Source organism: Lactuca saligna, chromosome 1, assembly GCF_052625555.1.
Source record: "Lactuca saligna cultivar CGN05327 chromosome 1, ASM5262555v1, whole genome shotgun sequence".
NCBI lineage: Eukaryota > Viridiplantae > Streptophyta > Magnoliopsida > Asterales > Asteraceae > Lactuca > Lactuca saligna.
This window is the reverse complement of record NC_136417.1, coordinates 176,061,535-176,133,623: the sequence shown is the minus strand read 5'-3', so window position 1 is coordinate 176,133,623 and position 72,089 is coordinate 176,061,535. Positions and strand designations below refer to the sequence as shown.

At 38.4% G+C, this 72,089-nt stretch overlaps 1 protein-coding gene across 2 annotated transcripts; it reads left to right on the top strand.

The window, feature by feature from the left end:
- Positions 1-40,366: 40,366 nt before the first annotated feature.
- Positions 40,367-48,562, top strand: LOC145046371 (uncharacterized). Of its 2 annotated transcripts, none has more exons than XM_078994655.1 (2): positions 40,367-40,515; positions 45,980-48,562. In XM_078994655.1, the coding sequence occupies exon 2, from the start codon at positions 46,009-46,011 to the stop codon at positions 48,259-48,261; it is 2,253 nt and encodes a 750-aa protein (XP_078850781.1). In that variant the 5' UTR covers positions 40,367-40,515; positions 45,980-46,008; the 3' UTR covers positions 48,262-48,562. The 2 variants fall into 2 exon arrangements, with proteins under 2 accessions (XP_078850781.1, XP_078850790.1); XM_078994664.1 differs by lacking the exon at positions 40,367-40,515 and adding an exon at positions 45,002-45,026.
- Positions 48,563-72,089: the final 23,527 nt, after the last annotated feature.

Sequence of the window (72,089 nt, the reverse complement as noted above, 5' to 3'; positions counted from 1 at the left end):
CATTTTGATTCAGAGGAGGAGGATATTCCTGATCATATGCTTATGACAGGAAAACAATTTAAAATCATGAATCAGAAATTGAATGCTATTATTAAGTCGCAAGCTGATTCTGGCAGGATGTCTTCTATTTCAGCTATGGAGGTTGACGTAATGATCAAAGGTGCTGAAAAGCGTCTTATGGAGAAGGTTGATCAATCCGACAAGAATAATGAGCTTCGCATTCAAGCACAAGGAAGCAATTTTTCTTCAGCGGTCAAGGATTTGAAAGTTGTTGCAAAAGAACGTCATGTTCTTTTTGTACAAGATGTGAAGAAAGTTCGGGAAGATGTCAACTATAAGCTTCAAGAATTGAAATCTGAACTTGTGAAGGAGCTTCAGGATATTCACACTCAAAATGATGAAGTTCAAAAGCAGATTGCGGAGGTTTCGTCAAAAGTACAAAAGTTTGCTGATGTTCCTATTCTTGAAGCCCATGATAAAGAAACACAGGAGAAGCTTGATATTAATACTTTAGAACAAGCAATCTTCAACAACCCAAATTCTAACTCCTGAGTTCTTGTCTCTAAATATTAATACTTTAGAACAAGCAATTCAAAAAGCTCTTGCTCCACTTGCCAATTTAACTTCTTTACTACCAAAGAGTGCCCCACCTGCTTTCACAGGGGTGCAAGGGGGAGAGAAAAGTTTAAGTAAAGAAGAAGATGTGAAGACAGTTGGGAAAGTTATATCTACTCAACTTATAACTACTCTTCCCATACTTACGAAGCCAATTTCCTCAACCACAGTAACCACAAAAACGATTGCCAAAGGAATCGTTATTCGAGAAAAAGAAGGAGGTTGAAGTTCAAAACCTCAAACAGATACGGTCGGAAAAGGAAAAGGGATTTTATATGAAAAATCAAAGGAGGAGAAGAAAGCTGAGGCTGAAGCAGAGGTGGAAAGAATAAGGCAAGTACAGAGTATTATGAGGCAGAGGGCAAGTGATCCTCCCACGATGAACAAAGGAGATCCTGCGAAGCTTTACTCTTACGAAACAATTGAGTCAAAAGTTGTCGGAAGGGAGATGTACGAATTTGAGAAGAAGCCAAAGAGGAGTTATGATATTACGAATTCAGACAATTGTTAGCTGGATTTTCCAATAAATGAAATGCTGTTCATCACTGCTCAGTACAAGATAAGTGAGAAGTTTGATAATCCTGATGATTATACTCACATGAAAATCAGATTTCATGTTGTGTTGGGGAAGAATCCAGATGAAGTTTGGTCTTTAATGAAGATCAAAAAGGTGCTGACAATCAAGAAAGACATATTGTTTGAAGATATGCTTTAAAATTTTTGTTATTTTGTTATTAGAGCAGACAACAAGCAGTATGACTTCACGGTAGCTGATTTTCCTTTGATGAACTGCAATGATTTAATTCAAGTGGCTCTGATCTTGAAGCATATGGAAGAAAATAATCTCAAAGGCTCTGAGGCTGAAGTGTTCAAGATAGGCTTCGCACATGTGAAAACATTCATTGACAACTACTTCGATTGTTTGGCCCTTACAGATGAAGAACTGGCTAATGTGCTGGGAAGAGAAGTGAATGTTCCTTGGGAAGAAACTTTATCTCAATCAGCATTATCGAAATATGTTGTTGGGGAAATATGCCTGAAACCATTCGGCATGGTGTTTTCTGGAAGAGATACAAAAGGGAAACCTAAGAAGTTCTTGTTCAAAGTCTCAGAGATTGAAAGATATAATTCTTCGCAATATACGCACTTTATTGTTCGTATGAACAATTGCAAGAAGAACAATGAAGGAGACAAGAAAGATCTCAAGAATGTGATCTCCTGGTATGGAGAAGTGCGAAAGACAATCCACTCAGCTGTTCAAAAGCTTATGGGATGAATAGCTTTGACTGTTTACAAAGGGGGAGAATGTTGATGTAAAATTGTAAAAGTCGAATATAGTGTCTTGTATAGTTTCGCATTTTATATTATTTTACTAAGTCATTTTTGTGCGAAGTGTAAATCTCTAGACTTAGTATATTTTTTGTACACTCATGTTCCCTATAAATAGGGACTGAGGTTAGAAGTAGAAAGAGACTTTTCATAACAGATATCTCTTTTCTGCTTATATTTTAATCAGTTTTCATCAATATAAGATCTGATTAATATTTACTCTTCGTGTTCAAAATCTTCAATCACTCAAATCAAACTTTGCTTTCTCAAATCTCGATAACAATTCTCATCACAAAAATCAATAATTCATAGGGTTTCGATAAACACGCGATAACTACGATGAGTCAACATTTAATCTTTGGGCTTGAAAGTTTCAAATCGTGCTTGTTGGGCCTTGCTAGCCCAATAACATGATCTTTGGGCCCGAAGGGAACGCGTTTACATGTTAATGGGCCTTCTATAACCTAGTTTCATGTAAAAGGACTTTCAATAGCTCTATTGTGCTATTGGGCCCTAATGGCCCATTAGTACTGCTAGTGAGGTCGAGAAGTCAAATGCGATTCGCGCCAAGTACCTTACGCATTCCAGATAGCCTTGAATAACTTATCGAAATAAAAGGGGGCTTCATACCTTCCTTTCTCCTCGGTTGTTGGGCTTACGAGAATTCAAGTAATTAGATTCGTGACGTTAAACAAGAGAAGTCAAAGTGGTTGGATTACGTGAGTAGTATGGACGACGCCTCAAGGATCATTCGTAATTTGTAGTTATAAACTAGTCATTTTCATTAATGCATGATTGTAACAACTCACAAACTTTAAGTAATCCAATGTTACCTGGGTAATCAAAAACAATCGTCGTATCGGTATAACAATAAACAAGTCATGTAATTTACGTATTGGGAAAACATCGGGTTTTCCCAGGAAGTTCAACATTTTCACCTATGTGATGTATACAAAGTTCAACAATTATACATGTTTTCAAAATCGACAAGCATATTTACGGATCTTCACACTTTTTATAAACGAATGCTCTTTTCAGAAAATATCGGATTTTCTGGGTTTTCAGACTGAACAAAAATCATTTTTCCATAACATTACTTATGAACACACCAACATTTCATATGTTGACTTTTTCCAAAATAACTTGTATTCTCAGGTACCAGGTAAGCCGAAGAATAAGTATCAAGTTAGGTCATGGTGTTTTGCTTAGATTATTTATCGAACGGTTTATGTTATGGAAATTGTAATGTTTAAAACAATGTACTGAATGTAAACAATATGAGTTGTAATATTTCAATGCATGGTGATGAATGATGTTATGATTCATGTATAATCATTGTGATGGTATTCAATTTAAGTCACAAGAGCCCTCGGACGTTTCCGCCGTCCGGTTCGGGGGTGTGACACAACGAATAGGAGGTTCTCGTTCACTTCAATCTAGTCTAGTGTAACTATGAGGGTTTCGTCTGATACACACTTCTTTAGGTTTGACACATGGAATATCGGGTGTACATTGTTGAGTTCTGAGGGTAGTTGTAGCTTGTAGGCTACCGGACCGATCCGGGCAAGGTTCTCGAATTGTTCGATGAATCTTTGGTTTAGCTTTACCCTATTTCCAAACCGTATAATTCCTTTCCAGGGAGCGACGTTATATAGTACCCGATCCCTTACTTGGAACTCTAGAAGCTTTCGCCTTTTATCAGCATAACTCTTTTGTCGATCTCGCGATGCTTGCAGATGTGCTCTGATTTGGACTATCTTTTTCGTTATTTCTCGAATAATCTCAACTCCAGTGAGTGTGTTGTTGGGCGTTTTCCCTTTTTCTAGCTGGGTGTCTCTCACCTCAGCCCAACAAAGAGGTGATCTGCATTTTCGGCCATACAAGGCTTCGAATCGAGCAACTCCTATGCTCGTACGGTAGCTGTTGTTGTACGAGAATTCGATTAGGGACAAGTTGGTATCCCTAGCTTTTCCAAAGTCTATCACACATGCTCGGAGCATGTCTTCTAGCGTCTGAATTGTTTGCTTGCTTCGGCCATTAGTCTGGGGGTGGTAGGCAGTGCTCATATCCAGTTGAGTTCCCAAAGTTTTCTGGAGCGACTGCCAAAATCGAGAGGTGAATCTACTATCTCGATCAGAGATAATAGATAGGGGGTACTCCATGTAGTCTCACCACCTCTTTCAGGTATATCCGTGTTAGTCTTTCTGTAACGTCCCAAAAATACGACCCAAAAATTTCGTTTTTCAATATAACCAAAATCATAATCAGAGTATCGTATCATAAAACCATACGTGATGTATCCCAAACATAATAAAATACTGTGCGGAAAACTGTATCATACTATGTCAAATCAAAACAAACTAAATCAATTCCCAGGATAAAAGCTAAGCTGCGGTGTGTGCGATGCTATCACCCCGAGCTCTTCCCTTTGCTTGCGGAAGTACCTGAAACCAAAACTGAAACTCTAAGCACGAAGCTTAGTGAGCTCCCCCAAACTACCACATACCATACAATATATAAATAAGCACATACTGGGCCTTGCCCACTGCATCAGACCGAAGTCCGGAACTTACTGCATCGGACCGAAGTCCGGAACTAACTGCATCAGACCGAAGTCCGGAACTGACTGGGACCTTGTCCCCTGCATCGGACCAAAGTCCGAAACTAACTGCATCGGACCGAAGTTCGGAACTGGCCGGGACCTTGTCCCCTGCATCGGACCAAAGTTCGGGACTAACTGCATCGGACCGAAGTCCGGAACTGACTGCATCGGACCAAAGTCCGGAACTAACTGCATCGGACCGAAGTTCGGAACTGACTGGGCATAGCATAGCATAGCAAAACATAATTCAAATAGCATAACACACATGATCATAAACTCATATACTGCATACTACGTCAGGCCGTAGCCCATAACACTTAACACATAAACCCTGTCTGAGCCACGAAGGCATCAAACAACTATCAACTGGATCGGACCAAAGTCCGGAAACCACTGCTACTAAACGGGCCGGCATTGTGGCCTTAGACCCGTTCCTACTGGAAGGAAACTCACCTCGTAAACTGGCTGCTGAGTGTATGACTCTGGAATCTAACTGTTGCTGCTCTGGTATCTCTCTGGCTACAAGTCCATAAACACACTCAATCAATTACTAAACATTGCACTTGGGTAAAATGACTCTTTTACCCTTGGTCACAGTCAACTCTCATTTGACCTGACTCGCCGAGTTGGGCCGCCAACTCGCCGAGTCTCTACTCTCACACCTCAACCCTACTCGCTGCTACTCGTCGAGTATGGCATCGACTCGACGAGTACCCTCTTGATCCAAGAACTCAGACAATCTTCATCCGACTCGCCGAGTCATATGAACAACTCGACGAGTTGTTCTTGAACTTAAGAAGATTGCCTTGGACTCGTCGAGTTGTATGAACAACTCGCCGAGTCCATCCATTACTGAGTCTACCCTCAAACTCGCTGAGTCCACTCCCTAACTCACTGGTCCCACTCGACACCGCTAAAAAGGAAGAAATCGGGGACTCGCGACTCGAATCGCCGAGTCATTCTTCCGACTCGCCGAGTTGCTTGCATGCAGCAACTCAAAACTTGATTCTTGTTGAATCCATTGCATAGAACTTATAGATCTGGACTCCCTTAACACGATTAGCACGTAAAGATTCTATCTTTACGTGCCCATATGCATCCATGAAACTAAAATGGCTCAAAAAGCATAATAAAGGCTAGATCTAGGGTTGACAAGCAACATGGGGCCATAAAGCTAACAGATCTGAGCTCCTGGAGCTCAATCTTGCCTAGATCCAGAGGCCAAACGTCTTAATACGACATATAAGGCACATAAGAGCTTGGGGACTTGACCAAGAAAGACCCAAATGAAGTTTTAACCATAGAATCATGGGGAAAACGGGTTATACCTCAAAGGAACTGCTGGAAGAACACAATAGTTGCTTGGTTGGCTTTCCTTCTTCTGGATCTACTTCTTTCCTCCTCCAAAAACCTTCAAAAACACCCACAAAAGTCTCAAACTCTTAATGAATGGCTTAGGACGAGGTATACAGGGCTCTAAGGGTGAATGGGGGCTGGCTTGGGGCAGTTAAGGTGTTTAAATAGGGTGCAAACCCCTGAAACTTAGGGTTTCATCCAACAGCGGCGACTCGCCGAGTCTCGGATATGGACTCGCCGAGTCGCCAACTTAAAACGTGACCTGGATCGCGTCCCTACTCGCCGAGTCGGACCCATGACTCGCCGAGTCCAAGGCTAAAATGGGAAATGTTCGAATAAGATTTACATACCAGAAACCAGGTGCTACAAATCTCCCCCACTTATTTTAGACTTCGTCCTCGAAGTCTGCTACGGCTGGATCTGCAAATATCTCTGGGTAGTGCGCTCTCATCTCCTCCTCAACCTCCCACGTCTATTCAGACCCCTTCCGGTGCTGCCACTGCACCTTCACTAACTGAATTACCTTGTTCCTCAAGGTCTTGGTCTTCCGTTCCAGAATCGCGACTGGCCTCTCAATATAATTCAGGCTGCTATCAACCTGAATATTCTCTAGGGGAACGACTGCTGACTCATCCACCAAACACTTCCTCAACTGAGACATGTGGAAGGTGTTGTGAATCTGACTAAGTTCCTCAGGAAGGTCTAACCGATAAGCAACCCGACCCACCCGGGCCAAAACCCTGAAAGGACCAATAAATATGGGGCCCAATTTGCCCCTCTTCCGGAACCTGATGACACCCTTCCAAGGTGAGACCTTCAGAAGGACCATATCTCCCACCTGGAACTCCAAGTTCGAATGCCTCCTGTCGGCGTAGCTCTTCTGCCGACTCTGCGCAGTCTGCAGCCTACTACGGACCTGCTGGATCAACTCAGTCGTCTTGAGCACCACTTCTGTGCTCCCGATGACTCGCTGACCTACCTCGCCCCAACAAATCGGGGTCCTGCACTTCCTCCCATACAGCATCTCAAAAGGAGGTCAATCAATGCTCGCATGATAACTGTTGTTATACGAAAATTCCGCTAACGGAAGATACGTATCCCAACTTCCCCCAAAATCTAGGACACATGCCCTAAGCATGTCCTCAAGAGTCTGAATCGTCCTCTCGCTCTGCCCGTCAGTCTGAGGGTGGAAAGCGGTGCTGAAATGGAGACAAGTGCCCATCTCGTCGTGGAACCGCTTCCAGAATTTGGATGTGAAATGGACATCTCGGTCTGACACCACCGATACCGGCACTCCATGACGCGCCACAATCTCTCGCACATAGATATCGGCTAACCTTTCCGCCGATATACTCTCCTGAATCGGAATAAAATGGGCACTCTTCGTCAACCGATCCACTACTACTAATATCGAATCCACTCCACGTGCGGTCCTGGGGAGCTTGGTGACAAAATCCATGGTGATATCCTCCCATTTCCACATGGGAATGTCTAACGGCTGCATCTTGCCGTGAGGTCTCTGGTGCTCCGCCTTGACCTTCCGGCAGGTCAAGCATCTCTCAACATACCAAGCGACGTCCCGCTTCATGCAGGGCCACCAATAATCAGGTCGAAGATCTCGATACATTTTCGTCGCCCCTTGGTGGATAGAAAATCGAGACTTGTGAGCCTCGTCCATCAATACCTGTCGTACTCCACCCCAATACGGTACCCACACCCTCCCATGAAGCATCAGCAAACCCTGACTGTCATAATCAAACGAAGCTACTCGGCCCACTATCCTCTCACACATCTGCCTCTCCTCCTTGAGGCCCTCCATCTGAGCCTCCTTGATCCGCTCCAACGACGGAGTGATCACTGTCATCCTCATACACAGATCTCTAATAGGGGCCGCCGACACTTTGCGGCTTAGGGCGTCGGCCACCACGTTGGCCTTCCCTGGATGATAAAGGATCTCACAATCATAATCCTTCAGCACGTCCAACCACCTCCTCTGCCTCATGTTCAGACTCGGCTGGTCCATAAGATACCGCAAACTCTTGTGATCTGTGTAAATAGTACAACGGACCCCATAAAGGTAATGTCTCCAAATCTTGAGAGCAAACACCACTGCCCCCAGTTCCAAATCGTGGGTAGGATAATTAACCTCGTGAGGCTTCAACTGTCTCGAGGCATAAGCTACCACATGGCCTCGCTGCATCAATACTGCCCCATACCTGTGATCGAAGCATCACAATAGACTACGAAGTCCTCTACTCCCTCTGGCAAGGTAAGGATCGGAGCCTCGCACAATTTCTGTCTGAGAGTCTCGAACGCCACCTGCTCCTTAGGCCCCCAACGAAATACCACCGACTTCTTGGTTAGTCGGGTGAGCGACACTGCTATCTTGGAGAAGTCCTGAATAAATCTCCGTTAATACCCTGCCAACCCTAGGAAGCTCCGAATCTCAGATGGAGACTTCGGGACCTCCCACTGCATCACGGCCTCTATCTTGGCCGGATCTACCAAAATACCCTCCTGATTGACGAGATGGCCAAGAAACTGCACCTCGCGCAACCAGAACTCACACTTGGAGAACTTTGCAAAAAGTCTCTCCCTCCTCAAAGCCTCCAACACCTCCCGCAGGTGCTCCTCGTGCTGCCCCTGCGTCTTGGAATATACCAAGATATCATCTATGAATACTATCACTGACCGATCCAGCATCGGCCTGCACACGCAATTCATGAGATCCATGAATGCGGCTGGGGCATTGGTAAGTCCAAATGGCATCACCACAAACTCATAATGACCATACCGGGTCCTGAAAGCAGTCTTCTGTACATCCTCATCTCTAACTCGCATCTGATGATAACCAGAGCGTAGATCGATCTTGGAGAACCAAGATGCTCCCTGAAGCTGATCAAACAAATCATCTATCCTCGGAAGTGGGTAACGGTTCTTCACCGTTACCTTATTCAACTCCCGATAATCAATGCACATACGATGCGACCTATCCTTCTTCCTCACAAATAGGATCGACGCTCCCCAAGGCGAACTGCTCGGCCGAATGAAGCCCTTGTCTAACAGCTCTTGTAGCTGTGTAGACAACTCCTACATCTCAGGGGGAGCTAGTCGATACGGTGCTTTGGCTATCGGAGTCGCACCAGGAATTAGGTCGATCCTGAACTCAACCTGACTCTCAGGAGGTATCCCCGGCAAATCCTCGGGAAACACATCCGGGTAGTCCCAAACAATAGGAACATCATCAATCGTCGTCTTGCCCTTCTCTCGGGCATCCAAGACGTAAGCTACAAAACCGGTGCAACCCTGCTGAACATAGCGCCTCGCCCTTGTGGCGGAACAAAAGGTCGGTCCTCGCTAGGGCCTCTCGCCCTGAATCACTAACTCTCCCCCACTGGGAGTGCGAACCCTCACTAGCTAGAGCTCACAATCAATCACCACCCCATTGGGGCTCAGCCAATCCATGCCCACAATAACTTTATTCCCTCGCAGGGGAATAGGTACCAGGTCCACTGAAAACTGCTCATCAAATATCTGAAGGGAACACCCTCTATGTACTCTGCCGACCCTCACGGTCCTATCATCTGCTATCTCAACCTCTAATGGACAATCCAGCTCCCCAGGAGCTCTACTAAATCTCTTGCTAAGCGCAAGCGATACGAATGATCGGGTAGCCCCTGAATCGAACAATACCAAAGCAGTGATGCCGTTCACCGAGAACGACCCTAAATAAAACATATCATCAAGTAATATTCAAACGATAATAATAATTAAAAAATGAAGGAAAGATACATACCCGTCACCACATCAGGAGTCGCTCGCGCCTCCTCTGCTGTCATCTGAAATGCCCTACTCTTCGCCAGTGGCGTATCAGATCGGCCCTGCCGGCCATCTGTAATCCTCAAGGTGGCAGGGGCAGGTGCAACCACCTTCCCTGCTACAACTAAACTGGGACACTGGGACTTTTTATGTCCCCTCTGATTGCACTGAAAGCAAATCAGATCTAATGCTGTAACAGCAGTAGCAGGGGCCGTACAATCCCTGCTCAAATGCCCAGTTCGACCGCACTTGTAGCAGCCGGAACTCCCCGCCTTGCACATTCCCTTGTGCAATCTCCCACACTTGCCACACCTACCGTGGCTCTACTGACTCCTAGACCTGTGATCAGATACTTTGGGCTTTTTGCCCGAACTGCCTGAACCCGAAACCACCTCCGGTTTCCTCTTCTTTTCCATCTCGAGATCAATCTCCCTCTCCCGAGCTCTAGCAATCATGTCATCCAGCGTTTTACAGCTGGACCGGCTCACAAACATGCGGATATCACTCCGCAACATCTCATGATAATGGGCCTTCTTCATCTCCTCATCGGCTGCATACTAAGGAACAAGAAGAGCCCTCTCCCTGAACTTGGCGGTGATCTCCGCCACTGTCTCTGTAGTCTGGGTAAGGTCCTGAAACTCCCTAGCTAACTGCTGCACCTCAATGACCGGTGCAAACTCCGCTCTGAACCTGGTAGAGAAATCAGTCCAGGTCATGGCGTCCAATGCTGCATCATCCCTGATGGCATGTCCGACCTCCTCCCACCAATCCCGTGCCCTGTCCTTCAGAAGACAGGACGCCAATCTGACCTTGTCCCCCTAGGGACACCTACTAGTGTGGAAAGCATTGGCCACATCCGCCAACCATCTGGTACTCGCTATGGGGTCCCGCTCCCCATGATAGTCTGGAGCTCCGCATGCCCTAAACTCCCTGAACGTAAGTGTGCGCGACCCCATCATGGCCGCCATCTCGGCACGGAAAACACCCAATCTCTCATCCATCAACTCTAAAATACCCTCCTTGATCGAACCGAAGATCACAGGAGTCTGCTCTAGTATGATGCGAGTAACCTCAGAAGAAAGGAACTCTCTAGTCTGCTCATCCATCTGCCCGACCTCCGGGCCTGATCCCGATCCTGATCCCCCTCCGACGTCTGAGCTGCCGACTGCTGGTCTCGGACGCAACACTACCATTTTGAAACATATCATAACAACATCAGAACACTGAAATATCTCAAGGGATCATGACACTACTACTAGCTTCCTGGTCTTGTCTTGGCCTTCCTTGATTCGAGTACGGATCCTCTGCTTTCAGTAGTACGGGCCCATACTACCTTCCACATCTATCCGTACTTTCCTCAAGAACTGCCTTGACTCCACCAAGTCACTTCTACTACTGCTATTCTCTGCTACTCTCATCCTAGGCTTGCCCTAGGGAAACCTCAGGCTCAACACAACTGGTCCTCAGCTGCTGAAGGTCTCCTCATAATGCCAATTAGCCACCACCTAAACACCATCACATGTGATGAGGATCAGATAATCCTTCAAGTAAAAGACCCGTCCCTATAACGGTTGGACTCAAACAAGAGTTGTGCAATAGGGCCAGTTCCAGCACTCTGGGATTATTCAACCCTGATCACATGTGGTGTGACGTGTTCACCTAATGGCTAACCCCCATCAATCAGAACCCCACAAAGCACGAAGCAAGCAGCATTCGGATAAGGGAAACAGACTCAGGCAAAACTATTCTCATAACAAGAAACTGTACTAGCATAGGATGCTAAGCTCATACTATCAGGCATAACCTAAACAGGTTATCCTACTGCTGCCTACTCAATACTAGCATGCAATACTCATAAAGCTGTAACACATAAAGCAGGCACATAAGGCATTCTCCTAGATCCTTAGTCCTATACTAGCATGCTGTTATACTGAAACTGAAACTGAACAAATAACTTGTATGGGTAATTTGGGAGTACTTACTTGAGCTCGGCTGATCGCATGCACACACCTCTATCTCGTTAAAAATTTCTTTCTTTCTGAGTGCTTTCAAAATTCTTTTTAGAAGACGTTTTTCTTTTAAAAAAAAATAAAAATCTTTTATTTCCCCTTAGTTTGAGTTCAGACACACCCGGAAGTGTATCCGAATCCCTCAAACCAGGGCTCTGATACCAACTTGTAACGTCCCAAAAATACGACCCAAAAATTTCGTTTTTCAATATAACCAAAATCATAATCAGAGTATCGTATCATAAAACCATACGTGATGTATCCCAAACATAATAAAATACTATGCGGAAAACTGTATCATACTATGTCAAATCAAAACAAACTAAATCAATTCCCAGGATAAAAGCTAAGCTGCGGTGTGTGCGATGCTATCACCCCGAGCTCTTCCCTTTGCTTGCGGAAGTACCTGAAACCAAAACTGAAACTCTAAGCACGAAGCTTAGTGAGCTCCCCCAAACTACCACATACCATACAATATATAAATAAGCACATACTGGGCCTTGCCCACTGCATCAGACCGAAGTCCGGAACTTACTGCATCGGACCGAAGTCCGGAACTAACTGCATCAGACCGAAGTCCGGAACTGGCCGGGACCTTGTCCCCTGCATCGGACCAAAGTCCGGGACTATCTGCATCGGACCGAAGTCCGGAACTGACTGCATTGGACCAAAGTCCGGAACTAACTGCATCGGACCGAAGTCCGGAACTGACTGAGCATAGCATAGCATAGCAAAACATAATTCAAATAGCATAACACACATGATCATAAACTCATATACTGCATACTACGTCAGGCCGTAGCCCATAACACTTAACACATAAACCCTGTCTGAGCCACGAAGGCATCAAACAACTATCAACTGCATCGGACCAAAGTCCGGAAACTACTGCTACTAAACGGGCCGGCATTGTGGCCTTAGACCCGTTCCTACTGGAAGGAAACTCACCTCGTAAACTGGCTGCTGAGTGTAAGACTCTGGAATCTAACTGCTGCTGCTCCGGTATCTCTCTGGCTACAAGTCCATAAACACACTCAATCAATTACTAAACATTGCACTTGGGTAAAATGACTCTTTTACCCTTAGTCACAGTCAACTCTCATTTGACCTGACTCGCCGAGTTGGGCCGCCAACTCGCCGAGAGTCTACTCTCACACCTCAACCCTACTCGCTGCTACTCGTCGAGTATGGCATCGACTCGACGAGTACCCTCTTGATCCAAGAACTCAGACAATCTTCATCCGACTCGTTGAGTCATATGAACAACTCGACGAGTTGTTCTTGAACTTAAGAAGATTGCCTTGGACTCGCCGAGTCCATCCATTACTGAGTCTACCCTCAAACTCGCTGAGTCCACTCCCTAACTCACTGGTCCCACTCGACACCGCTAAAAAGGAAGAAATCGGGGACTCGCGACTCGACACGCCGAGTCATTCTTCCGACTCGCCGAGTCGCTTGCATGCAGCAACTCAAAACTTGATTCTGCTTGAATCCATTGCATAGAACTTATAGATCTGGACTCCCTTAACACGATTAGCACATAAACATTCTATCTTTACGTGCCCATATGCATCCATGAAGCTAAAATGGCTCAAAAAGCATAATAAAGGCTAGATCTAGGGTTGACAAGCAACATGGGGCCATAAAGCTAACAGATCTGAGCTCCTGGAGCTCAATCTTGCCTAGATCCAGAGGCCAAACGTCTTAATACAACATATAAGGCACATAAGAGCTTGGGGACTTGACCAAGAAACACCCAAATGAAGTTTTAAGCATAGAATCATGGGGAAAACGGGTTATACCTCAAAGGAACTGCTGGAAGAACACAATAGTTGCTTGGTTGGCTTTCCTTCTTCTGGATCTACTTCTTTCCTCCTCCAAAAACCTTCAAAAACACCCACAAACGTCTCAAACTCTCAATGAATGGCTTAGGACGAGGTATACAGGGCTCTAAGGGTGAATGGGGGCTGGCTTGGGGCAGTTAAGGTGTTTAAATAGAGTGCAAACCCCTGAAACTTAGGGTTTCATCCAACAGCGGCGACTCGCCGAGTCTCGGATATGGACTCGCCGAGTCGCCAACTTAAAACGTGACCTGGATCGCGTCCCTACTCGGCGAGTCGGACCCATGAATCGCCGAGTCCAAGGCTAAAATGGGAAATGTTCGAATAAGATTTACATACCAGAAACCAGGTGCTACACTTTCCATCTTATACGTCTCCTTTATTGGCAGGAAATGGGCGGATTTGGTTAATCGGTTAACAATCGCCCAGATAGCATCCAATCCTTCTGTCGTCTTGGGTAATTTGGTTATAAAATCCATTGTTATCCTTTTCCATTTCTAATTGGGTATTTCGGGTTACTGCAGTAGACCTGAGGGCTTCTGATATTCCACTTTAACTTTGGCACAAGTGAGACACTTGCTCACGTAAGTGGCAATCTTTGCTTTCATGTTCGGCCACCAATAATGTTGTTTGATATCCAGGTTCATCTTATCGGAACCCGGATGGACAAAGTACCTAATTTTATGAGCTTCATTCATTGTCACATTCTGGAACCCACTGAACCTCGGTGTCCAGGTCTGGTCCATAAGGTAATAGGCCCCGTCCTTTTTGACCGTTAGAATCTTTTCCATTCCACGCAATGCCTCATTTGCGATGTTTTCTGGTTTCAAGGCTTCCCGTTAAGCCTCCTTGATTTGTGAAGACAAATAGGAATGGATGGTCATTGCCATTGTCTTTACTCGGCAACCCGAGTACTCCGTTCTGCTTAAGGCATCGGCCACCACATTAGCCTTTCCTGGGTGGTACTTAATCTCGCATTCATAGTCGTTTAGCAGCTCGACCCATTGCCGCTGTCTCATGTTCAGTTCTTTCTGATTACGAATGTGTTGGAGGCTCGTGTGGTCTGTGAAGATGGTGCTCGTCATACCATATAGGTAGTGCCTCCAAATCTTTAGCGCGAAGACCACAGCTCCCAGCTCGAAATCATGGGTGGCATAGTTTGCTTCATGGGTCTATAGTTGTCTGGGTGCGTAAGCTATCACCTTTCTGTGCTGCATAAGCACACAACCTAACCCTTGATTTGATGCGTCGTAATACACTACGAAATCGTCATTCCCCTCTGGCACAGACAACACTGGAGCACTGCAGAGGGCTTACTTTAGGGTTTGGAAAGCAGCTTCTTGTTTATCATTCCAGTTGAAAGGTACACCTTTCTGGGTTAGAGTGGTGAGAGGATTGGCGATTTTGGAGAAATTTTGAATGAACCTATTGTAATAACCAGCAAGGCCAAAAAATTGTCGGATTTCTGTTGGTGTTCTTAGGATTGCCCAACCCTCAACAGATTTGATCTTGCTAGGGTCTATGTGTATCAGTTCTTCACTGACTACGTGTCCCAAGAATTCCACTTTGCGAATCCAGAACTCGCATTTGGAGAATTTTGCGTATAACTTCTCCACTCTCAAATTTCCCAAAATCTGTCGTAAATGTTGGTTGTGATCTTCCTTACTCTTAGAGTAAGCAACTATGTCATCGATGAAAACAATCATGAAGTTGTCGAGAAATGGGCGGCAGACTCAGTTCATCAGGTCCATAAAGGTTGCGGGTGCATTCGTTAGACCAAAGGGCATGACCACGAATTCGAAATGTCCATACCGGGTTTGGAAAGCAGTTTTGGGAATATCTTCTTCCCGGACTCGTAGTTGGTGGTATCCGGACCTCAGCACTATCTTGGAGAAATAGTTGGCTCCTTGAAGTTGGTCGAACAGATCATTGATCCGAGGGAGTGGATATCGATTCTTGATAATAACATTGTTTAACTCCCAATAATCGATGCACATTCTGAAAAATCCGTCTTTTTTGTTTGTTAGACAAACAGGACTGGAGCTCCCCAAGGTGAAAAGCTCATGTGTAACATTGTGATTTTCACCATAATTTTTTTTCTTTTTTAAAACATTAATTTAACATAATACGTTAGCGTAAGACTTAGTTTTAATTCAAAACATTTTCAAAGTCGCAACGTTACTTCAAAAATTCAAATATAATTTCAATTCGTTTAAAATGTAAACAAAAGTACATTAAAGTAAATAATAAAAAACGTGTCCAAGAATAGTATCGTTAATATAAATCTACTACCCATAAGAACCCCTCTCACCAAGGTCAATCTTCTAAACTGTCTGCACCAATCATAAGGCACAAAAGAAAAAAGATACCAGTGTCAGTCTCTGCTGAGTGAGTTCATAAAGTTGCACATAAAACATACAAACCCCAAATGAGTCAATCATTCATTTTATGATGCAGTATAAAAATGATATACAAATATAATACAGAAAACAACCGCATACCATAATTATTCAGTCACATATTCAACCACGTACATACAGATATGTTTAACCACAATTATACCACATAACATATATCATCAACCAAATACCACATAAGCAACCGCATAGCATATAAATAATCACATTTCATATATAAGAAACCTTTAATTGTTCAACCTTTTATTAATAACCAACTTTTGTTATATATTCAACCTTTTAATATGCAACCAACCTTTTGTTACATGTTCAACTTTTTATTATATCTATCCAACCGATTGATAGAAAAGTGTCCTTTAGTGCTACCTAACCCAAGAGAAACACCCCGTTCATTACTTGTGTGCACGGCCAGCCGAATGCTCTAAGTGGCTCATGACTTCCACCCGAAACACCAACCCTGTGAATCCACTTTCGCTACTCCGACTTTGTAGAGTACAAGGACCTCGCAGTGTCGTTCAGGATCGGTACAAACGGTGTCAATTCTACTGATACACCTCCCGATTCCCACATGATGTTTGCGCTGGCCGCGAAATAGGGATCAACATCACTCCACCCCACGAACACCGAAGTGCCCGCAAACCATGTGTCACACGGTCATCTAGAAAGACCGGCAACGAACAACCGATGTGGCTATAGCTCTTCCTATATGTACTCTTTCAACCTAGTAGGCACCCTCAATGATCCGGATAAGGTTTTAGGCAAAGGCTATCAAACTACCCAAACCCACTACGCATAACCCTGCAATGTCATTTATACATTAAGTAAAGCATATAATGCATACCATATAAATGTGTATTAAACATGTAATGTATTCATAACCAACACATCAAAACACAATCATACATCATATTTCAAGCAACTTAAACTAGCATGCTATATACATCAAGTTTATCAAAGTGTAAACAACATAGCAATTAGGTCATAACATGACATTAGCACAAATCATATATCAGCATCACAAATATCGTATTATCATCAAGAACATGTAATGTCATGGTCATCCTAAAGTGAATCAAATCACCATCTACGGATTGCACATTTCAATCATGCAACCTTAATGAGTGAAAACTATAAACTCACCTTTAGCCTTGAAGAAATTTTCCTTCTATTCCAAGTCTTAAGCTTACTCGAAATTATCAAGGCCCCACCTAAACACCACACATAATAAGCAATTAACAAATAAAGTATATGTTTCAAAAATACTACATTATTCTATCTTTTATATTATTATTTTTTTTTTTTATAATTTCTCAGCCAGACCCCCGTTCAGTGTTTTATTCATAAAGCAAAATCCGTAACTCCGATTGAGCTGATGTGGGATTTTATGAAAACTAGACTCGATTTCCTACAACTTTTCTGTTGAGTTCATTTCGTAATTCAGGCCTGAATGACGTCTATAGCCCCGGAAGACAGGTTAATGTTGCTGTGGAGACTCCGAACATTTACCAAAAATCACCATTTACTTTAAGATCAATACATGTGGTGAAATTTTAAACATGTAATTATATTATTAATATAATCAGAAACTACAAGATTAAAAATGGTGATAATTATGAGATCTAGTATAATAAGTCTCATATGGTTTAATAATAAGTTTTGCAAAAGTTAAGTTGCATGGTGCAATATCTCCTTGTTTCGTCCTGCATGGTTTCTCCCAAATTAATAAAATGGAAAACTTCATTTTTTATTGTTTTTATTAAGTACTTTCATTTATTACGTAACCATCACAACAAGTTCAAAAAACTAAATGTCAGGATTAAGTATTTCATCTACGATCCATATTTTATTGTATCTAGTTTTTATTATAAAATTGTGGTTTAGAACACACTAGGTTATCGCAGTTCAAGGTTAAGCAACAGTCATATGTCAAGCATCCCATTTGATCAGATACTCGATCAAAGGTACATAAACAAATGAAATTGACTATGCACATGAGTTTATTGATGCGGTTTGGGTGAGATAAAAGGGTTTATTCTATCCCGCTGCTTTACTGTTGGATCAAGGATGTCCAAGAAAAATAAAACGCAGCAGCGCAACGATTCCTAGGGACAGATTATAATAAAATGCAGCAAGCTTTTTCGTTATGGATACTTACCACCAATGTCAACTCCCGTTCTTGCTGCTAGATGATAGTTCAAGGCTTACGAGATTTGGGTTCGGTTCTTACAGCTTCAATGCATCACCAAAGAAAAACCCGTCGGCCTCCCCTCAATTCTCTCCGACTTCCTCTCTCGCTCCACTGTCTCTCTCCCTTCGTGAAGTAGCAGCCCCAAAAAACGAAGATCGACGACATATTTATTTAGGGTAGAATGCATAGGATGTAACCGAAGGGAAAAAAAGAGAGCGAGGAATCGACGGAAGTTTCAGACTTGAAACATATCACGTAATTGTAATTCCCAAATTACACTTACAGTGCCTTGTCTTCCCTTTATTGATCCATAATAAACCCATTCTTATTTTATTTTAAAGTTTCATATTTTCTAAAATTACATTCTAACCCCTCAACCCTTACAATTTTTACATAAATTATATTTACTCTAAATACTCCCACCGCAAATTAATTAGTTAAATTATTTCTTCTTAATTGTTGTGTAATTCTTTTATATATTAAATAACACCATTTTTAATTAATTCATTTCAGTACAAAACCTTAAAACCAAAAATCATTTGCATAAACACTTATTCGAATAACGGACGCTGATGTCCCTGACGGAAGTAAATTTTGGTCGTTACATGATGAATCATTTGTATAGAAGTTCGTTCAGTTGGCTAAATAACTTGCATTTCAGCAGGTGCTAATCTGTATGCATGTATGAGATCGATTTAGAACTCAACCTGACGCTCGGGGGTATTCCTGGTAAATCCTCGGGAAATACGTCTGGAAAGTCGTGTACTTCTGGAATATCGTTGATGTTTTTCTCCACCTTTGTTTTATCCACAACATGAGCGAGAAAGGTGTGATTCTTCTTATGCAAGCACTTTTGTGATTTGATGCAAGAAATGACTCGAAGGTTTGTTCCATGTTTATCACCATAAACTATTAGGGTTTCATTGTTGGGTAAATGAAGGCGAACTGTAAGGGTTTCATTGTTGGGTAAGTGATTTGATGCAAGAAATGAGTCGAAGGTTCGTGACACATAATTTCGGCATGGTGGGGGCTCAACCAATCCATGCCAACAATCACATCAAAGCTCTTAATACTAACAGGCATCAGATTGATTGGAAAGGAGTGGTTATTTAGTGTTAACATGCACCCTATGTAGATATCGTCGGTTGATTCTGTTTTACCATTGGCCATTTCGACCGCAAAAGTTTCGTTCAATTTTTGGGGATTTTGATTGAGTAGGTGTTTGAATTTTTGACTCACGAAACTACGTTCAGCCCCACTGTCAAATAAAATGCACGCATAAGAGTTGTTGAGGGGAAACGTACCAGTCACTATAGTTGGATCTTTCACCGCCTCCCCTTGCCCCATCGTTAGGACTCTTATTGCGTTTTGATTGTTGTTCTTGGGGAAATTGCGCTTAAAATGGCCAGTTTCTCCGCAGCCGTGACATGCACGGCTGGCTCCGTCATTGTTGTCGTTAAGTTGTTGGCTTTGCTGTGGGGGCATCCTGCTATATCGGGCAGTGTGCCATCTTCTATTGCAATTCATGCATTGGAAGTCCTTGCATGCCCCAGTGTGGTGGTAACTGCACTTGTCACATTTGGGATTAGAACCTGCATATGACCTTGCAGGTGTTGGTGTGGTTGTGGCTGGGGTCGATGGAGCTGGTGCGACTGGAGTGGTAGCAGCGTGGACTGCTACTGTCTGTGGTTTCTTGGACGACCTTGAAGTCTGTCGTCCTTTTCGTTTGTTCACCCATTTCTTTTTGTTACTTCTTTCTTTCTTGACACACCCTCAGTAGTTTTGGTACCTTTCTTGTTGCCATGATCATAAAGCTTCGTAGCTAGCCGTTTTGCACTGTCAAAAGTCTCTGGGTTTGCGGCAATCACATTTCCTTGGATTGGAGATGTTAATCCCCAAATGAACTACTCAATCTTCTTTCCTTCTGAGGTGATAATACCTGGACACAGGAGCGCTAATTCACTGAATCTTGAGATGTAAGCATCGATGTTTGAGTCTTGTACTATGAGGTTCCATGGTTCCTGCTCCAGTTTCTGTACTTCCCCACGGGGACAATATTCTGCCATTAGCATCTTTTTCAGTTCCTCCCACGAGATGGCATTTGCCACTGGGAGTGTCATAGCCTTAATATAACTATTCCACCATGACAGTGCTTCGTCGACAAACGTGCAAGCTGCAAATTTCACTTTACTCCCCTAAGGGCATTTACATATCTCAAAAACTGACTCGGTATTTCCTATCCATCGCTTCAAGGCTATGACTCCCCCAGTCCCGTTGAATGTGTGGGGCTTTGCATTAGAAAAGTCTTTGAGGTACAGACCTTTGCAAGCCCTTGATTCATCCCTTGGTGGGAGCTTCCTGTTCCTTGGCCATTTCCGCCACCATTATTTCCGGTTTCAATGTGGGCCAAGGCTGCTATGACTGCAGCTAACACTGCTGCTTGAAAAGCAGCAGAGTTCATTTATGGCGGAGGCGGCGGTGGTGTTGTTGTGTTGCTATGACTCCCCCAGTCCCGTTGAATGTGTGGGGCTTTGCATTAGAAAAGTCTTTGAGGTACAGACCTTTGCAAGCCCTTGATTCATCCCTTGGTGGGAGCTTCCTGTTCCTTGGCCATTTCCGCCACCATTATTTCCGGTTTCAATGTGGGCCAAGGCTGCTATGACTGCAGCTAACAATGCTGCTTGAAAAGCAGCAGAGTTCATTTATGGCGGAGGCGGCGGTGGTGTTGTTGTGTTGTTATTTTTGCGAACCGGTCTCCTAGGCCTTTTCTGTCATGGAACAGAGGAACGATGAGTATATAATGATTTCGGATATCGGTGATTGTTTCATGGTTGTGGTGATTCGGTTATGCTTATAATTGAAACCATGCAATATTAACCAATAATAGAAAACATAGCAGATAACATCACAAATAAAACACAGATCTGTTTCATTAACGATAATGTCTTAGTACACGCATGGAATTTTGCTTTCGAAAGGCATTTGGTATATAAAGGAAGTGAAATATGCTAACACAATGACTCTACAGGGAGTTTGGTTACTGAATTTTTGTAGAGTTAACCCTAGATTCATAAGAAAAAAGGGAGTTCCATCAATAATGACAACAAATAGAGTGGATCCTACTTGTGGAGGTAAGCATCCGGTGGTGCTACTGAGGATGAGGATGCGCCCTGAAATTCGGCTAATCTGCGCTCGACGATATGTACTCTTTCCTCAAGAGCAACGTGTTGCACCTGATACTCTCTTACCTCTACTCGCGCAGCGGAAAGATCTTTAATCAGACGCTCCATTGGAAAATAGTCTCTCTCAAGGTCCTGGATACGAGCATTCGCTTGTTCCGAGGCAGATCTTATTTGCACCATCTGGTTGGCGGTCACTTGAGCTTGGTCTCCAATATCTCCGATTCTTCGAACCACGATTGGGAGAGCGCGGTCAGTGGATCCTCCTTGACAAAGATTGTAAAATCTTCGATCCATCCCATAAGGAGGTTGTTGTTGTTAATGCATGCTCCATCTCTCGAAGTCAAGGCCTAGGGAGGTATAGGACCAATTGGGCCCTGACGGTGTGGTGGTACCCTATTGACGTAGGGAGGTTCGATGACTTCGGACTCGGCATCCGACACGTCATCCTCTTCTTCTTATTCATCTTCCTCCTCATTGATATCCTCTTCTTTAAGTTCTTCCATAGGCTCTTCTTCTGGTCTTCTTTGATCCACCCTTCATTTCCCTGGGTAGGGAAACATGGGTCTCCTGGAAAATGAAATCATGCCATGTAGTCTGTACGAGAATAGGAGCATGAGAATGGTGCAAGAAGTTCACAAAAAGACAAAATACTCATGTAGTATTTTTAATTGTTTAGGTTTGGTTACTTAAAACTTTTGGATAATTAGCTGGTAAGTTTTAGATTCATTGTCCACCACAGTTAATCCCAAGCACATGTCGGCCGTATTTTGAACAAGTATAGTTGATCAGGCTATATTTGTTCCCAATACGATTACATAAATGTCCAACTCTTTTAAAGACTGTATTTGTTCGATTGTTAGGATGTTGTTTCTAACATGTACACATGTTTGTATTCTTTTAGTAAGAATAGTTTAGTCCCATTGTATTTATAGTTGTATATCTTGTATGGCTAGATATACTAGTTCACTATAAACAATACTCTGATACCAATCTGTCACACCCCCGTACCAGGACGGCGGAAATGTCCGGAGGTGGGTGACTTCATTGTGTAGTACCATAACAGTTGAATATAAATGAACCATAGCAAATCCAAACATCATACATTAAGATAACCAACTTACATTGTTTTACATCATCTATTTGTTCTCAAATTACACAAAAGAGACATTAGTAAGTAAATTCCAAACTACAACAAAATAATCCAGAATCAGCGATCCATAAACTTGCTTACTAATTTCCTGAGAATACAAGTCGTTTGAAAAGCGTCTACATCTAATATGTTGGTGAGTTCATAAGTATTTTTATATAAAAGTTTGTGATAGTTTAGAAACCCGGAAAAATCTAATATTTTATGTTAAAATAGTTGTAGTCTTTTTTCCATATCAAGTATAGTTGCGTGTGTGCTTTAGTTTATTATCTTTTGAAATTGTATGAAATCGTTTTCCCCTGAAAATCTCATATTTTCTGATATACAAAAGTGGTGGTCTTAGAACCTTAAGACCTGTGCGATAAAATTTCATTTGAGTATCCAAACCATAGTTCATTATAAACAAAAGGTGTGATCCGCGTAAATTTCTAAATAATATTGTTATATTCTAAGTGAGTCATTATAACCATACTAATATGACGGCGTGCCTATTTTAATGTTCTTCAAGCATTGGTTTTGTTGAAGACATTTGTCACCCTAGACTGGTTTGTCTAGCTGTAGCGAACAACGAAGGTGCGGGGTGTCAACCCCGTATAGATCTATACACAAATTCCCGCTCTCCCTCCAAGAGACTCTGGTTATTACTCTTACAGGACTTTAGATGTACACGAATTCTTAACAGATATAAGTACGGTGAAGGTGCGTCTGAGTAGAATCCTAACAGATATTTACTTTAATAGTTTAATTTCGTTATTTATTTAATAAATCACATTAGTTGTGCTCGTTGACTAGATATTCCGTTTTCGTTTTGTTTATTGAGAATAATCTGCTTTGAATCATATTTGTCAAAAACGACCCAATATTATCGATGTGTCAAAAGTGGCCCTTCTTTTTATAAATTATCAAATAAGACCCACAAATGTCAAAAAGTATCACGAGTGATCCAAAAATACTAGAATTGTTGACAAATGACTCATTTCTTCTAAAATACTCATTTAGACTCGTATTTAAGAAAATATCCAAAATGGACCTTATTTATTTAAATAATTCCATTTTTGGTTCATTTTAAATCTAAATATTCAATAATAACTCAAATTTATCCAATGTTTCAAATATGACTATATATATATATATATATATATATATATATATATATATATATATATATATATATATATATATATATATATATATATATATATATATATATACTCTTGGCCGAAATGGTCCAAAATAATATAATTTTCCTAATTTTACATCTTCAAAATTTTATGTCTAAAATCATTGTTTAAACAATTTCTTGAGTTAAGCTTTGTGGTTCTTGACATATAATATGTGAACAAATTACTCATAAGAGTGCTAACATTGATTTTTGTAACTTGTTATGTGAGGTGAGTTCCAACTCTTGAGACTTTATGTAACGACCCGTTCCCGGTATGTTAATTTATTAGTAATTGTTTTAAGTTTTGCAAGAGGGACTCGGCGAGTTCATAGCCTGACTCGCTGAGTAGGGTCGCGACTTCGAGCACGTGTTAGCTGGAGACTCGGCGAGTCCGTCCGTCTGGGTGAAACCCTAAATCCCCGGGTTGCCCACTATTTAAGTCACCTTATAGCCCCCATTCTTGCCTCCTTCACCCTCTAAAGCTGTGAGAAAAACCCTAGTTCATCTTTGAGAGTTTGTAAGTGATTTGTGTGATTTTGTGAAGGCTTGAAGAAGGAGAAGAAGAAAGGAGCAAGGAGAAGAGGTGGAGTGCCAAGATCCAAGGGAAAATCTGAGTTATTGGAGGTATTTTCGGATTCCCCTCTTGTTTTATGCTTTAAACCTCCATTAGAACTCTTCTAAGATCTAGTTGATGCTTGTTCCAAGCCTTGTGATTGCATGCATGCCCTAATAAGCCGAGATATCCTTGGATCTATTCATTGAGAAGTCCCATAGTCCAGATCTATTGCCTTTATGAGGATACTTTGCATATTAACCCTAGATCTATCCCTTTTATGCATCTTTTAGCCTTATTTCCCTTATTCATGTGGTTGTACACGTAAAGTTGGAAACTTTACGTGGTAAATCAGCTTATTGGACTCAGATCTATCAATTGTATGTTCTGGATTCAAGCAAAATCGAGTGAAAAACACTTGCATGGCGGCAACTCGGCGAGTCGGGAAGAACGACTCGGCGAGTTGAGTCGTGAGTCCCCGATTCCTTCATTTTTAGCAGTGTTGAGTGGAACCAGTGAGTTAGAGAGTGGACTCAGCGAGTTGAGGGTAGACTCGGTAATGGAGGGACTCGGCGAGTTGTTCATACAACTCGGCGAGTCCAAGGCAATCTTCTTAAGATCAAGGACAACTCGTCGAGTATGTTCATACGGCTCGGCGAGTCGGATGAAGATTGTCTGAGTTCTTGGATCAAGAGGGTACTCATCGAGTCGATGCCATACTCGACGAGTAGCAGCGAGTAGGATTGAAAAGTGAGAGTAGGACTCGGCGAGTTGGGTGGCCCAACTCGGCGAGTCAGTCCAAATGAGAGTGACTTTGACCAAGGGTAAAAGAGTCATTTTACCCAAGTGCAGTGTTTAGTATTTGATTGAGTGTATTTATGGGCTTGTAGCCGGGGAGATACAGGACCAGCAGCAGTTAGCTTCCAGAGCCACACACACTCAGCAGCCAGTTTACGAGGTGAGTTTCCTTCCAGTAGGAACGGGTCTAAGGCCACAATGCCAGCCCATTCAGTTAACAGTAGTTTCCGGACTTAGGTCCGATGCAGTAGCTAGTATGTTTGATGCCTTCGTGGCTCAGACAGGATTTGTGTGCTATGTTTTATGTGTTAAGTGTTATGTGTTCCGGGTTATGGCCCGATGTAGTATACAGTATATGTGTTCATGCTAGATGATGTGTTATGCTATGCCATGTCCAGTCAGTCAGTTCCGGACTTCGGTCCGATGCAGGGGACAAGGTCCCAGTCGGTTCCGGACTTCGGTCCGATGCAGTTAGTTCCGGACTTTGGTCCGATGCAGTTAGTTCCGGACTTCGGTCCGATGCAGTTAGTTCCGGACTTCGGTCCGATGCAGGGGACAAGGTCCTAGTCAGTTCCGGACTTCGGTCCGATGCAGTTTCCGGGCTTCGGCCCAATGCAGTGGGCTAGGCCCAATATGTGTTTATATGTTATTGTATGGTATGTGGTAGTTTGGGGGAGCTCACTAAGCTTCGTGCTTACAGTTTCAATTTTGGTTTCAGATACTTCCGCAAGCAAAGGGAAGAGCTCGGGGTGATAGCATCACACACACCACATCTTAGCTTTATCCTGGGGATGGTTTTAGTTGTTTTGATTTGATATAGTATGATACAGTTTTCCGCACAGTATTTTATTATGATTTGGGATACATCGCGTATGTTTTTATGTCATGATACTCATATTATGGTTTTGATTATATTGAAAAACAGAATTTTTGGGTCGTATTTTTGGGTCGTTTCAAGTTGGTATCAGAGCCCTGGTTTGAGGGATTCGGATACACTTCCGGGTGTATCTGAACTCAAACTAAGGGAAATAAAAGATTTTTATTTTAAAAGAAAAACATCTTCTAAAAAGAATTTTGAAAGCATCTAGAAAGAAAGAAATTTTTTTTTAACGAGATAGAGGTGTGTGCATGCGATCAGCCAACCTCAAGTAAGTACTCCCAAATTACCCATACAAGTTATTTGTTCAGTTTCAGTTTCAGTAGAACAGCATGCTAGTATAGGACTAAGGATCTAGGAGAATGCCTTATGTGCCTGCTTTATGTGTTACAGCTTTATGAGTATTGCATGCTAGAATTGAGTAGACAGTAGTAGGATAGCCTGATTAGGTTATGCCTGATAGTGGGAGCTTAGCATCCTATGCTAGTGGAGTTCCTTGTTACGAGAATAGTTTTGCTTGAGTCTGTTTCCCTTGTCCGAATGCTGCTTGCTTCGTGCTTTGTGGGGTTCTGAGTGATGGGAGTTAGCCATTAGGTGAACACGTCACACCACATGTGGTCAGGGTTGAATAATCCCAGAGTGCTGGAACTGGCCCTACTGCGCAGCTCTTGTTTGAGTCCAACTGTTATAGGGACGGGTCTTTTACTTGAAGGATTATCTGATCCTCATCACATGTGATGGTGTTTAGGTAGTGGCTAATTGGCATTATGAGGAGACCTTCAGCAGCTGAGGACCAGTTGTGTTAAGTCTGAGGTTTCCCTAGGGCAAGCCTAGGATGAGAGTAGCAGAGAATAGTAGTAGTATAAGTGACTTGGTGGAGTCAAGGCAGTTCTTGAGGAAAGTACGGATAGATGTGGAAGGTAGTATGGGCCCGTACTACTGAAAGCAGAGGATCCGTACTCGAATCAAGGAAGGCCAAGACAAGACCAGGAAGCTAGTAGTAGTATCACGATCCCTTGAGATATTTCAGTGTTCTAATGTTGTTATGATATGTTTCAGAATGGTAGTTTTGCGCCCGAGACCAGCAGTCGGCAGCTCAGATGCCGGAGGGGGATCAGGATCGGGATCAGGCCCGGAGGTCGGGCAGATGGATGAGCAGACCAGAGAGTTCCTTTCTTCTGAGGTTACCCGCATCATACTGGAGCAAACTCCTGTGATCTTCGGTTCGATCAAGGAGGGTATTTTAGAGCTGATGGATGAGAGATTGGGTATTTTCCGTGCTGAGATGGTGGCCTTGATGGGGTCGCGCACACTTACGTTCAGGGAGTTCAGGGCATGCGGAGCTCCAGACTATCATGGGGCGCGGGACCCCATAGCGAGTACCAGATGGTTGGCGGATGTGGCCAACACTTTCCGCACTAGCAGGTGTCCCGAGGGGGACAAGGTCAGATTGGCGTCCTGTCTTCTGAAGGACAGGGCACGGGACTGGTGGGAGAAGGTTGGACATGCCATCGGGGATGATGCAGCATTGGACGCCATGACCTGGACTGATTTCTCTACTAGGTTCAGGGCAGAGTTTGCACCGGTCATTGAGGTGCAGCAGTGAGCTAGGGAGTTTCAGGACCTTACCCAGACTACAGAGACAGTGGCGGAGATCACCGCTAAGTTCAGGGAGAGGGCTCTTCTTGTTCCTCAGTATGCAGCCGATGAGGAGATGAAGAAGGCCCGTTATCATGAGATGTTGCGGAGTGATATCCGCATGTTTGTGAGCCGGTCTAGTTGTAAAACGCTGGACGACATGATTGCTAGAGCTAGGGAGAGGGAGATTGATCTCAAGATGGAGAAGAAGAGGAAACCGGAGGCGGTTTCGGGTTCAGGCAGTGTGGGCAAAAAGCCCAAGGTTTCAGATCACAGGTCCAGGAGTCAGCAGAGCCACGGTCGGTGTGGCAAGTGTGGGAGATTGCACGAGGGGGCGTGCAAGGCAGGGAGTTCCGGCTGCTACAAGTGCGGTCGGATTGGGCATTTGAGTAGGGATTGTACGGCCCCTGCTACTACGGTTACAACATCAGATCTGATTTGCTTTCAGTGCAATCAGAGGGGACATAAAAAGTCCCAGTGTCCCAGTTTAGCTGCAGCAGGGAAGGTGGTTGCACCTGCCCCTGCCACCTTGAGGATTACAGATGGCCGGCAGGGCCGATCTGATGTGCCATTAGCGAAGAGCAGGGTGTTTCAGATGACAGCAGAGGAGGCGCGAGCGACTCCTGATGTGGTGACGGGTATGTATCTTTCCTCCGTCTTTTGATTGTTATTATCGTTTGAATATTACTTGATGATATGTTTTATTTAGGGTCGTTCTCGGTGAACGACATCTCTGCTTTGGTGTTGTTCGATTCGGGGGCTACGCGATCATTCGTATCGCTTGCGCTTAGCAAGAGATTTAGCAGAGCTCCAGGGGAGCTGGATTGTCCATTATAGGTTGAGATAGCAGATGATAGGACCGTGAGAGTCGGCAGAGTACATAGAGGGTGTTCCCTTCAGATATTTGATGAGCAGTTTTCAGTGGACTTGGTTCCTATTCCCCTGCGAGGGAATAAAGTTATTGTGGGCATGGATTGGCTAAGCCCCAATGGGGCGGTGATTGACTGTGAGCTTCAGCTAGTGAGGGTTCGCACTCCCAGTGGGGGAGAGATAGTGATTCAGGGCGAGAGGCCCCAGCAAGGACCGACCTTTTGTTCCGCCGCAAGGGCGAGGCGCTATGTTCAGCAGGGTTGCACCGGTTTTGTAGCTTACGTCTTGGATGCCCGGGAGAAGGGCAAGATGACGATTGATGATGTTCCTATTATTCGGGACTACCCGGATGTGTTTCCCGAGGATTTTCCGGGGATACCTCCTGAGAGGCAGGTTGAGTTCAGGATCGACCTAGTTCCTGGTGCGGCTCCGATAGCCAAAGCACCGTATCGACTAGCTCCCCCCGAGATGCAGGAGTTGTCTACACAACTGCAAGAGCTGTTAGACAAGGGTTTCATTCGGCCGAGCAGTTCGCCTTGGGGAGCGCCGATCCTGTTTGTGAGGAAGAAGGATGGGTCGCATCGTATGTGCATTGATTATCGGGAGTTGAACAAGGTAACGGTGAAGAACCGTTACCCACTTCCGAGGATAGATGACTTGTTTGATCAGCTTCAGGGAGCGTCTTGGTTCTCCAAGATCGATCTGCGCTCCGGTTATCATCAGATGAGGGTTAGAGATGAGGATGTACAGAAGACTGCTTTCAGGACCCGGTATGGTCATTATGAGTTCGTGGTAATGCCATTTGGGCTTACCAATGCTCCAGCCGCGTTCATGGACCTCATGAACCGCGTGTGCAGACCGATGCTGGATCGGTCGGTGATAGTATTCATAGATGATATCTTGGTATATTCCAAGACACAGGGCAGCACGAGGAGCACCTGCGGGAGGTGTTGGATACCTTGAGGAGGGAGAGACTTTTCGCAAAGTTCTCCAAGTGTGAGTTCTGGTTGCACGAGGTGCAGTTTCTTGGTCATCTCGTCAACCAGAAGGGTATTTTGGTAGATCCGGCCAAGATAGAGGCCGTGATGCAGTGGGAGGTCCCGAAGTCTCCATCTGAGATTCGGAGCTTCCTAGGGTTGGCAGGGTATTATCGGAGATTTATTCAGGACTTCTCCAAGATAGCAGTGCCGCTCACCCGACTAACCAAGAAGTCGGTGGTATTTCATTGGGGGCCTGAGCAGCAGGCGGCGTTCGAGACTCTCAGACAGAAATTGTGCGAGGCTCCGATCCTTACCTTGCCAGAGGGAGTAGAGGACTTCGTAGTCTATTGTGATGCTTCGATCACAGGCATGGGAGCAGTATTGATGCAGCGAGGCCATGTGGTAGCTTATGCCTCGAGACAGTTGAAGCCTCACGAGGCTAATTATCCTACCCACGATTTGGAGCTGGGGGCAGTTGTGTTTGCCCTCAAGATTTGGAGACATTACCTTTATGGGGTCCGTTGTACTATATACACGGATCACAAGAGTTTGCGATATCTTATGGATCAGCCGAGTCTGAACATGAGGCAGAGGAGGTGGTTGGACGTGCTGAAGGATTATGATTGTGAGATCCTTTATCATCCAGGGAAGGCCAACGTGGTGGCCGACGCCCTAAGCTGCAAAGTATCGGCGGCCCCTATCAGAGATCTGTGTATGAGGATGACAGTGATCACTCCGTTGTTGGAGCGGATCAAGGAGGCTCAGATGGAGGGCCTCAAGGAGGAGAGGCAGAAGTGTGAGAGGATAGTGGGCCGAGTAGCTTCATTTGATTATGACAGTCGGGGTTTGCTGACGCTTCATGGGAGGGTGTGGGTACCGTACTGGGGTGGAGTGCGGCAGGTATTGATGGACGAGGCTCATAAGTCTCGGTTTTCTATCCACCCAGGGGGGACGAAAATGTATCGAGATCTTCGACCTAATTACTGGTGGCCCTGCATGAAGCAGGACGTCGCTTGGTATGTTGAGAGATGCTTGACCTGCCGGAAGGTCAAGGCAGAGCACCAGAGGCCTCACGGCAAGATGCAACCATTAGACATTCCCGTGTGGAAATGGGAGGATATCACCATGGATTTTGTCACCAAGCTCCCCAGGACCGCACGTGGAGTGGATTCGATATGGGTAGTAGTGGATCGGTTGACGAAGAGTGCCCATTTGATTCCGATCCAGGAGAGTATATCGGCAGAAAAATTAGCTGATATCTATGTGCGAGAGATTGTGGCACGTCATGGAGTGCCGGTATCGGTGGTGTCAGACCGAGATGTCCGTTTCACATCCAGATTCTGGAAGCGGTTCCACGACAAGATGGGTACTCATCTTCATTTCAGCACCGCTTTTCACCCCCAGACTGACGAGCAGAGCGAGAGGACGATTCAGACTCTTGAGGACATGCTGAGGGCATGTGTTCTAGATTTTAGGGGCAGTTGGGATACGTATCTTCCATTAGCGGAGTTCTCGTATAACAACAGTTATCACGCGAGCATTGATCGACCTCCTTTTGAGATGTTGTATGGGAGGAAGTGCAGGACCCCGATTTGTTGGGGCGAGGTCGGTCAGCGAGTCATCGGGAGCACAGAAGTGGTGCTCAAGACGACTGAGTTGATCCAGCAGGTCCGTAGTAGGCTGCAGACTGCGCAGAGTCGGCAGAAGAGCTACGCTGACAGGAGGCGTTCGGACTTGGAGTTCCAGGTGGGAGATATGGTTCTTCTGAAAGTCTCACCTTGGAAAGGTGTCATCAGGTTCCGGAAGAGGGGTAAGTTGGGCCCCAGATTTATTGGTCCTTTCAGGGTTTTGGCCCGGGTGGGTCGGGTTGCTTATCGGTTAGATCTTCCTGAGGAGCTTAGTCAGATCCACAACACCTTCCACGTGTCGCAGTTGAGGAAGTGTTTGGTGGATGAGTCAGCAGTCGTTCCCCTAAAGGATATTCAGGTTGATAGCAGCCTGAATTATATTGAGAGGCCGGTCGCGATTCTGGATCGGAAGGCCAAGACTTTGAGGAACAAGGTAATTCAGCTAGTGAAGGTACAGTGGCAGCACCAGAAGGGGTCTGAATGGACGTGGGAGGCTGAGGAGGAGATGAGAGCGCACTACCCGGAGATATTTGCAGATCCAGTCGTAGCAGACTTCGAGGACGAAGTCTGAGATAAGTGGGGGAGAATTGTAACGACCCGTTCCCGGTATGTTAATTTATTAGTAATTGTTTTAAGTTTTGCAAGAGGGACTCGGCGAGTTCATAGCCTGACTCGCCGAGTAGGGTCGCGACTTCGAGCACGTGTTAGCTGGAGACTCGGCGAGTCCGTCCGTCTGGGTGAAACCCTAAATCCCCGGGTTGCCCACTATTTAAGTCACCTTATAGCCCCCATTCTTGCCTCCTTCACCCTCTAAAGCTGTGAGAAAAACCCTAGTTCATCTTTGAGAGTTTGTAAGTGATTTGTGTGATTTTGTGAAGGCTTGAAGAAGGAGAAGAAGAAAGGAGCAAGGAGAAGAGGTGGAGTGCCAAGATCCAAGGGCAAATCTGAGTTATTGGAGGTATTTTCGGATTCCCCTCTTGTTTTATGCTTTAAACCTCCATTAGAACTCTTCTAAGATCTAGTTGATGCTTGTTCCAAGCCTTATGATTGCATGAATGCCCTAATAAGCCGAGATATCCTTGGATCTATTCATTGAGAAGTCCCATAGTCCAGATCTATTGCCTTTATGAGGATACTTTGCATATTAACCCTAGATCTATCCCTTTTATGCATCTTTTAGCCTTATTTCCCTTATTCATGTGGTTGTACACGTAAAGTTGGAAACTTTACGTAGTAAATCAGCTTATTGGACTCAGATCTATCAATTGTATGTTCTGGATTCAAGCAAAATCGAGTGAAAAACACTTGCATGGCGGCAACTCGGCGAGTCGGGAAGAACGACTCGGCGAGTTGAGTCGCGAGTCCCCGATTCCTTCATTTTTAGCAGTGTTGAGTGGAACCAGTGAGTTAGAGAGTGGACTCAGCGAGTTGAGGGTAGACTCAGTAATGGAGGGACTCGGCGAGTTGTTCATACAACTCGGCGAGTCCAAGGCAATCTTCTTAAGATCAAGAACAACTCGTCGAGTATGTTCATACGGCTCGGCGAGTTGGATGAAGATTGTCTGAGTTCTTGGATCAAGAGGGTACTCGTCGAGTCGATGCCATACTCGACGAGTAGCAGCGAGTAGGATTGAAAAGTGAGAGTAGGACTCGGCGAGTTGGGTGGCCCAACTCTGCGAGTCAGTCCAAATGAGAGTGACTTTGACCAAGGGTAAAAGAGTCATTTTACCCAAGTGCAGTGTTTAGTATTTGATTGAGTGTGTTTATGGGCTTGTAGCCGGGGAGATACAGGAGCAGCAACAGTTAGCTTCTAGAGCCACACACACTCAGCAGCCAGTTTACGAGGTGAGTTTCCTTCCAGTAGGAACGGGTCTAAGGCCACAATGCCGGCCCGTTCAGTTAACAGTAGTTTCCGGACTTAGGTCCGATGCAGTAGCTAGTATGTTTGATGCTTTCGTGGCTCAGACAGGATTTGTGTGCTATGTTTTATGTGTTAAGTGTTATGTGTTCCGGGTTATGGCCCGATGTAGTATGCAGTATATGTGTTCATGCTAGATGATGTGTTATGCTATGCCATGTTCAGTCAGTCAGTTCCGGACTTCGGTCCGATGCAGGGGACAAGGTCCCAGTCGGTTCCGGACTTCGGTCCGATGCAGTTAGTTCTGGACTTCGGTCCGATGCAGTTAATTCCGGACTTCGGTCCGATGCAGGGGACAAGGTCCTAGTCAATTCCGGACTTCGGTCTGACGCAGTTTCCGGGCTTCGGCTCGATGCAGTGGGCTACCCCCAATATGTTTTTATATGTTATTGTATGGTATGTGGTACTTTGGGGGAGCTCATTAAGCTTCGTGCTTACAGTTTCAGTTTTGGTTTCAGGTACTTCCGCAAGCAAAGGGAAGAGCTCGGGGTGATAGCATCGCACACACCACAGCTTAGCTTTATCCTGGGGATGGTTTTAGTTGTTTTGATTTGATATAGTATGATACAGTTTTCCGCACAGTATTTTATTATGATTTGGGATACATCGCGTATGTTTTTATGTCATGATACTCATATTATGGTTTTGATTATATTGAAAAACAAAATTTTTGGGTCGTATTATTGGGTCGTTTCACTTTAAACAAATCTCGAGTATTTGGACTAGCACATAGGCTTATCTACCTTAAACACATATAACATACATGCATCACAAGCTAATATACCAATATTTCACAAGACCTTTGACTTTTATCATGCTCTAAAATAATGGAAACTCAAAAATAGAGGTATGAAGCTTACTTTGGGTAGAGGAAAGGTGTGGTTGAAGAGATGATATGAATATTTGGAGCCTAGAACATTTGAAGTGTTGGATGTATTCCTTGGAGATTTTGTTAGCCTAAGGTTATTAACACATGAATTTTATGTTTGAGTAGAAAGAATTTCAACAATTAAATGTACGAAACATTTAGCTAGGTATGAATTACTTACAAGAAACTAGAAGGAAAGGTGAAGAAAATGGTTTCTAAAGATTGACTTGAGTTCTTAGGAGAGTTCACGGAGTTCTCAGAAAGTGAAAGTGAGTTTGGTGAAATGAGAAATGGGTTTTACGCTCCTCATAAGGAATAGAGAATTGATGGGATATTTACTTGGATTACTGATGGGTAATGTCTTATTATTAGAGGTTAATACATGTTTTACTGAGATTTGTATGGGGAAATGGTGAAAGACAACTGTAATACCTTTGAAATCAAAAGGGTTCACGGCCTAAATGGGTTTTTCACAAGAGTTTATGGCCAAATGGTGGTCCCTTATGGAGTTCACGGCCAAGATTCCTCCCTTATAAGGGTGTTCATGGTCAACCCTTATTCCTTAAGGGTGTTCACGGTCCTTCTATATATCAAATAACTTAATGTGATTTTCCCCCAACAGTCCACTCTTTTGGAGTTGGGATATGCACTTCTAGTTTATGTGACAAAGAAGACAACACCATATATATGTTTGGTTCAAATCTTGTTGGAGCCTTTTGGTGTTAGCACGATAAATAGATTTATTGTTTGAAGCATCATCAAAGTTTAATTCACAAATTCCATTTATTGATCTAGCCTCGAAATAGAATATTTCAGTCAAGAATAGTGAATATTATCTTCAACAAATTGATAGTTAAAACTGGATTTCTTTAAATGGGATACTGAAATGACATTTCTTGTTATAGTAGTAATAAGCATACATTACCTAACAATAAATACGTGCCAAATGGGAAACATAATTCAAAATGTCCTATTGATTGGACTGCAACTCGTGCGTCATTACCGACGTGTAGTACCATTTCGTCTTCTTTCAACTCCTTAATATTTTTTAACCCTGAAACGAATTACATATGTGAATTCCATAACCAATATTAAATACCCAAGTGTTAGATGTAAAGGTAAATAATCTCATTTCAATCATGAAAATGGATATACCAGAAGTGTCTTCCCTGACCTTCTTGGCTTTCAACCCGACAAGATAAAATTCTTTTTTAAGTGACCAATAACTCTACTCTCAAAACAAGCGTGATCCTTAGCCATGTTTTCCTTCTTATATGATGGTTGGGATTTGGTAGTTTTCTTCCCTTTTCCCTTGCCATCTTGTGGCTTACCCTTGAAGTTCTTGTCTTTATTCTTCTTGATTTGTCCTTCAATAATCGTAAACACTTAGGGGTTTTCGTGAGGATAGTCTTCTCAAAAATTTTAAGCATTGAGTGCAACTTAGAAATAGGTTTATCCCACCAATTCTTGTCGTATCGTTTATACAAAAAAGACAATTACGATAAACCGAGGGGAACTGAAATGTATGGAAATTTGAGACTCAAAATTTTAAGTGAAGAATTCGTGGATTTGAAAATTTGGAAAACTGAAATTTTCAAGAGTTTATTGACAACCTTCAAATATATTTGTAGATACACATAAAAATTAAAACGTGACAATATAATACTTTTAGTTACATGTTTGTTTTTTAAAAGTCATAATAAAAATAACTACAATATGTTATTCTATCATATTGAAAGTCAATAATTTTAAACACACATATGAAATTGAACTTTGATCATAAAATACTAATAAACATATGTTTTTTTTCTTTTATCATTATTTTTTTTCTTTTAGACACATATAAAACTAGATATTAAAAAAATATAACAATTGATGACATTTTGTCAGGTTAATCAATCGTAACTATTAGCTAGTATTTGTCATAGTTTTATTTATACTAGTGAGGAAATCCTCTCTAATAAATAAAAGTTTTTTTTGGCACTTATCAATCTTTCAAAACTTTTGACACTTGTCATTTTGTAGTATTTTTGAAAAAAATATTATCCACTTGTTAATTTCTGATTTGTTTTAATTTTTAAAATTAAAGTCATATATTTATATATGTAAAGTATTAAAGATAATATATATGAAATAAAATTGCAATGATTACGTTTCTTTGTTTCTTATTTTAAAGTTTTAAATTAAAAAATATTTATTGCATATATTTTAATGTTTATTTTTTTTTTTAAATTAACCCGAATAATATACGGGTCTCACATCTAGTGTGTGAATATAATCTGTATTGGTGACATGTTTTAGCTAATATGTGATTAAAACATTATTGTAATTTTATTAATGATATTTACTATTTAGTGACGCAATCAACCAAACCCGTTACAACCCTTTTCAAAAAACCGTCACCAAAAGTTATTTGTACTAGTGAGGAGAATTTCTATTGTGAGATAATTAGGCTAAAACAACTATGATTTGTTTCAAGGATACCGATGCCTACTATCAGTAATCACAGAGACGACATGTGATTACTGATAGTTACGTTTTTTGTTTTTTAAATTCTGTCTTTAACCATTTTGTGACACCAAGTTGAATGAAATTCAGTGATTGACCATAAAGAATGCTTGTTAAAAACATTATTTTGATAACTCTTCTCCTCGTAAATTAACCAACAATTAAATCACATCTTTCTTTTTCCCTTTTTTTATTTTTCTTTTGCTTTTTCCAATGGTTAAGATACTTTGCTCTCTTATGCATCTTTCGTATCATCTGCTTTCTTAACCATGAGATTCATGTGATCACCTTTTTTTATGCCTTATTCGATCTTATTCTTTCACTTTGACCATAACAATGATATTGGTTTTTTATATCAATCTCACACCTTTTTTCAATATTTATATCTTGATTGTCAACATCAATTGATCCTATTTAAATGATTTCCACAACACTGCAGTTTCTGAGTTAATATGTTGCTTGCAGATTATCCAAAGCATGTTTTGAGTATTTATTATATTTTTCAGATTTAACTACTTTCCTCATTTGTTTTCCATTTGCGTATGTAGCTTCTAAAGCCACTGTAATTCTTTTCTTTTCTAAAACTCAAAGGATAATAACCTTTATATACACCTTTCATCTCAATTCAAAATAAATATAATATTTATTATAACGTTCTAAAACCAAGTTTTTTATTTAAAAGTACTTAACTATATGTTAAAAGTCGTTTACATAAGAGATTTTTTTAATATGTACCCTAAGGACACATAAGAAATATTAATTATGAAATATTAATTATGAAATATATTTATTTTGAAGATTATTAATACATATAATATTCATAATTTTTATTTTGACATAGGAACATTTTCTTGATTTAATTATATTATTAATAGTATTTTAGATATTTTATCAGAATGATATACGGGAATTTTTTTTTTTTTATCTACTAAGACAACTTTCTTAGTTCTTCGACTTATATCTGGTAAGATTCAAGGCTATCATCTTTATATTATTATAAGTGTTAATCTTTAGATTATTTTAAGTGTTAAGCATCTCTATGGTAGCTTATTGAGATTTTTTTTATTATTTGAATAACCATTTACATGACTATTTATTTGCTACAATTAGAGTATATAATTTTTTTAAGTGGCACTCCAATATTATAGTAAACCCGAACTTAGGTTTTATCCATTTTAATCCATAGACTTAATAACATTATATTTTATACAATCTTTATAATAAACATTAAAAATTTACAATTTTTAATTTGTTAATCTATTTAACTAAATATAAAAATAAAAATAAATATAGTTCATAAAAAAATATAACATGTAGAGGTGTCAAAACTTTCATAGTTAAATAAATATAAACATCATTCTCACCTATAATATATATATATATATATATATATATATATATATATATATATATATATATATATATATATATATATATATATATATTGGCTCTGTAAGGAACCACATCTTTTTTTCTACTTCTAAAGCTTATTCTTTATCGAAAAAAATCTAAAAATATTTAAATTTATAACTTAACATTGTGAATGTAAAAAATATTTTTTGGATTCACCGTGTGAATTTTTAAAGATTCACATTGTAAATTTGACTTAAAAAAATCAAATTTGATATCATTGGAAAAATAATAAAATTTTAAGAATTTTTGTATTTTTAGTTGTTTTTTTGATGAAAAATAAATTCTAAAAGTTGAAAAAAAGATTGGTTTCTTGGTTCCTTATGGTTCTCTATTGAACCTCACACACAAACACACAGATATATATATATATATATATATATATATATATATATATATATATATATATATATATATATATATATATATATATATATATATAAGTTTAGGTTTTATGGAAAAAAACCATAAAAATCATAAAAATGCATAAAAACAATACTTAGAGACCCCAAATCGGAGATGCTTAAACCACATTCAAGTCATTGTGTGACCCCGCCATACTAAAGAATGCATGTCAAAACCATAGGTCATGTGAAACAACCGCCTCTAATATAACAATCGACACCCCATGATCACCTCACATGAACTGACCACACTACGCTCTGGGACAAGTGGCCCACTCCTAACGTGTACAATCAATGCTACCAAGTATCCCTAGAAAACCATGTTTAGCTTGATGCGTGATATAAAATTGTTCGTCATCGCTTTTAGTCGGATGTCGCAAGTATATTTCACGGCAAAGCTCTATAACATACTCACAAAATAGATATGTACACTCTCAGCCCGTCCTTTCAAACATTTTCAAATACTCATCTGATGCGTTTGCGGTGATACCATATGTCAATTGTCTAAGAGCGACCATACATTTTTGTATTGTAGTAAAACCACGTTTACCTTTAGCATCTCATCGTAATTGGAAAAACTCATAATTACTTGTCAAATATGTAGCTATAACTAAAATACTTTTCTACTAATAAGAAAACGTTCTTCGAATTTCGATAAATCATATAAACTATCAAAGTTAAAATAATCACGTACCAAAAGTTTATGTGCCGCATCTCGAACCCGCTTGATCCATTTTCTATGCTTCTTCTCGACGTTTGAACTTTCGCCTCTCTCACGTACCATGTCTGATGTCTCCTGCCGCGGACAACAGCGTATGCAAAATCAAATCCTCATCAGAATCATCATCTTCGGATGACGAAGAAATTAAACCTAAAAAATTATCCATTTTTTGGTTGAATGTGTATGTTTCTTTTGAAATAATATGAGTGTGTTTTAGTGAAAATAATGTGTAGTATATATAAAGAGAATTTGTAAAAATTATATATATATATATATATATATATATATATATATATATATATATATATATATTCATCAACGATCGAAAAATGAGTAGCAATAGTCTAAAATTAAATTAGCCAATGACAACGTTTGTCTTCATCACCCCCCCCCCCCCCAACGTCACAAGCAACCCACCCACCCCTGGGGCGGTGTTCATGCATCTCCAAGGGGGTCCAAATCAGCCCAAGTGACCTTCTTGGACCATTCCAGAAAGCCTTATAATACGAGTGACTGAACAACAAAGAAACAAAAATAAAAATTAGCTATCTCAAAATGCAAACCAAACTATCTTAGAGATTTAATTAACGAAACTAATTATATTTGTAAGTCTTAGATAAATGAAGTTACAGAACACGTGAACGAGATGAAAGATTGGATCAAATCTACAAATAAAATAAAATAAAAATATTATTTTAATTCCTAATACCAAGGTTTTAAAAAGCACGTTATGACTCCAAGGCTTGTATGTGGCGCCAAACTTTATAAAAAACGCCGCCTTGATTCATATATGTGTATAAAAATAAATAATAATTGAAAATACATATAAAAATATGAAGTATATACAAAATTGCCGCCTTAAATCGCGCCTTACAAACGATGTGACTCGCCAATGCTCGGAAAAACTTGAAGCTTGACATTGCTGCCGAGTCACGCTTTACGTTATTTAGAACCTTGCCTAATACATAAAACATAACAAACGATAACCTTTGAATTATCAAATGTTATGTGATTAAATTAAAATGATATATAGACTATATATTTAGAACTTTTCTTCGAATATCTTTGTTGTAATATTGTAATTAATTTTTAATTTTAACATCAAATAATGTTTTTCTTTTTGGTAATATGACACATGTCAAAAATATAATAAATCATAGAGAGATTTAAAAGACATTTAAGATAGATAAGAGTAAAAGAAATAGTTTATTTAAAACATATATATTTATGATTGAAGAAGGTTTTGTAAAAAAGAATTTATATTAAATAAAAATTATTGGGAAAATAATAATTTTTAAAAGGTTAAAAGAAACAAGTAAACCAAGATAGTTCAAGAGTAGGAAAATTTTGGATAGTCATTTATTAAATAAATGGGTAAAAATCATCCTGTCATCTTTATCATTTTTATCTTATATCATTTTTTATATTTCTTTATTGATGGAAGCAAGTGCCAAGTACTCTTCACTCACCTTTTCCTTTAAATATTGCTTGAAGCTCTTTGTTCTTTTTCACTACAAACGTTGAGTGTTGAGTGTTTCCTCCTTTGGTGTCTGTCTTTTATATCCACTTACAGATTACCAAATGGAGGCATAATCAAAGGACAAAGCATCGTCTTTAGGCAGTTCTAAAACCTAGCAGCCTTCTTCTTCTTCTTCTTCTTATTCTTCTTCTTCAGGTACGTACCCTTCTTTCCCACAATACTTTGCATATATTTTCTTTCTTTCTGAAAAGATTCAACCGCAATAACCATTATGATGATATATTAATATGACGTTTGTTCAAGAACCTTTTACTTACCAACCTCTTTGGCTGTTATGATCACCGCATTCAATAGTTTTCAAATTCAAATGTTTCTTCTACAAGTTTAGCTAAATGGTTGCGAAGTGAGTTAATCGAATCTTAAACTTTATAAATTTGTGCCTGAAAGAGGATCCACCACTTGTCCTTCTTGTCTTTGCATTGCATCCATAGTTCCATGGTTAAAATCTTCAACAAAAATTATCAAAGAATTGGCTCCTTGGTTTACAGTTTGAGTACTGATTAATGTTTTGCACAATCGGTTAGCTTTTGGTGCTTAAATACTACTATTATTGTGAAATTAGAAATATGGTTGGTAAAATTGAGTTGCATTGGACAAATGGTGAGAATATAAATACAAAATTGAAGAATGTTGTGTATCACAATATTTGTCTACAATCTTTCATTATTGCAAATCAAATTTGCATTTTCAACTATTAGTCTCAACAGTAGTTCAATTTTAAAAAGAGTTGCAAAAAGAGGTAACACTTTAGATTAATTTGTCTAATAATTAATCATTTGGGCTATATGGTTAACAATCAAATAAAATAAAAACTTTAGCTATCGAACTGACCAAATGGGTCAAAACTTAGAAACTATATAATCTCCAATTAGACTATTAAAATTGAGCTATATAGAAATATTCGAATTTCTGATTGGGATAAAGGAAAACCAAATTATTATATAATAATTTATTATATTTTTCGATCTACAGTACCTTTTAATATATATATATATATATATATATATATATATATATATATATATATATATATATATATATATATATATATATATATATATATGGAAAAGTGAATATACCTAACAACCTTATATAAGCTTAGGTACCTAACTTCATAATACTACATCGGTTTGTATCGTATTTACATTGTAATTGCATAAGGTTCTTAAACTTCAACCCCATAACTTTATTACTTCCAAAATCTTTGGACTTTCACCAATATCTTTCTTTTTACATTACGTATTTGTATCGAATACCGTCTGATAGACTTCATATCCTACCGCTACAAATGAAATGATGTAGGAGAAATATAATAATGAATTTCCAATTTTTTTTGAAGTAAATCAAGTTTATAGATAAAGTTTAAGAACCTTTCATGATTGCAATGAAAATTTAATGCAAAATGACATAGTTTGATGAGGTTAGGTACGTAAGCTTATATAAAATTATTAGGTATATTCACTTTACCCATATATATATATATATATATATATATATATATATATATATATATATATATATATATATATATATATATATATATATATATATATTCACACGGGTAAAAAATAAAAACTACACTATTTTATTTATGTAGTTGAACATGTCATGATAAACTTCGAATACAAAAACTCATTTTTACAATAAAATGTTAGGTAAAACTTTTTGCTTCCTCTTTGCAAACCCAAAGCTCATATTCAAACAACCCCAGCTTGCTATGCTAGAACTGCATACCTTTAAGAAATAAAAATAGAATGTCATCAGAACCAAAGCAACATAAGTACACTATTATTTGGTATATTTTACCAAACAAAAAAAACACGGTTTTCCTAGCTAGTTTTTATATTTCAACCTCAAACTTAAATATATAAAAAGATTCTCCTTTAAAAATGAACAAATATAATGCATTTGACTTTTTATATTTTAATCCCAGCCATGTTCTTTTTTTATTTCTTAACTTTTTGGTAACACAATTGAGACTTATTATTTTACATATCTTTGAACTTTAACAGTTAATTTTTCAGTAAAATCAATTCGTTTAAAAAATTGGTTATCATTAGATTCCAAGTATAATAGTAAGCAACAAATTTAACCTCAAATTCGTTTAAATCGTCATTAATTTAAATAAAAATTTTAGACTTTCAGAAACAACGTTCATTTCGGTTTTTGTAGGACTTTCTAATTGATTGGAATTCTTGAATACATCTTTGACCATAACCTTGACTCGGTTTTTAGGTGATCCTATAACAAATTCGTTTATCTTTTTTGCTTGACACCAACACCTGAATGTGGTATACCACATATAATCTCCGTGTATTCTTTGTTTTCTTTAAATATGTCAACCTCTTTAAACCTAAAACTACAAAAACCCATAATCATCATTCAAATATTATCAATTATAAATTTCATAGCATATGAAATTGAAAGTATAACTTATAAAAACCAAACAAACGTAGTTTTCTTGATTCGTTAATTTAACCCAAACCCTTTATTAGTAGGCTTAGTTAGGGATGCAACGAATTTATTACATTTTGCTTACTTCCTACAAACTTCAGCCATATATAAATTGACTAAAATCACTAAAATCAAACAAAACTCAAAAACAAAATAGAGATGAAACTCATTAATACCATAAGCTTCACATGAGTGTGTTAATTGGTAAAATCGAAACAAATGGCTAAAAGAGAACACTTCAAAAGTTGTCCAATATGTATTTGAGATGCATTCCTCTTAAATTTTCCTTATTGAAGAAACTAAATCATTTGTTGTAGAAACTAAATCATTTTCTGTAATGACATAAAAAATATTTATAGAAAATCTTTACATCAACCATTTTTTACAAGCAAGAACAAAAACAACAAGTTTTAATCAAGAATCCAACCTTTCAATTTCACCCTTCCTGCTTTAATATATCGAATTATTGATCATCTAGATTTAAGGCTTTTGATATTAGAGAGAAAAGAAGAGGATGAGAGGTTGATGGAGTCGGGATGTGGCAATACATGTAAATTGGCAACTAAAAATGAACATGGTAGGTTTTGGTTTTAGTGTTTGATCGTTCACTTAGGAGGATTAAACCAAGGGATTCAGGTATTTAAAGTTTGAATCATCGAACACCTGAAGATAACTATGAAAGCTACCCTGATTCCAAAAACAATGACATTTGTATTGTTTTGGGTTTTGCAACTTATTAGGGTTCGAGTCTCGGGGTTCAATTCCGATGAACGGTCAATCTAACGAGTGAAACACCAGAACCTGAAAACGCAAAAAGATCTGCAAACACAAAATCCAGATAAACAAAAAGACCTAGAAAGAATAAAACGTTAAAACCCAAAATATAGAATTAATAAACTAATAACAAAAGATCTACAAACCTCACTCTCTTTTTTTTTTAGTAAATTACTGAAATCATCCCTATGGTTTGGTCAAAATTGCACGTTTTTCGTCCATGTAGTTTGATTTTGTTGCGTTTTTCGTCCTTTACATACATAAAGTTAGGGACTAAACGTGCAATTTTGACCAAACTATAGGGATGAAAAACACAACAAAATCAAACCACAAGGACGATCCGCGTGCAAAAAAAAAATTAGGGACCAAACGTGCATTTTTGACCAAACCATAGGGATGATTTCAGTAATTTACTATTTTTTTTGCTTGTCATAATATAGAATTTAGGGGTGTGCGCGGTGCGGTTTGGTACGGTATCGAGTCAAAACCGCAAACCGCACCGCATATGCGGTTTGAATATTTTAGAAACCGCAAACCGCACCACAGATGTTCAAAACCGCATGATGCGGTGCAGTTTGATGCGGGCGGTTTATGCGGTTTAGTTGCGGTTTGTGCGGTTTGATGAGTTGTTTAACATTAAATCTATCAAAAAACTAAAAACCTGACCGGGTTAAAAAAAAATGATTGTTTTCATTTTATAAAAACAAATACGATTTTCGAGTTAAATCGTTTTTAATAAATTGTTATTCATGTTACTATAGTTTTGTAAGTATCATTGTTATTGTTTTATATTGCTGTTATAATTGATATATTCTTGTAAACCATGAGATCTTGATCTAATAGTGATTTAATGTTACGTTATAGATATTTGGTTATTGTAAGAAATATATTTATATACATAATTTCTAAATCGTGATTTGAAGTTATAACAAAATAAAGAAAAACAAGTATATATATAACATGTGGTGCGGTGCGGTTTGAACCGCAGTTTTATAAATACAAACCCCAAACCACACCGCATAGTGTGATTTGATAAAATGATGAACCGCAAACCGCACCACGAAATTCTAAACCGCATTATGCGGTGCGGTTTGGTGCGGTGCGGGTGGTTTGTGCGGTTTGTGCGATTTTTTGCACAGTCCTAATAGAATTAATAAACTAATCACCAAGTACATGTCATCACCACTCATTTTAATTTAAGATGAGGTTTTCTTTTAAATGTGATTGATAAGTTGATTTTAATTAAAAACATGTTTCATTTACTAATGTTTATCTTTAAATGTGATTGATAAGTTGATTCAATTAAAAATTATGTTTCATTTACTGATATTTAATAATTTTGCTAAAGTTTGTTAAAACCGTGATGATGGTTGTAGGATCGTAACCGATTCGGATCATAAGATCATCAATCGTAAATCGTAAGATCATCACTATTAACTTTTTAGAATTATAATATTTTTTTTCTTGGATTATCTATGTAGAATACTCATTTTGAATTGTTTATTGTTAAATGTTGTATTAGATTTGTAGTTTTTTTATTTTTAAACTATTTATTGGTAACTGAACGGTTAATTGATAGATAAAACTTTATTTTTTATTATTTATAATGATTTTGGTAAGATCGTACGACCCGATTCAGTATAACGATCATGACATTGCAAAACAAAAAATAATCCTATATAAGATCCCAATTGTAATTGTAAAAAAGACATAGCTTGATCAATCCACACATAAGCTATTGGAGAATTTTGTTAAAACACAGTTCTCTTTTTCAAGAAACTTATAAATTTACAAACTCTAGAGTTTGTTAATATTCATTTTATTTTATTCTCATAATCTATTAATTAAAAATAAAGATGATTGTTTTCTTTCATATATTATAAAGTAGATATATAAAAATATTTAAAACATATAAACCGTATTTTCTATCCTTCCAACATATATCAAGTCCTTTACATCTATTTTGAGACGCATGTAAATGAATGTAAAAAATGAGATCAAAGAGAGGCTCCTGCTTAGGCTTTTGATGATTAAATATATAGGCTTTCGTAAGATCCAAATACACCAGAAATTAAGTTGTACCAATAATGGCTTCTAGAAAAAACCAATTGTCGTAGGTGATACTTCTGTTCGAGTTCAATGATCGTTGAAACATCGCAGTTTAGTAGGTGACTTTCACCACGTTGATCAAAATTCTATTGGACTTATATTATCACACATTATGGATGTAGTCATGGAGGCATGACATTTAATTTCATCATGATAGTTTCCATTAACCAAATATGAAAGAATTTAGACTAGTTAGAGCAACATGTTTGACTTTCTGATATTCAATCACTAATCAAAGTTAGCCATTGTCAATCTTCTGCAGGCAACTTTAATAACCTTTTGCAAAGAAAAATGAGGAGAATGATGGTGGACATTCCGATTCCTCCAAAATGGAAACACTTATGGAATACATGGGATCTCCGAGGGTTCATCATCTTGAGTCTCTCGTTACAGACATTTCTAATTCTCGTTGCTCCTTTGAGAAAACGAACAAAAAGCAACTGGATAATAATGCCATTATGGTCGGCATACTTGCTAGCTGATTGGGCTGCAAACTTTGCTGTTGGGCTCATCTCGAACAGTCAAGGGAACCCTGATGAAAGGCAAGGCAAAAAAGGAGAAAGAATTGCTGTGGAAAACGAAGATCTTCTTGCATTCTGGGCGCCGTTTCTTTTGGTGCATCTTGGTGGCCCTGACACCATTACAGCTTTTGCATTAGAAGACAATGAGTTATGGCTCCGACATCTTCTTGGTCTTGTTTTCCAGTGCATAGCTGCAGTTTATGTGTTTGTTCAGTCACTACCACAAAATCGGCTATGGATTCCTACAATGTTGATGTTCTTGACAGGAATTATCAAATACGCCGAAAGAACACGATCTCTTTATCTTGCTAGTGCTGATAGATTCAAAAATTCCATGCTTACAGAACCAGATCCTGGGCCAAACTATGCAAAACTCATGGGTGATTACTTTTATAAGAAGAAGGCTAACCTACCAACAAGAATCCAAATGGTTCCAGAGCCCGATCGAGCAGCTAAATCAGCAAACAAGGCTAAAAAAGGGAACTTAACAGAGCTGGAGAAGGTGCAATATGGTTATCAGTTCTTTGAAACATTCAAAGGTCTTGTTGTTGATATGATTTTCAGTCGAAAGGAACGGAATCAAAGTCGGGATTTCTTCCTCAATCGGACTGCTAAAGATGCGTTCAAAGTGGTTGAGATTGAGTTAAATTTCATTTATGATGTTCTCTTCACGAAGCTCCCAGTGGTGTTTGGTTTAACAGGAGCCATCAGTCGGTTTTTTTCATTGGCAACGATTTGTTCAGCGATTGTTTTGTTTTTATTCAAAAGCAAAGCAAATTTTACAGACGTTGATATCATGATTACTTATGGTTTGCTCTTTGGTGCATTGGTTTTGGATTGCACGGCTTTATTCATGCTCGTGTTTTCAGACTGGACAATCATTACTTTGCGAAAGTCGCCAGATGTTGAGCTTGACAAAAAGTCTCGCAAGACTCGAATCATCGGTAAATTTCTCAAACTCATGACCGAAGGTACTCTTCAGGACACAAAAGATCATGCCCAATCGACAAAAAGTGAATCAAAAAGTCGCAAATGGAAGATTAAGTTTTTAAGAAGAAGGTGGTCAGAATCCATTTCAACTTACAACCTTATCTATTACTGCCTCCACCCACGTCCAAGCTTACAAAGTTTTGCTTATGAAACCCTGGGGCTTAGTGGGTTTATGGATGAGATCAAGTATGTCAAATTCGAAAGCTTCACCCCAAAACTCAAAGATTTCATATTCGAGGAAATAAAAGCAAAATCAGAACTTGCAGATGACTTGGAAACTGCCAAGGAGATAAGTTCAGCACGTGGCGATTGGGTGATTCGTGTGGAAGAAGGTTGGGGTGCCTTACTTAAATATGTTATAGATGTTGACTACGATCAAAGTCTCATTCTATGGCACATCGCCACCGAGTTATGCTACAACAAAGAACTTAAAATGGGAACTGCAGATCCCAAAAATGATAATCATCGCCATATTGCGAAAGTATTATCAGATTACATGTTGTATCTTCTTATCATGCAACCAAGTATGATGTCAGCAGTAGCAGGTATTGGACAAATACGTTTTAGAGATACTTGTGCTGAGGCCAAAAGGCTTTTCGAAAGTGGAAAAGGTGGTGAAGTAAAAGTTGAGCAAAACCAAAGTCAAACATCTACGGATACTAGAGTTGATTGGGATCAAATAAACGCTTGCATGAAGATTCTTGATGTGACGACGGAAGTGCGTCCTGTCACTGTAAAGGGTGATCGGAGCAAGTCCTTGCTATTTGATAGTTGCATTTTGGCCAAAGAGTTGATGGGGATAGAGGAGAAGGACCCGAATAAGAATAATAAATGGTTGATTATAAGCAAGGTATGGGTGGAGTTGTTGTGTTATGGTGCAAGTCATTCACGAGCCAATACTCAAGCAGCACAAGTCAGCAAAGGTGGTGAGCTCATTACCATTGTTTGGTTGTTGATGGCTCATTTTGGTTTGGGTGATCAATTCCAAATTGATGAAGGCCAAGCAAGAGCAAAACTAATTGTTGGCAAGTAGTTTTGAGTCCTATCCAGACGTTTTATTAATTCGTGGATGTTCTAAAAATAACACAAGAAAATACATCTTGTAATTCCCTTTCAATTCTAACCATTTCCAGTACATTTAGGAAGTCTTTAGAAGACACACAAAGCTTTGTGTCAATGAAAAAGCTTATAATAGATCGAGTCTTGTGTTATATTTGTTATCATGTGTACTTTATCAGGGTGTTTAATTAGTTCATGAGGTTACACACCTATTCAGATATATATACACTTGTAACATGTTTTTGTTTGAAATAATAAAACATAATTCAAAAGAATTTATTGCTTCAGTTTTTTCTTTTTTGTAGCTTTTGTTGAATGTAATAGGATTAGACATAGAAACTGCTTCAATGTTGAAAATTCTCCTGTCGATCACCTCGATTACATTTATCTTAAATCTCCCGACCAAAGTTGGTACTATCTTGAACAAGACCCTTGAAACCTTAGAACCAACCAACTCATTCATGTAGGTATGCATTATATGGACTCGATTCCTCATGGCCACATAGTCCTAAATCAGAACCACTCCCCTAGTCATTACTATAACATGGGAAATGATAGTAACAAGGCAAGATGAATTCATAGTGTCATCCACACTATCCACCCAACTAACTAATAGGTTTTGAGCATAACTACAACCTATGTGTTCATTCAACTCTAATTGCTTTGGATATAAGTTTTTCACTAATTGAACATGCAAATTGAATACCAAAGCAAAACCCTAGATCTAGCATATATAATTCGAAAATTACATAATAAAAGGGTTATGCTGATTACCTTAACTTGTTATGTAGTAATAACAAGAAATCTTGTAGATCCTTGACTCTTGAAAGCAAGTGCCTCAAATGTTGCACCTCTAATGGCTCACAAACACTACTAGAAAAGGGATTAGAGGAGAGAGAGAGAGAGAGAGGGGGGGGGGGGGGAAGGAATGCACTTAGAATTTTGGCTAGGGTTTCTCTTAGTAAGCATAGGCTGAAAATCCTATGAGGTGGGGTTTTTATATAGCTTAGGGCGGCTAGGGTTTCTGGAGGAAACCCTAATTTCCTGCTTAAGGCTTAAGCTTCCCATACACTCTTCACCAATAGGCCTTGTACGAAACCTATAGGGCCTCCCTATAGTTTTCATCCACTCCCATCTAAGGAGTCCAGTAGCCCAGTTTTACAACTATCAATGATTTGCAAAACAACCCATATTCCTTTAACCAGTTCCTTTAATCCCGAATTTAATTCTAAATTAATTTCTGTTTAAATACTAACTAAATGACATAATTTGTAATTAATATATTATTTTCATAATACATTAATAAATCAATTTATTATTCCAAATAATAAATTCAACCTCTCTCTCCAAAAGTCATCTTATCAAGTTGCTAAAGTGAAGCCAATCCAAAAGGACCATGCCACTATCAAATCACGTACATACCAATTATAGTTATGGGCTTAGACACCTAATTCAATAATCTCCCACTTGGTTAAGTTTAATAACTATAATTGCAAGTATGAAATCAAAATTTAACTAGCAATCGTAGCTTTCAAAAGCCGTTGTCGAACTCTGACCTAGTCAGTTGTGTGTCCTTAGTTAATGGATCATATAATCCTCCGTTCTGCAAGATATCATGAGGAAAAATAACATGGAATAGAATCATTCTCATTGTCCAAGAGTTTGTCTCCCGATTTCTAATTTGTATGACAATGAACTTAATTGAACACATCAGTTCAGTCTTGACTGGGCCCGACACATAAGCCAACACAAAATCATCGAGGGGCCCAAGATATCACTTTTACACCTTGGGATAAAAAGAACATATAAACTTTGCCTTATATGCTTGTACTGTTTACTCATCAAGTCGTACACAACAATACGTTTTATAACATCAAGTTACTAATGTGTTTACACGTTATCAATGCACAACCAACTCATAAACAACAACTCATATATCTCGATATAAAGATTATACGATATTATTGTCTCATAATTACTCGTGATAAATTCCATGAAGTAATTCTATGAGTATGGGTTTAATCAAATACTGAAATCCCCATTTTAGGAGTACTCATGAACATTGCAGCAAACATTTGATATGTCTAAATACTTAGATAATCTACATGCCATATCATGATAGTCTTAATTCATTACTTACTTCCAAAGTATGATCGACTGTGGATAACTTGAATAATCCAATTATCCAAGAAGTAAAACATGCAAAAGTGAAACACAATGATAAACAACTGACAAAAGATAGTAAACAATACTCATACATAAATTTACATAACTTAATCATTAAATGTCAATTACATTTATCTATTACAAGTTTCTAAAATATCCATCTAATCACTAAAACTCATATCGTACTTCAGACCAATGCTCCTCACATGCTGAACATGCTTAATACTACTCATACCCTTTGTAAGGGGATTTGCAAGATTCTCTTATGAAGATACCCTCTTGGCGACGAGGTGTCCTTCTTCTACCTGATGTCTGATGAAGTGGTATTTTCTGTCAATGTGTCTGCATCATCCATGATCTCTTGGTTCCTTGGTTAAGGAAATCGCTCCTTCATTATCGTATAAAATCTCCATCGGCTCCTTAATGGCTGGTACAACTTCAAGGTCTCCAATGAAGTTCTTCAACCATATAGCCTCCTTTGACGCTTCGATCGTAGCTATATACTCTGATTCACATGTTGAATCAGCCACGGTCTCCTTCTTAGACCTTTTCCAAGTCACTGCTCCTCCATTGAGTGTAAACACCCAACCAGACTTAGAACGGAAGTTGTCTCGGTCTATCTAAAAACTACCAGTAACTCTTAAGTCATCACTGCCGGCAAGTACAAGGACCCAATCCTTAGTCCTTTGCAGATACTTAAGAATGTTCTTAACTGCTATCTAGTGAGCTTTACTCGAGTTCCCTTGATATCGACTGATTGTGCTCAGGGAAAAAGACACATCAGGGAGAGTAAATTTCATAGCATACATGATCGAGCCAACGGTGGAATCATATGGTACTCAACTCATTTCTGCTATCTTTGCATCAATAATCAGACTCTGAGTCTTACTCAGTTTGGTATTGCTTTGGATAGGGAGCTCTCCTTTCTTAGAATTCTCGATGCTGAAACGCTTTCGCACTTTATCCAAGTAAGTACTTTGACTATGTCCAATTAGTCTTCTACATATATTTCTCAAGATCCTTATTCCCAGAATATAAGCAAACTCTCCTAGATCCTTCATAGCGAAACACTTTCCAAGACAGGACTTAACTTCCTACAAAGTTGGAATGTCGTTTTCTATGAGTAGTATGTCATCAACATACAATACTAGAAAGCTAACTATACTCCCACTAGCTTTGACATATACGCATGACTCATGTTCACTCCTAGAGAAACCAAACTCTTTGAATTTCTAATCGAAGCAAAGATTTCATCTTTGAGAAGCTTGCTTCAATCTATAAATTGATTTCTCAAGCTTTCACACTCTATTAACATCCACAAACCCATCTGGTTGACACATGTCAACATCTTCAACCAACTTACCATTAAGGAAAGCGGTTTTGACATCAATCTGCTAGATTTCATGATCATGAAATGCAACTATGGCTAACATCACCATAATAGATTTGATCTTGGCTACTGGTGAGAAGGTCTCATCATAGTCAACCCTCGGGGTTTGAGTAATGCCCTTCGCAACCAGTCGTGCCTTGAACCTGTGCACCTTTCCATCTTTGTTTCTTGAAGATCCATTTGCACCCAACTGTCTTACGACCTGGTACATTGTCAACCAAGTTCCAAACTTGATTTTCATACATGGACTATTATCCATTGCCTCTTTTCACTTGGCTGACTCAGGGCTCACCGTAGCTTCCTTGTAGTTAGAAGGTTCATCCAAATTTATCAGTGTACTATCACTGATATATGTATCACCAACTGCAGTAATATGGAAACTATAAAACCCAGGTTCCATTCTAACTCGATTCGAACGTCTAAGAGGTAATGACTGGTCAACTGGTTCAACATAAATTTCTTCCTCAGGTTGAGTGCTAGTGTTAGAGGTTCCTTCATTTCTTAACTCTTGAATTTCTTCAAGATCAATTGTATTCCCACTGTCCTCTTTTCATATGAGTTCCCCTTGGTAGAAAACTCCCCTACATGCTACGAAGACCACGTTCTCACTAGGTCTGTAGAACAAGTATCTAAAGGACTTCTGTGGGTAGCAGATGAAAATACAACCCTTACTTCGAAGTTCAAGCTTGTCATGAGTCTCTCCTCTAACAAAAGCTTCACAACCCCAAAAATTATTTAAGTCTAAACATAATCCAACGAGGGAACCTTCCCAGTCGACATCTCGTGCGGTATTTTGGCAACTTTCATTGTCAGGACTAGATTAAGGATGTGGGCGACAATCTTTAAGGCATACTCCCAGAATGAGATTGGTAATGAAGCTCGACTCATCATGGAATGAACCATGTCCAACAAGGTTCGGTCACGCCTCGCAGCCACACCATTAAGTTGTGGTGTCCTAGGAGGTGTCAATTGTGAAACAATTTCACATTCCTTAAGACAGTCATGGAACTCGGTGTTAAGATACTCACCACCTCTATCAGATCTGAGCATCTTGATCTTCCTACCTAATTGATTCTCGATTTCATGTTTGAACTCTTTGAACTTTTCAAAGGTTTTTGACTTGGGCTTGAGTAAGTAGATATATCCATATCTGCTATAATCATCAGTAAAAGTTACATAAAATCGATTTGCATCCCTTGTGGTAGATATGAAGGGCCCACACACATCTGTGTATATGAGATCCAACAATCCTTCACCTCTTTCACAATTACTAGTGAAAGGTGATTTATTCATCTTTCCAAGTAAACAAGATTCGCATGTATCATCTGGCCTAATGTAAAATGATTCCATCACTCCATCCTTTGGAGTTGGGAAATGCGCTTCTTGTTGGCATGTACAAGATGACAATGCCATAAGCTTGCTTTGTCTAAACCATTAGACGCATCAATTTGTAACACAATATTTCCTAAATTGTCTAGAACCACCACAATTTCATATACACCATTATAATAAGAATTAATAGATCCATTCTCATTATTAAAAGAATATATGAAATCTTGTTTGTACATACCATGAAAGGAAATTATATTCCTCATCATTTCTAATGAGTAGCAAAAATTATTTAAGTCTAAACATAATCCACTACTAAGCTTTAAATAATAAATGCCGATCTCGGTAATAGGTGACGATTTCTTATGTCCCGTTATTAGGTTCATCTTCCTAAGCTCCACATTCCTACTTTCTTTTAGTCCCTGCAAGTCAGAGAAAATGTGAAAACCACATCCTGTATCAAGGACCCAAGAATCAGAATGCGATGAATTTTTAGACAAAATAGTGTAAATACGTACTGAGGTTAGCTTGATCTTAACTTCCTTAATGTCCTATAGGTACTTGGGGAAACTTCGTTTCCAATGTCCCTCGTCTTGCCAGTAGAAGAACGTTGTATCCTTTGGATCTGAGGCAGGAGGAGCAAAACTAGTTTTTCATTTGGGTCCACTACTAGAAGACTCATCATAAGACTTTCCCTTCTAATTTTGCTTCGAGGGAGCTTTCATCTTTTTCCCTTTCCCTTGTCTGATAATCAGGACTGGGGAAACATCAGTAGGAGTGGATTCAACACCTTTTCCATTCAATCCACCTTCAGCGGTTCTCAGTAAGCCTTGAAGTTTGCTCAATGTAACTTCATCTTTGCTCAATTAATAATTCATCTTGAATTTATCATAGCAACGAGTCAATGAGTGCAAGACTATGTCAATAGATAGCTCCTTATCGAAGTTCACGTTTAGCTTGAGCAAACGATCAATATAACGCTAGATACTTTGCAGGTGGGTCGTGATGGACTCTCCATCCTTCATCTTGGTGTTTATGAGTGACTTGACTATCTCATACCTTTCTTGATATACGTTTCAACTTAATATTATTACTTGTGTATATCTAACTACTAACCTTACATATGAAGTCAACAGCTACCGAGGAATACTCATTCTCAGTACTAAGTGGATTGCTCCTAGAGTGGCTAGTAATATAACCTAAGTGGTTAACCTAGCACTTGATAAGGGGTAAGAATATTTCAAAATAAATGCATTGTTATAAAAGTGCACTTAGTTTCTAAATGTATCTAGATGAATCCCTATAATATGCAATGCCCGTACGCACACCAAAAAATTTTGTTTTTCAAAAGTTTAAGTTGAAAATTGTTTGGAACATAATTCTACTATAACCGTTTCCAGCGTCGCATTAACTTTCCTTAATTAAGCATAGTTGGCCAAGCTATACTTAATTAAAGTCCAATAATGTGTACTCGAATTAGTTATACTAGTAGTATGTTCAGTATTTTAAAAACGTTTTGAAAACTTTTGGCTATAGTTGTGGTTCTCCAATGGAAAACCAGTATTCTCTAGAACCTTCGGCTCTGATACCATTTTCTGTCACACCTCGCTAAAGCGAAAACACGAGGCGTGGCAGTATAAAGGGTTTCATAGCGAAAGTTAAAAGAGAACACCAACCATAATATTAAAAATTATTACAAATTTACAATGGGTTTGAACAAATTTTAAAAGAAATTACAATGTAAATTGAAATACAACACATGCAAATGCTCCTAACAGTGATGTATCCCTAAGTGCCACTTACTCGATGATTCCTGAAAAAGCATGTAAAACGAATGTCAACTATAAAAATAGTTGGTTATTACTCACTTATAAACAAAAAAATATTGGTTCCATGAAAAATTCTGAAAATATTTTTCTAAGTCTTCCATAGAGAGTATAAGTTGCGAAAATTATTATATACCCATTTCAAATTATCTAAAGCGGTTTTATGATTTATTGGGGCTAAACAAAAAGAAAATTCAAAACCACACTAAACAGTAACAAAAATCGATGAAACTTAATGAGAAGTCATTATTTAGCATAGGGTCATCCACGAATTTACCTAGGATTCATAGACCTTAGAAAGTATTTTATATGATTTATTGCCCTATTTTGTTGCATTAATTATACTAATTCGAGATAAATGAATTATTTTCTGCAAATTTACAGATCATCTTACTTTGTTAATGGGAATCTGGGAAAAATTGGATTTGGTCAGAAAAGGAGTTTTAGATATTTATTTGGAAATAAATTCTTCAGGAACATATTTGAAAGCTTTTAACAACATACTTTGATGATCTAGCTTCTAAGCTTGAAGATGGTCACATGCATGTTTGTTTGAAGATCATTAACGAGTTTGAAATGTTCAAAATTCATTTTTGAAAGAAAACATTGGATGCATGTGGTGATTTTCCACCAAAACGTGTAGAAAAGTGCATTTCCATGGTTTTGACTTAGGTTTAGGTCATGGATCTTCACCATTTTGTAACATGCAAGATGTTTTTGGTGAAAATCTACCACCACCATCTTCAAAAGTGAAGTGAATGAATATTCACACAAATTTTCTAAGAGAATGGTGTAGAAGAACAAGGGAATGAAAGAAAATCCATGAAACATGATGGAAAATGAAAGGAAACCGTGTTCTACCTTAATGAACACCACTTGATGATGAAGATTTGTGTATCTTGAGTGTTCTTGGACTTATTTTCTAGAGAAATTTTGTGGGTATAGAGAGAGGAAGAGAGAAAATGGAGTGGTGAAGGTAGAGAGAAATGAGAGAAAATGAGAGTGAAAGTGGAGTGTGAGAGAGAAAGAAGTGATTATGTGTTTTGGGAAGAGGGGAGGTGTATTGGGAAGAGGGTGGACGGTTTTGAGAGTATTATTCCCTCCTTCCCTTTTAATTTTATAAAAGAATTCAATTCTTTTATAAAAATATCAAACTTTTTATACAATATACACCCTAACCAAGTTTTTGCTCATGAAACCTTGATTTTTGACTTATAAATTAAGGGTAACTGTTAATGACTTAAACTTTATTTTACTTAAATGCATTTTCATAATTTTAATTATTATAAGATCATATTATAAGTTTCATAATTATTTTTATAGAAATTTTAAGGTTAAAGTTTATAAATTTAGGTTTTTAGGGCATTTAGGGTTTTTGAGATTTGTAAATCTTTGGATGTCAAAATCAATAGAATCTTTGAGACATGAAATTATTTTTGTGTTTCATAACCCTTATTCAAATTAGAAATAATGTTTCTAATTCATTTTTACCGGTTTATTGGAATTCTATGTAGTGATTCCGAGATTCAAGTGAAATTGAGGAATCAAGTATACTAGTCCTAGTCTTCAACTTTGACTTAAGTTTCTATGAGATATTGACCTAATTTCTACTTCTAGGTGAAGTGCATGATGTGTGTATATGATTCATGAAAAGGTATTTGAGCCAAAGAGTTATCCGAATATGGATAGTCTCTACAGTTAAGTAGTTGTAAAATTCACATAACCAATGGAAATCTAAGTACACCATCCTTCGATTCTACTTGTTTCTGAGTTTCTAGTAGGTTATAACATAGCTTCTAGTTACTAATTCTAGTATGTGTCGTGCCTATGTGTGCAACTAAGTTTAGTTAAATCTAGAACCGACTCGAATTTTGACAATTGTCACAGTCTCCCCCGGTTGAAAGAATTTCGTCCTGATTTTCAATTCGTGTCGCATTCTATTAGAATTCAGCTGAATACAATTGTATAGCTGGAGAGGTGGTGACTTGAAGATTTCTTTGTTTATTTTGGGTTTATTTCCTCAAAGGAAGAACCAAATTCTTTAGCTATAGTCAAATTAGTGTTTCCTTAATAAGAGTTTTATAGTCTAGATTTTGGGAAGTTAGGATCATGGAAATCATGATCCAACCATGGTGACCTAGTCGAAAAAGATCATTTAGGTAGATATTATCTGAACTAAGAGAGCGGTATTAGTTTTTCTGAAGCACCAACTGCACTGAGCGTTAAATCCACATTGATCCTTATGTTGCATTCTAAATTAGCACTAAGTGTAAGTTCACCATCTAACAAATAAGGGATTAGGAACAATTTGTTCACTTCTGGGTTGGATATTACATCTGGAAAAGATATATTCTGAAATAAGAATAGGTAGCACAAATGAAAGGGCAAGTGATCGAGGGTAAGTTCCTAAATATATGCACTAAGGGTAAGCAACAAAGTTTTGATACATCTCAAATGTAAAGTCTAATTAAGTGACATAGACAAAATAAATTACGAAATGATTGAGGATCTTCGAGGCTATAATTACTACTACAGTTACTTTTACAATAATGAAACCTTATTCGAAGAATAAATATATTTAGAGAGTCATTGTTACAAATGGAGGCGATGAAAGCTTATGATATTTTAAATCACATTATCTAGATAGCATTTGAAGTGTTTAAAATGATAAGTAATCTCATTGTTATCAAAATGTGTAATAATTCCAAGATAATGAAGATACATGTGTGGCGATCCAAAGAAGTAGTAAAATAATATAAAGATTAATTAAGGTTAAAGGTTTAAGTCTCCATTAAAGGAATTTGTATAGAAATATTTGTATTAAAGTTTTGAGAAATTGTCCAACTATCTAAGTGAGGACAAATTCAAGTTTACAAGGAGTCGGAATACTTATGAAAATAAGTTTGAGAGTTTAGGAACTCACTGAAAATTGCAAACTAAAATACTATTTTAAGAAATGTGTAAAAATGTCAATCTTTGAAAATAGTACACTCTTAGTTTAGTGTTTCTAAAAAAACAATCATTTAGAGAATAGATAATCATAAAATTCAAACCTTTTGATGTATTTAAAGAAAAGAAAAACATAAGGAAACATATCCTTCACATATAATTTCCGAATATAGAAAAATGATACGCATAAGGGTATTCATCTTGTGCATTAATTATACGGGAAAGTACAATGAAACTTGCATTTTAAATCAAGTTTCCGAATTTAGAACGAAAGAGCAAATGTAAATAAGGATCACTTATTTATAGTAGATTTCAAAAAAAAAAAAAACAAGATATATATGATAAAATGTGTAATTGAATATATCCAAGTTGACTATATCAAAGGTATGCTTCATGACTATACACATACTAATCGCTCAAAACGAAAGGGTAGACTTCTAGTCTTTATGTATACGAACATGATACCAGGAGAAGAAAAATAGACACAAACAAAGTTAAACGATGTATTATGTTATTATTATGGCGTGTGAGATCTAAAATCAGAAGGAGAGCGAGAAATAAAGTTCGGGGGAAAGAAAAAGGAAGGTAGCGACAACAATGATTGTTATTGTTAAAATTATAAGAACAATGTTAAACGATGTATTATGTTATTATTATGGCGTGTGAGATCTAAAATCAGAAGGAGAGCGAGAAATAAAGTTCGGGGGAAAGAAAAAGGAAGGTAGCGACAACAATGATTGTTATTGTTAAAATTATAAGAACAATACATATAGGTAGATTTAAAATCAGGTTTAGATATATTTCAAACTTTAATATTTGATGTATGTTGATGGTTACATAGAAATGTAGAAGTTTTAAAGTGTTTTCTAAGGTTTGCTAAAACTTCACAAGTCATCTATTAAATTAAATTTCATTTGTGAAAAAGAAGAAACACTAAAACTTGCAATTGAAATCTAACAGTTTTGACCTTTTTGACTGGTGTCCAATAATGGTTAAAACGGATAGGGTAAAGACGTAACATATTTAGATGAATAATTGTGCATTGTCAAAAGTACGTCGCTGGAAGTTTAAAAGTGAACACTAAGTTTTGCAATGCTGTAAGTTTTATAAACACTGATTATAAAACTAATTTGAAATAAAATAAACAAATGATGTGTGTTGGAAAATTTAGGAATTAAATATATCTTAGAAACATGTTTGTAGTAGAAATTTGCATAATTATCATGTTGGGTTTCGAGAAAACGCATTAAAGTAAATTACAATGTCTAAATAAGAAAGTTGTTAAAAGTGTCAAAACAAAAATGTTTTGAAGATTCGATGAACCTTTTTCACATAATATGAACTTCAATGTCGTATGTTTATGTTTTGTAGCAAAGAGTTTAAACACGATTATAAAACAAAATGTTTCTAGTTTTTCGAAAACGTGTCAAAATGGCAACCAATGTTTAAAATGGTTTATGTGCCCGCAAAAGCACATCTATCCATTGAAATGGATTTGATATGAGATTGTAATAGCAAGATAAAAAACAATATCGGTTAAATTGCATTTTGAAGAAAAAAGTGTTAAGTTAAAGCAAGTTGTCAAAAGATTTATAGCGAGAATATGGCTTAAATTGTTAGGAAAGGTCTAATAAGTTGTATGAAGTGGTTAATCATAAAGTATTTTATCGATGATAAATAAAACTGATGAAACAAAATAACTTTTTGATAGAAGATTAAGAAGTAATGAATAAGTATGTTAGCGTAGCTAATCGTACCTAAATATTAAGGTGAGTTCAAGGCAAGTATAAGGCGAGTACTGATGTCTTTTTCCCCAAAATAAAGGACAAGAAAATTTGTTAGTAAAACGTTTTATGGTGTCAATGTAGTTTACGACCTTTTATAGAGGTCAAAGGAATATCCTATATTAAGTTTTAAGCTCAAGGTGGAAACAACCTAGAGCTAAATCGGAGCGTAGTAATAGCGTCTCACGTATGGGTTAAACCTTCATGTTTCCTCGTGAGTCGAATCCGGAATGCCCACCAATGGTATCCAAGTGATTACTTAGTGGCGACTCATCTACCTCCTTACATGATGCTCCAATTATCATTCGTGTCAGTATCGAAACGCTTTTTCCTAGTTGTAAGTATAGTACGAAGACAATGAAGAGGTATTGAGGAATAATTAGTATAGGTTTCGACTTAAGATTATTACTTGTGTATATCTAACTACTAACCTTACATCTGAAGTCAACAGCTACCGAGGAATACTCATTCTCAGTACTAAGTGCATTGCTCCTAGAGTGGCTAGTGGTATAACCTAAGTGGTTAACCTAGCACTTGATATGGGGTAATAATATTTTTAAATAAATGCATTGTTATAAAAGTGCACTTAGTTTCTAAGTGTATCTAGATGAATGCCTATAATATGCAATGCTTGTACGCACACCGAAAAATTTTGTTTTTCAAAAGTTTAAGTTGAAAATTATTTGGAAGATAATTCTACTATAACCGTTTCCAGCCTCGCATTAACTTTCCTTAATTAAGCATAGTTGGCCAAGCTATACTTAATTAAAGTCGAATAATGTGTACTCGAATTAGTTATAGTAGTAGTATGTTCAGTATTTTAAAAACATTTTGAAATTTTTTGGCTATAGTTGTGGTTCTCCAATGGAAAACCAGTATTCTCTATAACCTTCGGCCCTGATACCATTTTCTATCACACCCCGCTAAAGCGAAAAGACGAGGCGTGGCAGTATAAAGGGTTTCATAGCAAAAGTTAAAAGACAACACCAACCATAGTATTTAAAATCATTACAAATTTACAATGGGATTGAATAAATTTTAAAATAAATTACAATGTAAATTGAAATACAACACACGCCAATGCTCCTAATAGTGATGTGTCCCTACGTGCCACTTACTTGATGATTCCTGAAAAAGAATGTAAAACGAGCGTCAACTATAAAAATAGTTGGTGAGTACTCATAGATAAACAAAAAAATATTGGTTTCATGAATTGAAATCAATGTTTTGATAAAAGTTTCCAATAATAAAAGTATATTGTTAAAATGAGTAAATAAGTTTGTAGAAATAAAGTTCTTTGTCACCATGAGAGATAAAGTATATTGCCCAAATGAGATGCAACATTCATATTCTCATGGAAGATAAAGTTCATTACTCAAACGAGTAAACAAGTTTCATTGCTAAAATAAGCAATCAATTTCGTTGCCACAAGGGGCAAACAATTTCATTGTTAAAACATGTGTATAAGTTTCCAATAATAAAAGTTCGTTGTTATAATGAGAAACAAAGTTCGTTGCTATAGTAAGCATAAAATTATCATTGCTAAAATAAGTATACAAGTTTCGTTGCTAACATGAGAATATAGGTTTCATATGTGGATAAAGATTCGTATGTGCATCAAGTTTCCATTCATGAGTTCACAACCCAAGCCTAATGACCGAATCGTGCCCTATTGACTATTATGTGGATCGCAAACATAGTGTATAAAATGGTAAAATGCACTCAAGCGAATCGTACGAGTGAGGAGTTGTCTACCTCCCGATAGCGTTATCCATAATAATCATAGGCTCAAAAGAGTTAATGAGTTATGTCTAGAGATTCCAGGGGCTTAACCACGATACAACTCCTAGCTTTCCTTGCCCTTCATGTTTTATGCTTCATAGTCCATTTCTAGGGTTTAAGTCCCAAAGATCGAGACTTTGTGAGCAAAAGGGACTCCATGGACCTAGGTCTGTCCCATTTCAGTGATATGTGTGTTGTACAGCCATAAAAATCCAATCTTGGTCCACTACTAGAAAAACAGCCTTTTACGACGCTCATTGCGCGTCGTAAAAGGATCAGACGACGCGCAAATGTGCATCAAGGAAGGCCCTGTCATAAAGAGAGACGACGCGCTTTTGCGCGTCATCTATAGACGACGCGCATTTACAACGCGCAATTATGACGTGCAATTACGATGCGCGTTTACGACACGCAATGTGTATCAAGGAAGGCTCTGTCATAAAGGAAGATGACACGCATTCGCGTGTCGTAACCTTACAACACGTGTGTTAATGACACGCAATGCGTATCAAGAAAGCCCCTGTCAAGAACGGTCATGTCATAAATGAAGGCGACACACATTTTTGCGTATCGTAATTTTAATTTTTTTTTAAAAAAATTATTTATAGATTTACTGATTTTCAAATTAAATTTGCATTTCATGTCTCATAATACAAAAAATACAATACATTGCACAAAAGTTAATGTCATACAAATAATCATTCCAATAGTAGACAAATGTAATACATCAAATAATCATTCCAATAGTAGATAAATGTAACATTTCAACATTTTTTATATAATTAACTAAATTATTAGCCAAATTTCCTAAACTACCAACATATTTTTCTATGAAGAGCATTAACACTATTCTTTTCCATCAAAAAATTCAAAACCTGCATAATTAAATTAATGTTTAATCAGCTACAGGTCAATAAGGTAGGTTTAAGCAAAAGATTTTCATAATAGTAAGATTTTATTTACCACTATTGTTAATTACATTGAAAGAAGCAGCCCAACAAACACCCCCTCAGAAGGATTACTACCACATAACTGTTGATAGTTGATACTTTATTACTAGATGAAACCAAAAACAAAGTTAAAAAGTAAACAAAATTAGAAGGTTTTAGTCAAACTTACAAAGGCTGTAATTCCAAATATTACTAAATGACATTGATTGAACCACCTGCAGATTTACCATTTTGTCTCAATGAGATTCACTACTGAACACATTCTACAGTTTGTAAACTATAATATATATATATATATATATATATGTATATATATGTATATATATATATGTATATATATATATATATATGTATATATATGTATATATATGTATATATATATATATATATATATTTTGTCTCAATGAGATTCACTACTGAACACATTCTACAGTTTGTAAACTATAATATATATATATATATATATATATATATATATATATATATATATATATGTATATATATATATATATATATGTATATATATATGTATATATATATATATATATATATATATATATATATATATATATATATATATTATGCTTCACTATTTCCAAAACCAGAAGCCGAATCCACCAACAACTCCTACATGTTCATAGTCTTTAACATAATGTATAAGTAAAAAAGAACATGTAATAGATATTAACAACAATGATCATAATCATGCCTGAAGCTTAAGTTCAGCAGCAGGACTGTAACTCAAGATATCTTCTATATCAGATACTTTCTCCATTTGGTCTAACTCCAAAACAATTTCATCATACAGAGGCTAATCATCCACTTTTCTAATTTATCTTTCCACTTACAAAAAATATTGGTGTTCCCATTATACCCTTTTGTTCATTAAAAAAAATATATGAAGAAGCAATTCCAAATCAAAAAAAGTATTGGTTTTCCCATTATACCCTTTTCTAATTTATCTGGTTGTTGAGTTCAGAGGTTGGTCTTTATGGGAAAGCAGCACCCTCTAAACCCACCAAAAAGTGATGTTAGGGTAAAACCGTATTTTTCTGAAAAAATTTAGGGTTTTTATGCGAATATCCCCCAAAGCAAATAATTTTTTTTTCTGTTGTGATGGAATGAGCCATGATTCCATCATAAGGAACACTATACTGGAAAGCTAAAACCAACCTGAACAAGGGTTAGGGAGCTGTTGGCTGCCTAATATAAGAAATTGCCTTGCAAAAGCATATTACAAAGATCTGAATCATTAACAACTACTAACTCACATTATCTTATTAATGGATACTCAAGGGTAAACGAGTCAATAGCAGCAACAAAAAAAACACTATACATATTCCTTGCATGTAGTTTAGATTTTGATGATATAAACTGCAAGTATGTTAGTTGCAATATATTAGAACTTAGATTTACCTTGGGAAGATTAAATCCAACAAAAAATATAGGAATTGTGAGGCACTCCAAGTAGAACCTGTTATAACACAACAAAAAGCCAGCGATGTTAGAATACATGTATTTGATGTATTTAATATTGTCACGTGTCATGGACATGCAAGCTATCCAATGTCAGGAATGGCGGGTAAGAAAAACATACATTTTTATAAAAAAAAAATGAATAAAAGTCTAAGCGGTTGATTTTGTTTTCATTTAATTGTAAAATTGAAACTTCACTTGCTAAATTTTTTTTTAAAAATGGGAAATTTAATCACATATAAAGAAGGTAATCTCTCTCGGGCATTTGATCAAACAACTTGCATGCAATCTGATTTCTAATCTTTTGGTCATTCTAAGCAATCTGATTTCAAACCTTTCTTTTAATTTTGATCGGTTTGTTCATCAACTAAACTTTAGTTCCTCAGATATCCAAGTCATAAGACTAAACAAATCAAGACATTAATGAAAATAAATAAACAATTAAATAAAAGACAAAAACAGCGGGTAGGTGCCTATGTAGTTTTTACTTTTCACATAGAAGTTTGATATCCCACACATACATTTAATGAATAGTTTTTCCTTATTATAATATAACATAAAGATATTTGAATTAGGAATATATCAATTTTTTATTAATTTTTTTATCTAATATTAAAAATTATATGTTATTTTACTAATTTACCCAACCTGCTAATTTATTTTGGTGTATAATTTTATTGTTAATTAGGAATTTTGCACATCAAATATAATCATTAATTGAATTTTTTTTTAATAGTTCTTCCATCTTCATGCCATTTCTTTCCTCTCCCACCTCCACAACTGAAAATACAACAAAACTATTAAAAAAAACAAATAATAATAATGTTTTGTTTTGGGTTATATACTTATATACAATAAATAGCAACGTACTTTCGATTATTTTTTTTTAAATTATAGTAATGTAAACAATTTTTAAAGTAGAATGTTCTAATAAGATTTTTTTATTAAAAGTGTTGTAGTTTGGTAAATTTTTAAAGTATAATTTTTTTATGAAAAGTACAATTTTTAAATGTTACTTTTTTCAGAAAAAGACCTTGTATTTATTCATTTTTTTCAATTTGGCCCTTTTAGCAGCTACTTTCCAAAAAACTTGTCAAATGTGAGGGTTTTTTTCAGAAAAAAGAGGGTTTTTTTGGAAGAAAAAAAAATTGAGGGCTTTTTTGGAAAAATGGAAAAATACAAGATCTTCAAAAATAAAATGATGTTTATCCTGGAAAAACTCAATATATAAGGTCTTTTATGACCTTTTTTGAAAGTAAAATAAAAATGTGTTGTTTCTTTCATTTTTCCCTTTTGTTATAATCCCCTCCCCTATATAAATATATTAAAAAACAATATTAATTATTGAACAAGATTTAATAATTAAAAAAAACTAACCTAACATCAGCATATGCAAGAATCCAACCACGATTAAGAAGACTTTTTGACTCATTACACCATTTTTTATGAAGCAACTCACCACAAGCACCATGTCCATGAAGCAATCCAGGATTTTCACCTTTTTTCCTTTTATGTGAATAAACAATAGTCAAACCAACTTTGACTCCATCACTAGAAACCATTTAATGATTTTCACAACCATAAAACTCAGAAAGATCATTCCATGACTTTGACTCCCCATAGTTATTACTATTTGATTTATTATCTATTGTGGGTCCCACAGAAGCTGTGCCATATAAAACACATGTTCTTTCTTGAAGCATGTTTTGTTGTTGAATGATTTCAAATTCCCCATTTGATAAATTATAATCAACAACTGCATCAGGCATCTGAAAAGAAAACAAATTCAGATGGTAAACAAAAAGTAAGGGCTTGTTCGTCATAAAATTTTAACAGAAACATACCACAGGTGATGAAATTGTAAATCGCATGATTGGTGAATAAAAGTCATAATTTGGTCCATGTGAGATTTGGGAAACAGATTCTTGAAGAGGAAGAAAATGTAATCCCAACTCTTTAAGATGGAACACATCCTGTTAGACAAAAGGGCAAAAATGTCTCAAATTTTTATACCCAATAAAGGAAAATAACAATATATGAATCTGAATCATCATAACATTAATAAAACTATAAAAAAAAAAAAACTTATTTCTTGGAAGAGGCAATGCAACTGAACTAAGCCTGAATCTTTCACCTTCTTTAACAATAAGCACCAAATGTGTCACAAAAGTCAACATCCTCAATCACCAAATCATTGTTATCAATAAATACATTCTGTAACATTTGAAAAAAAGGTAAAAAGAAAGTCTTTTTTTTTTCATTAAGAAAAAACAACATATCTCAAAAGAAAGTCTAACCTCCCACTTTCTTGGACTTGAAGAGTGAAGAGGGCTACAAAGGATATAATGGTAATTTACTGATTGCCCTTCTTTGTTAGCATTGGTAAAAAGATAAAGATAGCCTTGATGATGCTCGATAATGCAATGTGCACAAGCTTCACATTCCTACACAAGTGTTAAACCAAATAGAGGATCAGTTGCATTGATCAAGAAAAACCTAAAGAATTTGAAGTTTGAATGATTCTTGAAAGAAAAATCAATGAAATAAAAACAATTAAAGCTAGTATATAATAATACCTTTGAATATGTGGTTGAAAACACATAAACAGTCACAAACTTAAAATCCTTGGTATATCTGATGTTAACATGCACATTTTCTTTAGGTTCTTCTAAGAGTATCACATCTTCATCCTTTGATCCAAGCATACTACAATATATCCTACAATCATATACAAGAAATATAAAATGTTTAAATTAGATAAGAGATATAGAGTTTAGAAAAAGTTGTATATACTTATATAGGATACCTGTAAGGATTCTTTTTTTTATCAGTGACAACATATAGCAATGATTGACCCCCTTTAGCCCATGCCACATTACAGACCCAATCAGCTTGTGGCTTGCTACAAAGAGAACATGAATTCAAATCTCTCACACATAATTTGAAGAAATCGTTGTCTTTGTCATACATGGTGTATGCAATGAATCGATGATGAGGTGAGACTTCTAATATCTCTTCATATGCATAACCTAAATCAAGTCATGTTAAGAGATTAAATGAAGTGGAAGAGAATTAGAGATTGTTGAGAGATGTTGAAATGATACTAGAATTGGAATTTCCCGAAAATCTTTCTGCTTCTTGATTGTAATCGATGAGTTTTTGTTCAATCCTCTTCCCGGAGATGAAATCGAACCCACCTGTTGGACTTTTATGTGAAATGAACTCTTCGTTTAAGCTAGCTAATCTCCTACAGAGTATTGGATATTGTTTCCCTTCCTCCACTCTCCTGTAATACAACCTGAATTCCACCTCCAAAATGCCAAAGAAGAACATGTGATTTGAATTCGCATCCCAAAGAAACAAATTAGCTAATGAAATGCAAACGAAAATTGAAGGTATCATGGCCCCCAGCGAGGGAGAAGTAGAAGGGCATAGATAGAAGAAGACAGCGAGGGAGGGCGACATACGACAACGAAGAGGAGAGAATAAGGAGAGTAAGGAGTCACATAACCTTCAATCGAAGGTGTTTTGAGTGAGAGGAGCTGTTGGATCTCGTTGATAAATTTATTGAGATGTGGTTCAAAGCCCTAGCTCTTTTCGTCGAATGGCGCTGATGAAAACATACGGAGACTCGACGACATCGTGGATAGAGAAGAGTAGTGTCTGATGGCGCTAATGAAGACATACGAGACAAACACTCTTTACAGAATCCATGGCTGCTTAGAGCTGATGGGGTACAATGCTGGTGATGGTGGCTTAGGGCTTGCAAAGAGTAGGAGAGAGAGTACAGATCAAGGTACTGGAAGACGGGCTTAGGCGAGTGTTTAATTTTTTGGGATTCAATGTTGGTGATGGAGTTTGATACTGGTGATGGCGGCTTAGGGCCTCACAATAGAATTAGGGTTAGGGTTCTTTGTTAGAGGATTGTTGAAGGAGAAGAAGCATTAGGCGGGTGTTTAATTTTTTGGGATTTCATTTCCTACCATCGTCGATTGAAAAAACAAGCGAGAACGCGCCTTCCTAAAAAAATATAAAATGACATCTTTACACGATACGCCTTTTACGGTAGGCGCCCTCTTTGTTTTTTTTGGACATTAATTTTAGGGCGCGCAAAAAATGTGTGTCTTCTATCCTTCACATTTTGCAAAGCTGACATTATTTTTTAGGGCACGCACAAATGCGTGTCCACTGTCAGCGCGTGTTGTTGTTTGCGCGTCATTAAAGGGCTTTTTTCTAGTAGTGGTCATGGTTATGGAGTCATGCATGAGTTTGGTCATAAAGAGAAAAGGGGATAAAAGGTTGAAGTGAGCTATAACCTTTTCAGCCATGCAAAGGCCTAAAAGGTGTCGACTTTATGGTTTGGGAGACTGAGGAATGTCCAGATCTGAGTTTTGAGGTTTTGTGTTAACCCATTCAAATCAAAATAAGAGGAATTGTAAGTCTGGGACTTACACTGGGCGTAAGTCTAGGAACGCGCAGCGTAGTCGTTTGAGGCCCCGATCAGATCAATGCGCGTCTAGGTACGCCGAGCGTACCAAAGGGGGTATGCCCCGCGTAACTCCTTCTGGGGGTTTTTGGGCTAAGCTTTGTGTTGGGCTTTAGGATTTGGGCCTGGATTTTGGACGTCACGCAATAGAGTTTTGGACCAGGGGAGGGTATAATTGTGCTTAGGGCCCTTGGGGTGGGCTTGCCTTTCTGTTTAGGAATTGGGTTGTGTGTGGGCCCATTTATTATTAGGCCTTGGTGGGCCCAATGGGCTTAGGGCATTGGTGGGCTCGTCGGTGGCCTATCCTTTGACCTGATAAGTGGGAAGTTAGACTTAGCTCCTAATTGAGATAATTGTGTGTTTGGTACAGAGTTAGAGGCTGGTGCATGGCAGTAGCGTTTTTAGGAGCTGTTCTTCACCTGAGGTGAGTCTTCTCACTATACATTACCTAAAGTGGTAGTTACGTGTAGACCAGAGGGTCATATATGCTATGAGTATGTATGTGTTTATGTGCTATGTGTTATGATTATGTTATGTGTTGTATAGACCAGACCAGAGGGTACAACGATATAGATCGGAATGAAGGGTCCAACGATTCAGACCGAACCAGAGGTTCCAACGAGACAGACCGGGTCGAAGGGCCCAACGAGCTATGACCGGACCAGAGAGTCCAATGATCTACGGGACTGGAGGGTCCCGCTGAGACACATCGACCAGAGGGTCGTACAGTTGCCTCGAGTGGCGTATGTGTTGTATGTGGTATTTTGGGGAACTCACTAAGCCTTGTTCTTACTATGTTTGTGTGATGTGTTTCAGGTACCAATGAGGATCGCAGGAAGGCGCCGACATGATCACTACACACATGTGCAGAGTTTTACATATGTTATGATCTTGGGCTTTTGACTTTTTTTTTTTGTTATGAGAAACAATGAGATTTTTAATATTGTGTCTAAAATTATGCTTTAAACTATGAAAAATTATTTTAAATTTTTACAGTGTTACAAGTTGGTATCAGAGCCTTAGTTTGAGGGATTCGGATCCACCTTCGGGCGTATTTGAACTCAAACTGAGGATTTAAGAGATTTTTTTTAAATAAAAAAAGTTTTTCTAAAAGAGTAAAAGGTTTGATAAGAGCAGAGCAGCGCCCGAACGGTGATTTCCCAAAATACCCTTACATTATGTGTTATGAGTTATGATATAATATGATATGCATGTAAGAGTAGGATATGTAATCATATTACGACTAGAGTGGCCTGATTTGTGATGCCTTAGCCTAGGAGATTTCTGCTACTATGAGATTCTTGAGAGTGAGTAAGTAGCAGCGAGGAGCTTATGAGAGGTCTGTTGGAGAGTATACTATGCATAGCGAGATCAGAGTACTTGTGATCTGGGATCCTAGGAGGAGGACTTGGGATGAATACTGATGCAGTGTGGGGGTAGTATATGGCCCATACGACTGAAGACACCGGATCAATGAGCAGTCCAAGTAAGAATCCTTAGGGTACTAGGGAAACAAGTAGGGATGAGAGACCTAGAGGTGATCGAGAGGAGTCATCATGATTCGAGTACCATGGTTGGTGGCAGATTAAAGAGTGATGTCATGGTTCGAGTACAATTCATCGTAACGAATTGAAGAGTGACGTCATGGTTCGACTACCATGGATCGTAGTGGATTGAAGAGTGATGTCATGGTTCGAGTACCATGCATCGTAGCGGATTGAAGAGTGACGTCATGGTTCGAGTACCATGCATCATAGCAGATCAAGGAATGATGTCATGGTTCGAGTACCATGCACCGTAGCAGACTGAGGAGTGATGCCATGGTCTGGGTACTGTGCATTGTAACAGAATGAGAGGTGATGTCCTGGATTAAGTACCATGACTTGTGGCAAGGATACTTGTGGTTCTTCGGTTAACCAGTCATGATTGATTGGTGAGGATCAGATACGATAGTATATGAGGCCAGAAGGCCATCATGAATGAGTTCATAGAAGCATCCCTTGAGAGGGGGGAGGGTCAAGATAATTCCAAGGTATATTTGGTTAGATGTCAGATAGAGTCGCAAGACTCGAGGATGAGTAGAGATGGATTGCATGGAGAATTGCAGCCTGAGATGAGCAATCAGCCGATAAAAGAGATGTTACCTTCTGTGACCTGAGTAGTGTTATTCCAGTTTTCGGTGAAAAAACATAAGAGGAGTGAGACTTTGGTTTGGGGTGAGGAATAAACCTTACGGGTTGATAGTGATGACGATATCCCACAAGAGTATCTGGCGGCATGTCTGCTGCGAGATAATGATATATCGTGAGCAGGTTGTCAGTTGGGGTTAAGATGTTCTAGGGCTTGAATGCACCCTAATTGAGTATAATAGGGCGTGTGTTAGCCGTAACAACGGGTAATCCAGAAGAGTACAACAGGGTGGTGGGTCTTTTGTCTATTATGGGTATTGAGTGTGGGAGTGGAGTCCCTGTTCCAGTGATGATTCACAAGTTGGTTGAGAAGTCGAGGATGAGCAGTATGGTGATTTAGTATTTCCAGTCTGATAGTTAGATTATTATTGGATAGTTGAAATGTCCGGTAGTGGAGTGGTATGAGGTATTGGAAGGACTAGAGGCAGTCGTTATCAGAAGTTCCTGGGGATTTCTTTGGAGAGTCAGGATAATTGGGGTTGCTTGATCTCTATGAGGGGAGATCATCGGGCATTGTGTAGTACCTTCCAAGTGTAGGTGCGATGTTATTGGTGGAAACAGTCTGTATAACAGATTGTTAGTACGTCAGTTGGGATGGTTCGAACCCTAGTGGTGGAAAACTGGGTATTTTATTGATGGGACCAGAGACTTGTTCAAGAGCAGTTAGAGACCTGGATATAAAGACCTGCGGTTCGAATTCATGAGAACAGGGTTATTAGTGGTTGAAACGAAGTGTAGAGCGAGATAATGCATGAGAACGGATGAGTGTCTCCACGACAGGTGGCTATAGGTTAGGAATCTGGTGGTGGTTAGGTATGTTCAAGCTGGTAAGCTCGTAAGGAGGGTGTTGGAAATTGAGGACTTATGGTTCGATGTATGGATTATTATATGCCCTTTGGGGTATATAGGAGATGATCGGGCAGCCAACTCCCGGATCGGTATGTGTATTCTTGTATGGGTTTTGAATAGTAAAGGAAAGAACTTCGGATGGTCATCAGCGCCTTCTGAAATGTTAGCGATTTCTCCATGTTCCAATGGAGTGTTTGGATACACCGAGGTTGCACATTGGGTAAAACGAAGGGTTAATTACGAGATTTGTAGGGAATGGATTGTTGTATTTGCATGATGCTGAGAGTCGGAAGATAAGGGGTTGAGGTAGTACATTGTAATGTTTTGTAATGGTGTTTTGAGGGATCCGAGTATAATGCCCTGATTTCCGAAGAGTCTTGACTTTGTGACGGCAAGTGGTGTATCGAGTATCTATGATTCCAATGGAAGCCTTCGGGTATTGACATCTAGAGGGATTATTTAGAAATTCTGATTGCAGTGGGGAGAAGTGTTCTGGTTCTGGCGGTTGTTGCCAGAAATATTGATGCATGATTTGGATGAGTGTGGGCATCTATTTATGTTAGATCGCGGAGCATGAGTTAATGGACGTAGTGTGGTGATGCTAAAGGGAACCGTAGTACTCACTA

Excerpts from the sequence above, each read along its gene's own strand:
- LOC145046371 (XM_078994655.1), top strand. The coding sequence starts at position 46,009 with ATGAGGAGAATGATGGTGGACATTCCGATTCCTCCAAAATGGAAACAC.